This window comes from Polyodon spathula, chromosome 10 (genome assembly GCF_017654505.1).
Source record: "Polyodon spathula isolate WHYD16114869_AA chromosome 10, ASM1765450v1, whole genome shotgun sequence".
Taxonomy (NCBI): domain Eukaryota; kingdom Metazoa; phylum Chordata; class Actinopteri; order Acipenseriformes; family Polyodontidae; genus Polyodon; species Polyodon spathula.
The window spans coordinates 22,777,613-22,832,912 of record NC_054543.1 but is presented as its reverse complement, the minus strand read 5'-3'; the positions used below and the strand labels follow the sequence as shown (position 1 = coordinate 22,832,912).

The 55,300-nt window shown below is 41.7% G+C and overlaps 1 protein-coding gene across 2 annotated transcripts; it reads left to right on the top strand.

Moving 5' to 3' along the window:
- The first annotated feature begins 516 nt into the window (after positions 1–516).
- Positions 517–19,950, top strand: sfxn4 (sideroflexin 4). 2 transcript variants are annotated; one of them, XM_041260472.1, is made up of 15 exons: positions 619–752; positions 1,285–1,350; positions 1,929–2,083; positions 2,359–2,424; positions 2,518–2,544; positions 9,259–9,313; positions 9,641–9,666; positions 9,883–9,936; positions 10,865–10,927; positions 13,118–13,186; positions 13,647–13,737; positions 18,075–18,190; positions 18,507–18,592; positions 18,715–18,832; positions 19,562–19,950. In XM_041260472.1, exons 3-15 carry the CDS (start codon positions 2,069–2,071, stop codon positions 19,637–19,639), a joined length of 864 nt encoding a protein of 287 aa, XP_041116406.1. In that variant the 5' UTR covers positions 619–752; positions 1,285–1,350; positions 1,929–2,068; the 3' UTR covers positions 19,640–19,950. The 2 variants fall into 2 exon arrangements, with proteins under 2 accessions (XP_041116405.1, XP_041116406.1); XM_041260471.1 differs by lacking the exons at positions 619–752; positions 1,929–2,083 and adding an exon at positions 517–611.
- Positions 19,951–55,300: the final 35,350 nt, after the last annotated feature.

The window sequence follows — 55,300 nt, the reverse complement described above, 5'->3', positions numbered from 1 at the left end:
AAGGGAGCAGCATTCGGTTTAGTGGTTATTACGATTAGTAGGTGGTGGTTCACAGACTCAGCTAGTCCACTACCGCCGTAACTCTTCAAAGCTGCGCTGGGATGTGCAGAATCTGGTCTCGCAGCAGCCCTCAAAGAACGCGCATGCCCACGATTCTGTGCAGAACTGTGGAAATCTGCGCTTAAGAACACGACCATAGTCCATTTTAGACGCCGTCTGTATGCTGCGCGGCCAGTGAGAAAGCAATATAGGATGTGTAATAATGTTTCAGACAATTACTCATTAATCACATTTGAGTATAAAATCGACCAGTCAAAGATTCACGTGGACACTGCTTCGTTCAGCTGTCGCAATAGCCCTTATTAAATCTGACTATATGCCTTCCACCGGTTGTGGTAGTCATACGTCTTTTTTCCCACCATTTCGTCCCTGCACATTCAATTTTTTAAAACTAAATCAGCACAAATTGTTTGTGAGACTACACACTGCTAGGACTTTGTATTCACGGATATGTTTCCCTGTCTGACTCTTTTACTTGATGCACACACGTGGTGTTTGCATGCCGCATAACAATGGATCACAATTTGCAGTACTGGAAGAGAGAAGGGCAGGTAGAGGCACAAGTATTTCAGGATGCCATTTTTAAAAGTCTACGTACGCAAAAACAATACGGCATGTTTCACTATTGTTGCAATTTATGAAATACAAGCAGTGAGTGTAGATGCACGTGGTGAAGTGTTTTGCTAGTCAAGGTGAATGTCATGACCAGTTTTGCTGTTTCTGATAAGAGTACGAAGTAGACGTTTGCAGTCTAGTAGTAATGTATTTTCAAATGCACCTTGTAGGGCGCTGCACATACATTGTAGTCTATTGTATCTATCTGTAGAAAGATAAAAAGTACATTACATTTTTTTTTAGCAAAATATATCCTCGATTCATTTAATTTTCAAATGTGGTTTCACCATAAAAAAACAAATACTAAAATATTTTTTAATTCGTAAAGAAAATAAACTAGGCAGTGAACAAAAGTTTCTCATAGAGCGCTCAAAAGACTAAACAGGCAAACTACTGTGGCTTTTAACTTTGAGTTCATTAATACTGATTTATACTTAAACGTATTGTAAGGTTATTGTTTATGTTAATACATTGTATAATGAGTATGCTCAACAATGGCTTACATATTAAGATGCATTGTAAATCCTGGTATTTTACTCTGACAAATCAGTGTTTGGTTAAAGTAATCCCTTTAACTCTGCTAATGTCAAGAGCCCTGTTTTCTTTCAGTCTTTCTTTCAGAGACTTTTTCACTGGGTGGATATTTTGGACCCATCGTCCCTCCTTGCATCAGATGTAAGTGTGAAATAATTAAATACTCATGTATTTGGCCGTATTCATGCCTCAAGCCTCCCCTGGAATGGGGAGCTGTCCAGACTTTTAACGATAGGCATTTGCTAACTCTCAGTTTTAAAACGTAGCTCTGGTTCACTAACATAACACAGTGGGATGATCACAGTATCATGTAGTAATTGCAGGACAGTATTGCACTTGTGAAAATTTTAACAATAAGCCGAAACTAAAACGCTTTGAATTTAAAACTTGTTAACAGACTAGCAAGCACTGGCAAAATCAGTTTTTTTTATACATTGCAGAACTAATTTATTTTTACATGTTGTTTAGGAATTTTGTGATACCTGCACAGTGGGTGTCTTAATAGTTATCTACAATGTATCAACAATAACAATCCAAAGCAAATTTGCACCGTTTTGTTACAGACTTTATACAAGTCTGGCATAAGCAATCCAGATTTCCTAAATCTATTGTTGGAAATGTCTGGTCTGCTTTAAAAAAAATTCCAACAAATTGGCTTCTTCATTCACTGCCATTCTCATATTCACTTTGACATCTGACACATTCTTTCCCTTGTCCAGTGCTTCTTTAACCTGTGCTGCACACCACCAGTCTGTTAGAGGACGGGATTGCACACTGCATGCCACACTTTGATTGGTGGAAGTATTGTTGGCGATCCAATGCAAACTGCCAATAAAGCCAAAATAAATTCCACTCCAAAATGTCCAGTTATACGGTATGTCAAAGAAAATATTAAAGAAAGGTTGGTATTTCTTATGCATTTCACTTAAAACCAGGCCTCAGGGCATGCTGGCTTGTAAATTTAATGCCACCAAGACACAGATGCCAATTCCCAGACTGTCCGGGTCAAAATAGGAGGGGGTGGCAACCCTACCTGGACTGGAGTGAGCAACCTATTGCATAACAATGTGCCTGTCCAAAAACTCTCAAAGCAGTAATTTTATAATAATGATATTTTGAAATATTGTTTTTATTATTTATTTTATTCAGGGAGAAATAAAAAATTCTCGATCACTGTTGGAAAGCAAGGAACAGACTAGTAAGGATGAATTGAAGGTAAACCGTTTAACCGTTATCTCAGTATTGTTTATGCAGTTTCTGTTTGCTAATGCAAATGGAATTAGTAAGTATTGTTTGGCCTTCTTTTAGGTCAAAGAAGCATGGAAACTGAGTCTGGTAAGTAGAACTTTCCTTTGTATAAGGAAAGAATACAATTGTAATATGTATGTTTCAAATAGGCACATACAATACTCACTGACAGTGTGTGTCCCTGTTTCTCTTTAAGCTATTCCATGACTAATACATAGACCTGTGTTTCCTCAAATTGCACTTGAAAATATATCACATGGGCAATTTGCATAAAGTGGAAAATCAGGCTCAAAAATGACATGTTGCAATATATATATATATATATATATATATATACACACACAGCTCTGAAAAAATTAAGAGACCACTGCAAAATTGTCAGTTTCTCTGGTTTTACTATTTATAGGTATGTGTTTGGGTAAAGTGAACATTCTTGTTTTATTCTATAAACTACTGACAACATTTCTCCCAAATTCCAAATAAAAATATTATCATTTAGAGCATTTATTTGCAGAAAATGACAACTGGTCAAAATAACAAAAAAGATGCAGTGTTGTCAGACCTCGAATAATGCAAAGAAAATAAGTTCAGATTCATTTTTAAACAACACAATACTAATGTTTTAACTTAGGAAGAGTTCAGAAATCAATATTTGGTGGAATAACCCTGATTTTCAAGCACAGTTTTCATGCGCCTTGGCATGCTCTCCACCAGTCTTTCACATTGATGTTGGGTGACTTTATGCCACTCCTGGTGCAAAAATTCAAGCAGCTCGGCTTTGTTTGATGGCTTGTGACCATCCATCTTCCTCTTGATCACATTCCAGAGGTTTTCAATGGGGTTCAGGTCTGGAGATTGGGCTGGCCATGACAGGGTCTTGATCTGGTAGTCCTCCATCCACACCTTGATTGACCTGGCTGTGTGGCATGGAGCATTGTCCTGCTGGAAAAAACCAATCCTCAGAGTTGGGGAACATTGTCAGAGCAGAAGGAAGCAAGTTTTCTTCCAGAACAACCTTGTACTTGGCTTGATTCATGCCAAAGCTGCCCGATTCCAGCCTTGCTGAAGCACCCCCAGATCATCACCGATCCTCCACCACATTTCACAGTGGGTGCAAGACACTGTGGCTTGTAGGCCTCTCCAGGTCTCCGTCTAACCATTAGACGACCAGGTGTTGGGCAAAGCTGAAAATTGGACTCATCTGGGGGTGCTTCAGCAAGGCTGGAATCAGGCAGATTTGTCTTTGTGAAGGGCGCATGAATCAAGCCAAGTACAAGGTTGTCCTGGAAGAAAACTTGCTTCCTTCTGCTCTGACAATGTTACCCAACTCTGAGGATTGGTTTTTCCAGCAGAACAATGCTCCATGCCACACAGCCAGGTCAATCAAGGTGTGGATGGAGGACCACCAGATCAAGACCCTGTCATGGCCAGCCCAATCGCCAGACCTGAACCCCATTGAAAACCTCTGGAATGTGATCAAGTGGAAGATGGATGGTCACAAGCCATCAAACAAAGCCGAGCTGCTTGAATTTTTGCACCAGGAATGGCATAAAGTCACCCAACATCAATGTGAAAGACTGGTGGAGAGCATGCCAAGAGGCATGAAAGCTGTGCTTGAAAATCAGGGTTATTCCACCAAATATTGATTTCTGAACTCTTCCTAAGTTAAAACATTAGTATTGTGTTGTTTAAAAATGAATCTGAACTTATTTTCTTTGCATTATTCGAGGTCTGACAACACTGCATCTTTTTTGTTATTTTGACCAGTTGTCATTTTCTGCAAATAAATGCTCTAAATGACAATATTTTTATTTCAAATTCAAAAGTACAGAGCAGTTTCGAAGCAGAAAGGAGAAATTGCATCTTGAATTGCTTTAATCAGAAAACAGAGGACATTGGGGAAACACAGCAGCAGCTCAGAGTCAAACAGCCGCGTGTGTTTTTCTGATAACAAACAAGCTGAAACTCTGAGCAGCTGATTCAAATTCAGCGCCGTTTTGAGACACGGGCGAGGGGAGGAGCCAACAGCACAGCAGAACAACGCAGTTAAACGAGGCAGTCTTCCCAGCGACAGCGAGTGGAAGCGACAACGAGTGGGAGAAGTACAGGCGTGGAAAAGTACAGAGCAGTTTCGAAGCAGTTTGAAAGCAGGTTAACGGCTGCAGAAGAAACTAAACTTAAAAAAAAAAAAACCTCAACATGGTCTTCAAGTCAGTAATCTGTGACACCTGCTTGATGTGGGAAATCCGAGAAAACCCAGCGGAGCTAAACCAAGTGTGCGTAAAGTGCCGCGCGATCCAGGATTTGCATAAACTAGTAAGTATGCTAGAAATGGAGCTGGAAGAAGTGAGACAGCAACAGGATCTTGAGGAACTGGCACACCCACAATTCATGGAAGTCTGCATCACCCCTAACAGACTGAAAGCCACCAGGGAGATAGAAGGTCAGAACAGCTGGGTTCAGGTAGGCAGAAGCAGGGAAAAAAAGAAACTTCGTCAAACACAACCACCAGAAATCAAAACAACCAACAAATTTGAGTCACTTCAAAATTTTGATGAGCAGAACCAACAACAAGAGAATGAAAGGAACAACATCCAGGACCCTATTGACAGTGGTGACAAGACAGTAAAAAGAAGGGAGGTCATGATTGTTGGGGACTCCATATTGAGAAACACAGCAAGTTCAATTCGCAGTTTGGACCCCCTTACTACAACAGTGTGCTGCCTTCCGGGAGCCTCGGTCAAGCACATCACTGAAAACGTGGACAGGCTCCTAGAACGAACAGGAGACGACCCGGTAGTAGTCGTCCACATCGGTACAAACAACATTGGAAGAGACAGACCAAAATCCCTGCAAAACAAATTCAGAGAGCTAGGAAGGAAATTAAAAGAGAAAACCAAAACTGTGGTATTTTCTGGTATACTACCCGCACCTTGCAAAGGACCATATGGACAGCTGGAAATAATTAATCAAAACGAATGGCTGAAGACGTGGTGCACACGGGAAGGCTTCACCTATCTTGATCATTGGACCACATTCTACAACGAGGACTATCTGTATAGACGGGATGGACTGCATTTAAATAACAAGGGAACTAGTCTACTCGGAGAAAAGATCCTCGAGCAGGTTCGGAAGCATTTAAACTAGAAAGGAAGGGGGGAGAAATCAACAAAAAAACAGAAGGGAGACCGCATCAAAACAAGAACAACAACTCAGGTAAGACAACCATTAAATGTATTTATCTAAATGCTAGAAGTATCAGAAACAAAATTCTAGAACTTGAAGCTACTGCACTAACAGGTAACTATGATGTGATAGGTGTTACAGAAACGTGGTTATCTGAGAGTGATGGGGACGAATATAATATTTGTGGGTATACACTGTATAGGAAAGACAGGCAGGACAGAAGAGGAGGAGGGGTAGCGCTATACATAAGAAACAGTCTTGAAGCCCAGGTGTTAAACCTGGACAAAGAAAATAAAACCGAATCAATATGGGTCAGAATAACAGACAAAAATTCAAAAGGCATAATAATAGGAGCATGCTATAGACCGCCAGATTCAGACGGTGAGCACAATAATCTGTTATACAATGACATTAGAAATGTGTGTAGCAAAGGAGAAGCCATACTAATGGGGGATTTCAACTTCCCCCAAATAAAATGGGAAAACCCGGTGGGTAGCACGAAGGATGAAATAGAAATGGTGGAAATGACAAATGACTGCTTCCTAACACAATTTGTGAAGGCACCCACTAGAGGGGAGGCATGCCTTGATTTAGTCTTTTCAAATAACGAAGATAGAATAACTAAAACAGAGGTCAGAGAACCACTGGCAAACTCAGACCACAACATGGTCTCATTTGAAGTGTTTTTTAAATCCCCAAAAGTAAAGACTAAAGCTAAGGTTTACAATTTTAGAAAAGCAAACTATGAAGGTATGAAACAGAGACTAACAGAAGTAGATTGGAGTAAAATAGAGAAAACACCCACAGAAGAAGGATGGTTGTTCTTCAAAAATGTAGTACTAGAGGCGCAAAACAATTATATCCCTAAAGTAGACAAATCTAAATGTAAAACTAAATTGCCAAAATGGTTTAATAGATCAATTAAAAAAAATATTCAGCGAAAAAAGGCACTTTACAGAGCATTAAAAAAGGACCAAAAAGAAAGTACGCAGAAAGAGTACACAGAACTGCAAACGCAAGTCAAAAAGGAAGTTAGAAAGGCCAAGAGAGAAATAGAAATAAACATTGCTAAGGGAGCTAAAACCAATTCCAAAATGTTTTTCCAATATTACAACAGCAAGAGAACATTCAAAGAGGAGATTAAATGTTTAAGAGATACAAATGGCAAAATCGTAGATGAAGAAAAAAAAAATAGCAAATATATTAAATGATTACTTTTCACAAGTTTTTACAAAGGAAGATACTGACAACATGCCCCACATGTCATCCAGTTCCTATCCAGTTTTAAATAACTTTAGCATAACTGAGGCAGAAGTGTTAAAGGGACTAGGAGCTCTTAAAATAAACAAATCCCCTGGGCCGGATGAGATCCTCCCAGTAGTACTCAAAGAAATGAAAGAAGTAATTTACAAACCGCTAACCAAGATCATGCAGCAGTCTCTTGACACAGGGGTGGTACCGACAGACTGGAAAATTGCAAACGTAATACCGATCCACAAAAAGGGAAACAAAACTGAACCAGGTAACTACAGACCAGTAAGCCTGACTTCTATTATATGCAAACTTATGGAAACTATAATAAGATCCAAAATGGAAAATTACCTATATGGTAACAGGGTATCCTGGGAGACAGTCAACATGGTTTTAGGAAAGGGAGCTCGTGCCTAACTAACTTGCTTGATTTTTTTGAGGATGCAACATCCATAATGGATAATTGCAAAGCATATGACATGGTTTATTTAGATTTCCAGAAAGCTTTTGACAAAGTCCCGCACAAAAGATTAATTCTCAAACTGAACGCAGTTGGGATTCAAGGAAACACATGTACATGGATTAGGGAGTGGTTAACATGTAGAAAACAGAAAGTACTGATTAGAGGAAAAACCTCAGAATGGAGTGTGGTAACCAGCGGTGTACCACAGGGATCAGTATTAGGTCCTCTGCTATTCCTAATCTACATTAATGATTTAGATTCTGGTATAGTAAGCAAACTTGTTAAATTTGCAGACGACACAAAAGTAGGAGGAGTGGCAAACACTGTTGCAGCAGCAAAGGTCATTCAAAATGATCTAGACAAGATTCAGAACTGGGCAGACACATGGCAAATGACATTTAATAGAGAAAAAGTGTAAGGTACTGCACGCAGGAAATAAAAATGTACATTATAAATATCATATGGGAGATATTGAAATTGGAGAAGGAATCTATGAAAAAGACCTAGGAGTTTTTGTTGACTCAGAAATGTCTTCATCTAGACAATGTGGGGAAGCTATAAAAAAGGCCAACAAGATGCTCGGATACATTGTGAAAAGTGTTGAATTTAAATCAAGGGAAGTAATGTTAAAACTGTACAATGCACTAGTAAGACCTCATCTTGAATATTGTGTTCAGTTCTGGTCACCTCGCTATAAAAAAGATATTGCTGCTCTAGAAAGAGTGCAAAGAAGAGCGACCAGAATTATTCTGGGCTTAAAAGGCATGTCTTATGCAGACAGGCTAAAAGAATTGAATCTATTCAGTCTTGAACAAAGAAGACTACGTGGCGACCTAATTCAAGCATTCAAAATTCTAAAAGGTATTGACAGTGTCGACCCAAGGGACTTTTTCAGCCTGAAAAAAGAAACAAGGACCAGGGGTCACAAATGGAGTTTAGAAAAAGGGGCATTCAGAACAGAAAATAGGAGACACTTTTTTACACAGAGAATTGTGAGGGTCTGGAATCAACTCCCCAGTAATGTTGTTGAAGCTGACACCCTGGGATCCTTCAAGAAGCTGCTTGATGAGATTTTGGGATCAATAAGCTACTACCAACCAAACGAGCAAGATGGGCCTAATGGCCTCCTCTCGTTTGTAAACTTTCTTATGTTCTTATGTTCTTATGTTCTTATTTGGAATTTGGGAGAAATGTTGTCAGTAGTTTATAGAATAAAACAAGAATGTTCATTTTACCCAAACACATACCTATAAATAGTAAAACCAGAGAAACTGATAATTTTGCAGTGGTCTCTTAATTTTTTCCAGAACTGTGTGTGATAATATATATATATATATATATATATAATATATATATATATATATATATGATATATATAACTCAGTATGGTTTATTACCATCAATCAGAAGTCAAGATTTCAATTACACTACACTTTTCAAAATCACATTTTGTGATTACTCATATTGTATATTAAGGTGCTTTGATTTTGTGTTCAGGAACTGCTCTTCAGTTGTTTCTGTCTGCCTTACACATCTGTAATGTAGGCTAGATCAGACAAAGCACCAGCAAATACATCCAGGGCAGACAATTCCTGTGCTGTATTTTTGTATTATTCACCAGATTAAGGCTGTAGAAAGCAGGTGTGCACATTTAATAAAACCAACTGAAAAGTAATTCAGAGTTACAGACATTTCAGGCATACGAACAGCCTCCGTTCCCAAGGTGTTCATAACTCTGAGGTTCTACTGTAAACTACATCTTGAGGTTGACCAACATTTTCCTATGGAGCTGACCTAAAGACATGCCAGGGGAGGTTATTATTATGCACCTCATTAACCGGATTTCTTCTATTTTTCTTAATTTGTGAATGCAAGTTTTCTGACCTGTGTTTGTTTTTCAGTCTTCCATCCATCCCGATACTGGCAGTGTGCTTCCACTTGTTTTTAGGCCTCCAGGTAAGACTTTGAAGTGAAGGCAGCAGCAGTAGCTGAGTGTTGTTTACCTGCCACAGCAGACCCTCAGACCCCAGCTCTCTTGAAATTATTGTAGTTAACAGAGTAATTCCATAAATGTTACCATGTTGTGCATTTCCATTCACTATGCAGGTCTCAAAGGTGCAGTTTTCCATTTTAAAACATACATTCTTCAGTTATTTTGGGGGGGAATAATATAATGATATGGTTTTGTTTTAGGAGGAGAATTGTACAGTGTGTTAATGGTATGTTTTTTGAAAGTGATATATATATATATATATATATTATATATTTTTTTTTTAATTTCAGCATTCCTGCCTTTAGCTGCTCCATTGGTAAGTGTGAAACGTGCTGCATGGTATACAGAGGACATGTGGCGACCGGCGGTTATATAGGCCTGTTATGTGTTGTACCTTTGGAGACTTTTTAAAAGAAAGAAAATGAACTAGAAGTTCAACTGCATAATGATGTGGGAGAAGTGAAAATGGTACAAGTTTGTTTTTCATCTGTTTGCTACATATGTAATTATTTTTTTGTTTTGCTTTGCTCAGGTCATAGCAACTCTCTTGCCTCACAAAGGAGTAAAACCAGCCCTGTTTTGGCAGGTAAATAAAAACACCTCCCATTTTGTACTTGATAATAATGATGTGCCTATATATTTTTTTCACATAAGGAACTGGACTATGCACTCTGCACACTCCCTAACACTGTCTCTAATGCACTCTGCGCACTCCCTAACACTGTCTCTAATGCACTCTGTGCATCCCTAACACTGTCTCTAATGCACTCTGCGCACTCCCTAACACTGTCTAATGCACTCTGCGCACTCCCTAACACTGTCTCTGATGCACTCTGCGTACTCCCTGACACTGTCTCTGATGCACTCTGCGCACTCCCTAACACTGTCTCTGATGCACTCTGCACACTCCCTAACACTGTCTCTAATGTTCTCCTGCTTGGGATTGCTGGTCCGTCCTCCCCACTAAAAACAAATTCAGTGTCCTTCGGTGACGGGGCATTAAGCCGCCTTGCTTCAAAACTGCAGTTCACTTCCAAATGCCATTAATGGGATTAGGGTAGTAACTGGTGATGAGTAAACACATCTGTTTCTTGTGGCGATTCCTGATCTGCAGGTTTTTGTAGAATTATTGTTGTTGTTGTTGTTATTATTTTACTTTTCCTGTTTTTAGTTTTTAACACAGCAATAGTGTGTTTGTGTGTGTGTAACACAGCAATGGGGGGTGTGTGTGTAACACAGCAATTGGGTGCTTATGTGTGTAACACAGCAATGGGGTGTGTGTGTATAACACAGCAATGGGGGGTGTGTGTGTAACACAGCAATGGGGTGCTTATGTGTGTAACACAGCAATGGGGTGTGTGTGTATAACACAGCAATGGGGGGTGTGTGTAACACAGCAATGGGGTGCTTATGTGTATAACACAGCAATGGGGTGTGTGTGTGTGTAACACAGCAATGGGGTGTGTGTGTGTGGTACAGTATACACATTGAGTGAATAACTGTGTTGTCTATAGATTTTGTTTCAGAGCTACAGTGCCGGATTTAACTATGTGAACAGAAATGCCACATCGTGTAAAGTAAGTCATTGGCTCAGTCATTTCACTGTTGTAATGACTAATTCTTACGTGCAGTATTATAACATTTTGGAATAAGTCAAACAAATGACTGTTTAATGGCTGGTGTTTAACCTTGGACTTTTAAAGAGGTGAATAATAAAGGTGTCTAGCAAATAAGCCATTTGTCATACAAGTGGTTGTGTTGAGAGTTTCATCACTCCACATCTCATTTTGGAATGCATCTCTACAAAATATCTGGGTGACTGCACTGCTCATAATCACGCTATGTTAACAAGCAGATGAAGAGCTTTATCTATGGAAAGTTATTTAGCTTTCTCGAGAAATTCAGGTTTAACCATCCTTTCTTTTTCATACATTTTACTTGTTATATATACAGAAAGTTCATGGCATGCTGAGGTTATTTCACTCACGAGGACGGCTGTTAACAAACCACCCGGCCCTCAGGGGCTTGTCCAGGTTATTCAGCTATCGTCATTCATGGAATAACTACAGCACTCGATGAACGTCCAGGGTGTCCTCTATCTACTTCAGCCACTGTGTGCACAGTTGTAACATGTTAAGCTTGTAATGGTGTCATTGAGGTGCCAGATAGTAATCAATGTCCTATCAAATTATTTAACTTAACCGCATTGCCAGGACCAGAAAACCCAGTCACCCTATTCATGTCCTGTGTAGTTAACCAGAGGAAGCAGGAACTATTAATTAACTGAATGCCCAACAAGTTGCTTATGAAGTAAATATATATTTAGATGGCTCCAACTTTGAATCCATTCATCAATAATAATGAAACCAAATTACACAATAAAGAAACAAAACATGTTAATTAACAATTACAGAAATAAAGAAAATGTTAATTAACCAAGATAAAATTAAACAAAAAAATAAATTGTATGGCAGTAACAAGCATTATGAGACAATGAAAAGCTTGTCATCCCCTATTGGAAACCTGCTTTAAACATGGTCCTCCCAGTAGACAGCCTAACTTTACCATTATGTTACCAAGGAAACCTCTTTAGTAATCAACACCAGTGGTTGCGGGAATATACCCTCACGAGCCAAATTACACGACTACTGCAAGCCAGGTTTCAATAGTCTCAGCAAACGCGATATGCACAACCAACAATTAAAACAACAAAACAAAAATAAAATAAGTCAGGAAAAAAAAACTATCAGTATACTATAAAGCAGTATTTAAAACTATATACTAGTTAAAACAAAAGACATAAGTGAATTAAAGAAAAAATAATAAAGTAAAAGAAAACACACAAGTCTGTAATACACAAAATTGGTGGTAATACTGTAGCAATTGGAGAATAAAGGAATAGTTTTCAGCAAAACCTAAACCTAGCATTGATAAACAAAGTAGTGTTTATTTAGCATGCTGCGAATCAACTGTGTTCAAATTATTTTCTCTTCCTTGCAGAGACTATTGGATATTTAACCAAAGTCACACAAGTCTGTTTTCCTTTAACAAACGGCTAAATGATAGTGAGGTAGTCCTTTTAATGACTTAAAACCAAGCCAACAATATTCAAAAGTTGTACGACTTGTTTTGCTGGAACACACGCTGTTCATCCGGCTTCCGGCACATAGTTTGTTGCTAATACTCATCGAGTGGATCAGTTAACATTGTCCTTATCCAGCCGCTGACAACATAGAACAGTTTTGTTTTCGTTCTAACAGACACTCCGCCCTCGCTGTCACAGCCCTCACAGCCCTCAGAGCTCTCGCAGCCCTCACAGCCCTCACAGCTCTCACAGCTCTCACAGCCCTCACAGCCCTCGCTCTCACAGCTCTCACAGCTCTCACAGCCCTCGGCTCCAATCTTCCTGATGACATCACACAGTGCTTTCCGTCATAGACTGCATGACAAACAGGAACAGCCAACCTCCATACAGCACCCGTAGTTACCTGTAGCGAGCCTTCTGAGCAAGCTCCCCGATCAGCTTTTATACAACAATTTGTTTTATTCTTTTAAACGAACAGTGTCGATTTACCATGTTTGCCACAAGCTTCCTATCTATGTATCTATTTTATAATTCATGTATGTTCTTTTTCATTTATGGCAACTCAAACTGTTTTAACATTTCTAAATAATTAATACTACAAAATTGTGACTTTGAAAAACAGTCTGAAAAAAATGTGTTTTGGGACTGCAAATTTAAAATGTGATTGTTTTCTTGTGTGCAGAATGAAAGGATTCCTCTAAAGCAGGTTCTTCTGCTTGTCGGCTCAGTCTCCTATGCCACATGCGCAGGGGTAGGTACAGGATTCCCCTGAAGCAGGTTCTAATGCTTGTCGGCTCAGTCTCCTGTGCCACATGCGCTGGGTTTGGTACAATATCTGTCAGGGATGGGGAGGAGTGGGAGAGTCTCCTTGCTATTTTTACTGTATGTGCTACTCTACACTACAATAAGCTGTATAACTACACAGGAGGTATGTGCTCTAATGATACATGTGGTATGGGGCATGTCACCTGGTATACTCTGGGCCTCTTGATTACCCTGGAAGGCCGGATTTCTTTTAAAAGTATTTCTTCTTTCCATTTTTTGACATTCATATCTTCAGTTCAGGTGTTTACACTTAGCGTAACTGACAACAATAATTGTCAGTATGTGGTACATAGTGTCCAAATCCACACTTCTTAAGTGTGAGTAATAGTGCTGAGGAGTATGAACACAGCAGCTTCAAAAACAATTTTATTGTTCTCAATATTCAGGTTCTCCCTGAGCTTGCAATGAACCGGTATGGATTGAACAGTCCAGCGATGCAGTTGCTCTTTAGAAGAATAGTGCCTGTGCCTCTCTTTGGTATGTCATCTCTAACTTTTACTGTTCTAGGACTTCATTTATCCCCCAACCCACCTTACACCTCACCCACCTCTATCTTAATTAGACTATTACCATGAGAACAAGTGGGAAGACTATATATGTGAGCCATTGTTACAAAATCAGTTGGATGTCATAGTTACTCAACCATGTTGAGGTGCAGGAGTGATGCAGTGCGTAATTGACAGACAGAGAGGTTTATAGTCCAGTTGGAAACGATTTATTTTTATAATCCAGGTCTGGTTACCAAATAATAATCCCCGGCAATACACAACAATGTGTAGTGCACAGAGTAAATAATAACGGGGTTGCAGTCCCAAACAGTAAATGCAAGTATCCGTCCCACAGTAACATGGTCACTAGTCCTGGGTGCTTGCAGTAGAGCTCGTGGTGGCTGATACCCTCTAGCCCCCCCCTTTGATCATTTATTTTATTAATACATTTTCTGAAAATTTTCTGAAAATAATGTAATTTGGGGGAAATTAATAATACACAGCAATCAAAGTTCATAAAAATTCCCTAACATACATTTTATACATGTTTTGGATCAAATTTGGACCCTCTCAAGCCAATTTTATTAAGTTGTTACGGTCATTATGTTCACTGTCCCTTTAAAAAAAAAAATAATAACGGTACCTATAGTGCACAGTAGATTTGCAGTGCTGAAGGAAAATAACATGGAACCTCCTAAGAAAAGAAAAAGCAATTCTACTTTTCTTAAATTATTAGTTTTTTGTCTCCTATCGCTTTCGACGGGGGAAGATGCTGAATGATGTGAAGGTACCATCCAAACAACGTTACGTTACTTTATGCAGCTGAAGTAGCTAGCTAGCTTCTATAATGTTAACAGAGCGACTGCAAGAAACTTTTCCAATTATATTAGGAAAATAATTTCTGTACAGAATTGTAGTTTTGGTGTTCAACTTGGATCTTTTGTTGGGGAAGTACTACTGTAGTAACAGTAACCGGCTACAGTTTAAAATGGTTACCATTACATTTATTTTTTGTACAGTGTTTCTGAATAAGACTACAGTTAGACTATAGTACAATAGCCAGTAGGATGTTAAGTAGCAGTCGTATGTAATTGCATAAAAAGCATCAATGTAATAGCAGATAATTTATGAATAATTAATGTTGCACTTTAAATAGAAATGTGTGTTTCGTTGATTTCAGAAAGAAAAAAATTATAAAAACATCAAGGTAAAATACAGTAACGTCTGTTTTATTTCTGCACATTTACTATGGAAATAACTCTAAATGTCCACACCATGTGGCAATTTACACTACCGGTCAAAAATTTTAGAACACCTCAATTTTTCCAGTTTTTATTGAAATTTACGCAGTTTAATGTCTCAATGTACTCTGAAATTAAAGCATAGAACAAATAGACAATTGGAGATAAAAAAATAAATCATGGAATCGTTTTGTTTAACAAAATTTAATCAAAATTTTTGACTCGTCAGTTCATCCCAAACCAGCTCGATGGGGTTTAAGTCTGGAGACTGTGCTGGCCATTCCATGATTTGAAGCCTACCGTCTTGTTCTTTTCTTCTAAGGTAGTTCTGACATAGCCTGGAGGTATGTTTTGGGTCATTATCTTGCTATAGGATGAACCCCTGACCAACTAGGCGTATACCAGAGGGTACTGCATGACGCTGCAAAATGCTGTGGTAGCCGTTTTGGTTCAGGATGTCACTCACTCTGTGCAAGTCGCCGACTCTGGATCCAGCAAAAGAGCCCCAGACCATCACGCTTCCTCCTACATGTTTGATAGTTGGTGTCACACACCGAGGAACCATCCTTTCACCTACTCTACGGCGTAAAAAAACCCTGTGTGATGAACCAACGATTTCAAATTTTGATTCATCGGTCCGTAAGACCTTCTTCCAGTCTTCAGTAGTCCACTGGCGGTGCTTCATAGCCCAGGCAAGCTTCTTTTTCTTATTTTGCCATCTTAGCAATGGCTTTCTTACTGCACCTCGACCTGTCAAACCTTCAGCTCGAAGTCTTCTCTCTACAGTTGAAACTAAGACTGCTTACTTCGACCAGTGTTAAGCTGTGCTTGAAGCTTTTGTCCTGTGAGCCGCCTATCATGCGAGCTGTTGACTCTCAGAAACTTGTCTTCTGATTCTGTTGTGGCTTTGGGTCTGCCAGACCTCTTCCTGTCAGAGTTTCTTCCAGTTTCCAAGTGCCTTTTGATGGTGTAGGAAACTCTACTCACTGACACCTTGGCTTTCTTTGCAATTTCTCTGAAGGAAAGACCTACACTTTTAAGGGTTATAATGGTCTGTCTGTCTTCCTTTGTTAATTGCCTTTTTCTCGCCATTATGATAGCAATATACTACTTCCTGCAGTACAATACTGTCCAAATAATGCTTAAGAGGGTGTAGTAACACTGTATAAGAACATAAGAACATAAGAAAGTTTACAAACGAGAGGAAGCCATTCGGCCCATCTTGCTCGTTTGGTTGTTAGTAGCTTATTGATCCCAGAATCTCATCAAGCAGCTTCTTGAAGGATCCAAGGGTGTCAGCTTCAACAACATTACTGGGGAGTTGATTCCAACACTGCTTTTATACAGACAGACAGTTTGTAAGTAATCAACAAAAGTTGGGACACCTGTAGGAATTGTTGGCATCAACTTTCAAGGCTTACTTTACTTTCATTGCTGCAGAACAGCTGTAAGTTGTTAACCCATTACTTGTTCCCTGAAAAAGGCCTTTTTGTCTAACTCTGAAATGTACATTATTTTTCAGTTTTTGGTAACCTAAACTTTTTGTTTAACCTCTGGCAGTTTACCGCTTACCTTTGCACCATTTCAGGTTATTCACTGGACTTGAACTGCTTAAATTTCAATAAAAACTGGAAAAATGGGAATGTTGTAAAACTTTTGACCGGTAGTGTACATAATTTGTTTAATTCAAACTTTGCACATCTCAAACTGTTTGTGTAGTCCCCAGAAATTCGAATTAAGCAGAGTTCACTGTACATACATTCAGCTCTTAGTGAAGTGGTTAGTTGTACAAGTCAAGATGCATTCTGCCTCACTACTGAAGAAAAGAGTTTAATTGGTATAGTGTCTACTGTGGTATTATCTTCTTTAATTGTTGTGACCAGGACAATGTAAGATGTGACAGCATGATATTGGTGCTCAAACCTAAGCCTGTTGTGGTACCAAGACACAGAATAAAATACAAATACATTTCAAAGCTGCTGGTGTTGCAGTGGTGGTAATATACATTCCTAATTTAAATATTAAAAATGTAAGGAATTAAAAGGTCTAATTTGGGACATATTTTGGTTTCATGAGTGGTACATTTTCTTGTGTGGCCCCCCATCCCATGCAACCTCCGGAAATTGGCCCTCCATCACCAAAACTTTGGGAACCCCAGTTATAGACAAAACAAATAAACACGATACTTTTATCACATGTCTCTCACAGGTTCTTCCAGGTTCTATTCGTAAACCAAAGTGAAGGAACAGATTGCATCTCTGTCTACTTTTATCATCACCTCTTGGTAAACAAGTGTAGTCGCACCTCCAATCAGCAACTGCCACAGCATTTTCCTTCCGGGTTGATGAGTTAATGCACCGGAGTTCCGCCCCCTTTCTAGCTGGCCGACTTCCTTTGAACCCTGTAAATTAACTGTCGGGCCAGCCTGTCCAATGTACTCTGATCTCACCCTCACAGGTTGGGAGGGGAGATGTACTACCAAGAATCATTGTATTTTTGTCACAGACTCACATAACTGCTGTGGAGTTTGAGAGATCAGGAATGCTATGTTTCCTATGATCATGTTCTTCTTTATATCACTATTGTAGAGTCTGTATGTGAAAATGTTGGCCCTGTAAAAAGCTGGAAAAACTGAACTAGCAACAAAACTCCAGCTATAGCCAAAAGTTTTTCATCACCCTATGAATTAACTAATTTTGTTTCATAAAGTTGAAAGAAACATATTGCATTATGTTACATAGACGAAACATCTAAAGGTACATGACATGAACTTTTTGACTGTTAAACTGACAAGAATGTGATATTTCAAAATCTAACATGAAATATTGTACTACTATTATGGCTTCTGGTAGACTTTTCCAATATCATTTTGTAGTTTCTTTAAGGTTAAATAAAATATCTAAATTATGTTCATATTGTTTTATTTTTATTATGCCTCATCCTAAAATTCAAGGTGATGGAAAACTTTGGGCCATAATTAGATTGTTTGAATGGTTTAATGTAACTGTACAGTAACTTGTTTTGAAGCAGATAATTAGATTGTTTGAATGGTTTAATGTAACTGTACAGTAACTTGTTTTTACAGCATCTCTCAGTGCCCTCAGCGTGCTGGTTGTGAGAGGTGAGGAGTTTGAGAATGGGATTGAGGTGATGGATTCCACTGGGAATGTGGTGGGAGTCTCTCAGACAGCAGGGATGAAGGTACGCTATGAATCGGACACATGTAACAGGATCTTGACCGTGATACAGCTGCATTTCTTTTAATATAGTTTAAGCCCATTATATAAAGAAATATGTGCTCATTTTCTGCAGTTATTTCTGCAGTCTGTTCAGTGTAAAAACGTGAGGGGGCTGAGATGCTTATAAATGTGCATTACTGTACACCAGCATTGTAAGTTTAGACAATAGCATTGATAGTGAAAAATGTTCTTTTCTAAAACAGTCGAGAAGAGATTGCTGTGAAGTCTACGTCTCATGTCTGTGTTGCTGATTGGTGTTTTTACCTTTCTTTTGTAAGGCCGTGAAAGAAACCGCAATGTCCAGGGCAGCCCTGATAGGCTGTACAGCTGCAGTACCGAACGTGCTTGTGAGCTTCCTGCAGAGGTGCAGATCAATATACAACTACTGGGGGGTTTGCTGTGAATGCACTGAAACTCAGATTCCAGTGGCGTGGGAGTACTGTGTTTGCATCCAAAAGCTTACTAATATCTTCTCTGATGCTTTAGGACAAGTTTCATCAAGAGGAGTCCGTTGGTTCTGGCTCCATTCAGACACATTACCACTGCCCTGGTGCTGGGCTTAATGATACCCATCTCATTCAGCCTGTTTCCACAATCCGGAAAGGTGTGCCCTTGTTTTTATATTTCTTATACATGTGTGATGTTGCATCACTTAATAATCTTGAGATTGTGAGCAAGCAGTGCAATGTAATTTTTTTTTTTTTTTACATTTCTTGTTGGGATGTTTATTGAAGACTTGTGAGGCTTTAAACTCCTTGCTAGATTGATCTGACAGTGGGTCTCCCCTGGTGAAGGCATGTCCGTATGGTGTGCTGGGTACAGTAAGCGTTGGCTTCTCTTGGGATTCCAAGGGAGAGTTGCGTTGGCTCTGGCGCTCCCATGATTAAGGGATAAAAAATTGGCAAATGGCGATTAAGTCTCTATACAAGCACTCAAGTGGACTCCTGCCAGACTAAATTACAAATAACAAGTACAAATGTGAACAGCCTTATAATGATGAAAAGGAGGAAAGCGACAAAGTTTCATATTTATAACATTTACCCTAAACACCCCAGAAAACCCACCCACTAGATCTATGAGCCCAACACTGTGTAAGTACAGCCTATCCATTTATCATAGTTTACTTTGGTTTGCCATGTTTTATAGTATGTTTTACCATACATCTCTAGTTTTTACAGTGCTTTCTTTATGCATCATTACACTTTGCCATGTTTTTACTATGGGAAATGTTTACAGGGGTACTAGTGTAAGAAAGAAGTGTATTAAGAAAACACCTTTCTCTATGTGTATCTGTTATATCAAAGTTCAAGTAAACGCTTTGATTGTGTTTTAGGTGATGAAGGAAGATCTTGAGGCACATATCCAGGCAGCCACTACAGAGCCAGAACTGTACTACCACAGGGGCTTGTGAAGGCCTCAGACAGTACCTTCCCGCAACCTGGGCTTTCTGTCTGTTACATATTGCAGTGTAATAACATGTGTATGTAATGTGAATAGGCAAGAATATATTGTTTACTTACATTACAGTCTTCAGATGTCATGGAATTGAGGCTAGAAGTCTTTTTTATTTAGTAAATATGTGAAATACTGTTTAAAGTGATGTAAAACACAAAATGACCTACAAAAAGTAATTTAAATCAATGTTCGATTCATTGTATGAAATGTATTATTGTGGTAATGTGGCTTCTTGTTTTCCGGATTATAAAAGATATTGACTTCAAATCAGTACACAACTGTATTTTATGATTTTCTAGGTCAAGCTCAATCATGGCTATCATCAATGCTTCATATCTCAGAGACTGCCAGAGGTGATGATTTCCTGTTTGCAGAGTTATTAAACATTACATGCTAAATGTGTTGGTCACCATGAAATTAACCCCTGACCTTGCTACACAGCTGTATTACATGATTTACAAATAATGACCAGTTTCATTACACATTGTTTAACCTTGTATGAGTTATAAAGAGCACAAGCTTGTCACATGTCAACAAACCATTCCACAGATTTTTACATCAAACTATTCTTTTTAAGGGACATTCCGGTTTAATGCAATCCATAGGTATTCTGCAGTGCTGTAAAAAAGTTGACCAATTCATGCCTGCCTCAAGGTAATTGAGTTTGTAGTCTAAGCCTAGCCCCAGTTGACATTGGTGTAATCCACATTACAAAACCATGACAACATTCTGACAGTTTACTTGTGAGAAATCTGAACAGGCGCCTCAGGACTGAGGTAAGGTGTTGTGAAAACAACACGCAAATTCTGAGTTGAGTGCTTTTTATTTGGCACAGTTACTGGATGTATAGACAGTAGTTCAACATACATATCCTTGGTTTTGTATATATAAAAAACAAATTCAATGTGGCACAAACACTATCTTGTTTGGATTTCACCCAAGCACAGTTTAATCAATTCGCTGCCATAAACAAATCACAAAACATTGTTAGTGCTGGTATGCAAGTTATAAAAGTTGATTAATAATGCAGAACTGTGCAAAACAAACATAAAATACATTTTCTTTCTCTTATGAACAAATTCTGCATTTCAGAATAAATACCCAGATGCAAGGAATGTTTTTAGTTCTTAAGTCTATTAAGAGCTCAATTTCTGACTGAGTTCAGGAGCTGCTCTTTAGTTCTAGTTGCCTGCCAAAGACGCATGTAATTTAGGATAGTTCAGCCAGTGTCTTTAAGCACCAGTGCCACCTAATGCATAGAGGTGTATCAGCAACTTAATCAAAAGTGGAAGACCACTAGATGGAGCTGGTTAAGAATTCTTTAAAGATACTTAGGCTAAGTGTGTCTGTGTAATCTTGTCGACGTATATCTATGACAGGCAACTAAAACTGAAGAGCAGCTCTTGAACTCTGATGAAAGCATGATAAAGTAGCTAGCTAATAAAATAATTCCATAAAGCTTAGCCATTCTGCACAGCTACATAGGTCTCAAATGTGAAGTTTTAAAAGAATGTTTTAAAATAAAAATACATGTTTATTATAACATGAGCTGCTTTGATTTGAGACCTGTACAATTAATAGATGTGCCTGGCAGAGACATTTTATGGAACATTTTTCTTAGCCATATTACTTTATTAAAATAGTATTTTAGTATTTAAAAATCACTCGGAATGATTGCAAAATCATAAAATAAGGAAGTGGCATGTACGGTACGTCTCAGCATTGCTACAGATCCCAATGGATGAGTTTCAGTAAAGTCTGGATTTTACACCCAAAGTATTGCTGCCTGACATGAAGAGACATGAACTGTAAAGAAAACACTGAGATTGACCTCTTATTATGTCTCAATTCTAAAATTCTGGGTTATACTAAACTTTTGACCATAGCTCTATGTAGGCCCACTTGTGTAATTTTGCTCACTTTAAAGTAATTAATCCTAATTTGCTTCCATTTTTTTAAATTGAGCACCATCTTATACAACTTCAGTGTTCAGTATGTTGTTTACCATTATAACACGTGGTAACACGTGATAACAATATAAAGATGATATTGTTTAATTCTTGAGGTTGTCCGCTTCCGCACACATTATTGAAACGTGGATTAACGAGAGTCTTGTATATTGAAATTTATGAACCCAACATATTCAGTTTCTGTAAAGGGTCATGTCATCATAATTACTACTGTGGTTTTTGATGACCAATCAGTTTTCATTTGAAATTGTGGAACAGAAGATGAAAGGATCAGGTGACTTAAATGTTTTTAATACTGAAAAACAATGGATTACAACAGTCCTGCTGATGGGGCTTGATATCGAATCAAAGTGAAACTGACAACTAACTTAAAACCCACATATTGAGTTTGCTCCAGTGCAAAGATAGTTATATTAATTAAGAACATAAGAACAAAGAAAGTTTACAAAACGAGAGGAGGCCATTTGGCCCATCTTGCTCGTTTGGTTGTTAGTAGCTTATTGATCCCAGAATCTCATCAAGCAGCTTCTTGAAGGATCCCAGGGTGTCTGCTTCAACAACATTACTGGGGAGTTGATTCCAGACCCTCAGTATTCTCTACGTACCACTGGTTACCACACTCCATTCTGAGGTTTCTCCTTTAATCAGTACTTTCTGTTTTCTACATGTTAACCACTTCCTCATCCATGTACATGTGTTTCCTTGAATCCCTACTGCGTTTAATTTGAGAATTAATCTTTTGTGCGGGACTTTGTCAAAAGCTTTCTGGAAATCTAAATAAACCATGTCATATGCTTTGCAATTATCTATTATTGATGTTGCATCCTCAAAAAAATCAAGCAAGTTAGTTAGACACAATCTCCCTTTCCTAAAACCATGTTGACTGTCTCCCAGGACACTGTTACCATATAGGTAATTTTCCATTTTGGATCTTATTATAGTTTCCATAAGTTTGCATATAATAGAAGTCAGGCTTACTGGTCTGTAGTTACCTGGTTCAGTTTTGTTTCCCTTTTTGTGGATCGGTATTACGTTTGCAATTTTCCAGTCTGTCGGTGCCACCCCTGTGTCAAGAGACTGCTGCATGATCTTGGTTAACGGTTTGTAAATAACTTCTTTCATTTCTTTGAGTACTATTGGGAGGATCTCATCCAGCCCAGGGGATTTGTTTATTTTAAGAGCTCCTAGTCCCTTTGATACTTCTGCCTCAGTTATGCTAAAGTTATTTAAAACTGGATAGGAACTGGATGACATGTGGGGCATGTTGTCAGTATCTTCCTTTGTAAAAACTTGTGAAAAGTAATCATTTAATATATTTGCTATTTTTTTTCTTCATCTACCATTTTGCAATTTGTATCTCTTAGACATTTAATCTCCGCTTTGAATGTTGTCTTGCTGTTGTAAATTTGGAAAAACATTTTGGAATTGGTTTTAGCCCCCTTAGCAATGTTCATTTCTATTTCTCTCTTGGCCTTTCTAACTTCCTTTTTGACAAGCGTTTGCAGTTCGGTGTACTCTTTCTGTGTACTTTCTTTTTGGTCCCTTTTTAATGCTCTGTAAAGCGCCTTTTTTCGCTGATTTTTTTTTTTTTTTAAATGATCTATTAAACCATTTTGGCAATGTAGTTTTACATTTAGATTTGTCTACTTTAGGGATGTAATTGTTTTGCGCCTCTAGTACTACATTTTTGAAGAACAGCCATCCTTCTTCTGTGGGAGTTTTCTCTATTTTACTCCAATCTACTTCTGTTAGTCTCTGTTTCATAACTTAAATTTGCTTTTCTAAAATTGTAAACCTTAGCTTTAGTCATTACTTTTGGGGTTTTAAAAAACACTTAAAATGAGACCATGTTGTGGTCTGAGTTTGCTAGTGGTTCTCTGACCTTTGTTTTAGTTATTCTGTCTTCGTTATTTGAAAAGACTAAATCAAGGCATGCCTCCCATCTAGTCGGTGCCTTGACAAATTGTGTTAGGAAGCAGTCATTTGTCATTTCCACCATTTGAATTTCATCTGTCGTGCTCCCCACTGGGTTTTCCCATTTTATATGGGGGAAGTTGAAATCCCCATTAGTAAGGCTTCTCCTTTACTACATGCATTTCTAATGTCATTGTATAACAGATTATTTTGCTCGCCGTCTGAATCTGGCGGTCTAATACAAAGTACAGTCAATTGTGTATGTTATTGCTGGGACTGACTGCAAGGTAAAATGCACATTTACAGGTTTAAATTTAGTAAGATTCGCTATTCTAAATGTTATTACTTAAGCTGTCAGACTAGGTTTTAAATTACACTATTAGCACTAGGCACAGTATAGTTTGTTATTATTATTTTTTTTTAATACAGCATAATAGATTCAAAGTTGCTGTTGCATCCTGGTAGATAACCACATCCTGTGCTGTAGGTCAGGTCAACTGCATTTTGGCCACATAACCTATAACACAGGAAATAGTGGTTTAGATTTTTTTCTTATCTGTGGTGTTGCATTTAAAAACATCAAGACCAGAAGAAGAAAAAGATGGGGGCGGTAGTAGGACAGTAATAATTCTACTAGAGCTAAAAAGGTGGTGATGATTTTTAAATCTTAAAAAAGATTTAAGGGACACGTCTGTCTGGTTTTAATTTTATGGAGGCAGTATGTTCCAATGGTTAAAGTTCAGGGCTTGTAACCAAAAAATCACCAGTTCAAACTCCACCTCTGCCACTGACTGGCTCACTGTGTGACCCTGAACAAGTCACGTAACCTCCTTCTGCTCCATCCTGCGGATGAGATGTTAAATCAAAGTCCTATTGTAAGTCACATTGCATATAATGCTCAGTTCACAGCCTACCTCTATAAAGCGCTTTGTGATGGTGGCCCACTATGAAAGGTTCTAATCTTTTGGTTTTGCTAAATTGCATTGCCTTTTGTGATTTATGAAGTCCTGTGCATGAGTAACATTTTGATTTAATTTTGTTGTTGAGTCGTTCATAGGAAATTTAACATACTGCTACAATAAATACGGGATTTAAAAGTATGTACTGTATTACAGTTAAGGTGTTGTCTCTAGTTTTGCCAAGTGATATTTTCAGAATCATATCGTTCTGAATTAAAATAATACTTCTGTTAAACATGTTGTACTTTACTAACAAAACCAATACAGTACATCTAAATGGAAGCCTACTTATTTTAAAACACAGCCCTGCCAGATTTGTATTTTTGATATGATACAAAAGATACACGGGTGTGGAGCCAAAATGAAATAGTCAGATATGTGTCACATGCATTTAACCATCACTGTAGTCAAAATTTTATAGGGTTGGATATGTGAGTGCTGACTGTAAAAACAAAGTACAAACCCTCCCCCCCAAAAAAACGTATATCTGTATAAATTCCTCTACTCTCTTAACAATAATAAATAACAATTAAAATCCAAAGCTGGTTAAAGAAAGCAGGAACAAAAGGTACTATGTGGTAAAATTGGTATATATATATATATATATATATATATATATATATATATATATACACTGAGTGTACAAAACATTAGGGACACTGTGGCAGAGCAGAAATTGGCAGGGATGGGGTTAAATTCCCCTACCTGCCTGGGTTTATTGTGTTCAGGTGGCTGGGGTTGATTAGTTGATTAGCTTAATTAATGATCAATCAGCGCCCAGCCACCTGACATAAAAGGAGACCTCTGCTTCTTATTTGAGAGGAGGGAGCTGAAGAAGCAGGTTGGTGGTTTTTTTTTGTTTGTGAGGAGGCCATTTGGCACATCTTGCTCATTTGGTTGTTAGTAGCTTATTGATCCCAGAATCTCACAATCAGCTTCTTGAAGGATCCCAGGGTGTCTGCTTCAACAGAATTATTGGGGAGTTGGTTCCAGACCTTCATGATTCTCTGTGTAAAAAAAGTGCCTCTTATTTTCTGTTCTAAATGCCCCTTTGTCTAATCTCCATTTGTGACCCCTGGTCCTTGTTTCTTTTTTCAGGTCGAAAAAGTCCCTTGGGTCGACATTGTCAATACTTTTTAGAATTTTGAATGCTTTAATTAGGTCGCAGCATAGTCTTCTTTCTTCAAGACTGAATAGATTCAATAGTTTTAGCCTGTCTGCATATGACATGCTTTTTAAACTCTGAATAATTCTGGTCGCTCTTCTTTGCACTCTTTCTAGAGAGAGCAGCAATATTTTTTTGCAGCGAGGTGACTAGAACTGCACACAATATTCAAGATGAGGATTGTACAGTTTTAACATTACTTCACTTGATCTAAATTCAACACTTTTCACAATATATCCGAGCATCTTGTTGGACATTTTTATAGCTTCCCCACATTGTCTAGATGAAGACGTTTCTGAGTCAACAAAAACTCCTAGGTCTTTTTCATAGATTCCTTCTTAAATTTCAGTATCTCCCATATGATATTTATAATGCACATTTTTATTTCCTGCGTGCAGTACCTTACACTTTTCTCTATTAAATGTCATTTGCCATGTGTCTGCCCAGTTCTGAATCTTGTCTAGATCATTTTGAATGACCTTTGCTGCTGCAACAGTGTTTGCCACTCCTCCTATTTTTGTGTCGTCTGCAAATTTAACAAGTTTGCTTACTATACCAGAATCTAAATCATTAATGTAGATTAGGAATAGCAGAGGACCTAATACTGATCCCTGTGGTACTCCACTGGTTACCTCACTCCATTCTGAAGTTTCTTCTCTATCATTACTTTCTGTTTTCTACATGTTAACCACTCCCTAATCCATGTACATGCATTTCCTTGTCAATGCTTAAAAATCCTTCTTTAACCTGTCTCCCCTTCATCTACACTGATTGAAGTGGATTTAACAGGTTACATCAATAAGGGATCATAGCTTTCACCTGGATTCACCTCGTCAGTCTATTTCATGGAAAGAGCAGGTGTTCCTAATGTTTTGTACACTCAGTGTATATAAATATTTTTTTCTCAATAAAAACTTTTTCCCCTTAACAGTGTGGGGTATGGTGTGTAGATAAGTGGAAAAAATCCTCATTTAAATGCATGAAACTCTGAGGTACTGACACAACAAAATGTGAAAAAAAGTTCAAGGGGGTGTAGACTTTCTATAGGCACTGTATATATTTAGGAATGATTTGGACTGACTGCATTTATAAGCTGCTTTCTGATACCCAACTACTTCCTTTTCTGCTGGTTGCATTCACTCCAGAGGTTTAACCACAATTATAACACAAAAGACACTGGCAATGACTTGTAGTGGAAATATTAGCGAATGTTAAAACTAAATTTCTTTTTATTAGTACTGTATAACTGCAATCGGACCAGGGGCCCACAGCAAGTTATACCGGAGAGCAGTATGAATCCTCTGACACTTGGGGGCCACTAGGAGAACTGATGCTTCATCTAACCTGACCTTTTTGAGAAAAGGCCAGGAGCAACGGTATAGGTGGGAAAGCATACAAAAACGCTTTGGGCCATTCGTGTGCTAGGGCATCTACGCCGAATGGACTGCCTAAGCGATGGAGGGAGTACCATAGCGGGTAATGCATCGTCTTGGCCGAGGCAAAGAGATCGATCTGCGTCTTCCCGAACCATTCCCAAATGCTCTCCACTATCTGAGGGTGGAGTCGCCACTCTGATGGATGCGGACCATTCCTGGATAGGAGGTCCTCTGCCCAGTTCACCACTCCAGGAATGTGCATTGTCCGCAGGGACAGCAAATTCCTCTGAGCCCATGTCAGTAGCCTGAAGGCCATACGACCCCAGAGACTGTAGGCCACCTTGGTGGTTGACATACTCCACCACTATCATGTTGTCTGTCCGGATCAACACATGTGTACAGCTCATCACCGAGAGGGAGGGTGGAGAGGAAGAGAGACCGCTTGCAACTCCAGCATGTTTATGTGTAGGGATGCCAGGATCCGCGTACTCCTCTGTTTTCCCAGACTGTCCCTCAGACCCAATTTGGAGGCGTCTGTCATCACCACTTGGCAGTTCAAAGGTACTCCCATTCACTCACCTTCGCGTAGGTGAGAGGCCGTCCTCCACCGGCATAGGTCTGCCGAGCATACATGAGACACAGTCAGCCAACGGTGTCTGTCACATTTGGTGCAGGGATCGGCAAGGTGTCCATACACAGACACCAGTGTCCGTAGTAATTTATTTTAAAAAAGTACGATTTACAATCTCTGTTGAAAAAAAGACATGGTTTATCCTTGTACATATTGCAATTGTGATGCAAACAGGCTAGATTTGGCCTCTGCTTCTCCCCGTAAACTGACAATGACAATATTCTGCCGTAACTATGGTTACTGCAGAATCTTGATGACACTGAACCGCCTACTGAAGCCTTGTTATACAATCCTATCAGGCGTTAGTTATGTTCACGTTGTGCACTGTTTTCTTTTTTTTAACATGGCGTAGAAATTATAAAAAGATTGTTCAACCCAGCTTGGGAAAGAGAATATTTCTTGAAAGACCCACAGATTATTTTATGGGTGTGCAAGATGTGGCGAAGTAATGAAACAACTCAAGTCAGCAGTGGCTCGCAACCATGCTGAAAAATGGTGCAAAAAAATATCTAAGACTTCAAACATGTCGAGTGTAGAGAAGGATAGATTCATCAAGAAGGCCAAAGCCGACAGAGGAAGCCAGGTAAAGTCAATGACTGACTTTGTTAACCGCAATCTCAAAGATGCACAGAGTGATCTTTGCCTTGCCTACAGTTTAGCAAAAGCCAAACTGCCATTTACAGCAAGCGTCATTTTCAAAGAAATGGCTGAAAAAATTGACCCAAACTCTGCTCCTTTTCAAAGACTGCACTGCAGTGCAAAAACTGTGTCAAGAAATACCGAGGATTTAGGTGGCTATCTTTTCAGTGAAACTGTTCAAGCAGCAGTAGATGCACCGTTTGCAAACTTAATGTGCGATGAGAGCACTGACCACAGTGACAAGAGTCAAATAATAATTTATCATTGTTTTGTGAATGTTGACGCAGGTGAAATTCACTCCGAGTTTTTGAGCTCAGTTGAAATAACTGAGCATTGTAATGCACAAAATCTGAGTGAAGCCATCGTTGGTTGTTTGGAAAATGACCGAAACAAGTACCCTGTAGAGAAAATTGTGGGATTTACATCAAATGGGGCATCTGTAATGCTAGCCCAACGTGAAAGTGTTTCAAGGCTATTGAAAGATCTCTATGGCGATTTATTTGTCCAGCACTGTATGACTCATCGCCAAGTCTTAATCGCTAAAGACGCTGAATCAGTCATACCTGACTTTGTGGAAGACACGATCAAAGTGACACTGAGACATTTCAGTAGGGCTGCAAGAAAAAAGACGTTTAGACAGATCTGTGAGCTGAATGAAGAGGAATATTCAAACCTGGTTTACTACAAAAAAATTTGCTGGTTAAGTTTGGCTGCCTGCGTTGAGAGGTTTGAGTTACTGTGGGATTCTCTAGTGCAATACTTTGAGAGAGAGGCATTTGGGAATGGGTCACTGAGTTATAGAACAAGTTGCCAGAATATCCATGACATGCTACATTCTCCTAAATTCATTCTATATCTAAGTTTCTTGAATTGGGTTTTGCCATTTCTCGCATCAATTAATCTAGCGCTGCAGAAAGAGAACTCAAATCTATACAACACATACTGTTCTCTGGAGAAATACTGCAAGGTAATTTTGAAGCCGTTTAAATAGCCTTCAAATGAGGATTCTACAGGGGAATCTTTCATAACTCCAAGCGACCTGTCTATCCCTAGTGCCAAGGTCAAAGAGATACTGAGGGAGTGTGAGGAGCAGCACTACTTGCCAGAAACGGAGATTGCTAAGATAAAAGCAACGTTCATTGAATATGCAAAAAAACTTGAAAAGGCATTCAAGTCCAGGTTTCCTGAAAAAGAGCTGGTGAAATTGCATGCTTTATTTGGACCCCTGCAACCAAAAGCCACCAGTCTGGGAAAGGCGTTGTTTAGACAACGGCTGACCCAAGGTCTTAGAACCACGGCATATGAACAATTGTTCTGTTTGCCTCACAGTCGTTGTACGGTCAATATAACACCTCAATGCCCACACAGGGCAGAGCGTGTGTAACCGTTCTTCCTCTGGGGAAGAAAAGGGAGGAGGATGGAACGCCATCAACTCGACTGGCTGGTTCATGTGAAACGGGGATATGACCTTTGGTAAAAAGGCTGGATTTGGGTGCATGGAGACCTTAGAATCGTCTCCTGCGAAACGAGTACATGAAGGATGCACTGATAGTGCATGTAACTCGCTGACACCACTGACAGCAGAAACGCAGTTGTAATAAACACGAGCCTCATATCCACAGTGTGGAGAGGCTCAAATGGTGCCTTGGTAAGGGCTTCTAGCACCACGTCAAGGCTCCATGACGGTAAAGTGGTCTTCCTTGGAGGTCGCAAACGTCTTGCACCCTTGAGGAACTGCGATGCCAGAAAATGGTAATAACCTGTCAATGCATACATGGCAAGCTGATATGGCGGTGTGACGGAAACATGAGTTCTGATGATGAATCTTCCTCCCGACCTGTGAGGGCGCTAAAGAACGAGAGGAGAAGTATCTGGAAGGGCTGGCCTGACAGTTTGTTTCCGGGTCAGGGAAGTGGGTCAGCCTGGAAAGAAGCGAGACTCTGTTGTAAGACCGTATTGATTTGAAAGGTAAACGAGAGGCAGCTGCAAGTAATAAGGCAGCTGCAACCGTTTACCTAGATATCATGCGGGATTACATATAGGGGCCAGGGTAACGCTGATCTTTTCCTTCGTTTGAGTAGAACGTTTGGAGGAAGAAGGAGCGAGAGTGGAACTCGCAGTGTTTTTGTGATTACATGTTGTGTTTGTTTATTAACTGTCTGTGTTTGTTTCACTGTAGACAGTTAGAGCACTACTCCGGAGCTGTCACAAAGGGTCAGCACTGTCCGGAGCACCCCTGCACACCACCGTATCTGTATATTCACCACGCACCCTCACGTCTGCACTCACCCAGGACTGGTGACCGTGGGTTCATTTTTGTTCTGGACTGTGCCCTCTTTTTGTTTACACATCCGTTCTTTACACATGCACACCCACAAATAGTAAGGGGGTTGTGTATCGCCGGGGATTTATTATTTTACGGTCACCAGACCTGGATTATAAATAAAAGCACCTTTTCACTGGAAACTGTTGTCTGCCTGTCACTCCTGCATTGCATCACCGATACACCTGTTCCCCTCCACTAGCCACTTTGCCACAGGCGGCTAAATACACTTTAAGTGTAGAGGGAGATTTCCCTTCATCTCACAGTTTCTGTAGAAACTGTAATATCACTGCCATAGGACAAGATATCGGGTCATGGCCCCCCCGCCAGACACCAATCTTGGAACAACTGCCACTTGTACGTGTACTGTGATCTAGTAGAGGGCGCTCTAGCAATCTGAATGGTCGAAATCACCGCCTTCGAAAGTCTTAAGGCTGACAGGCACTCCCGTTCAGGGGCCAAGCCCATAACTGCATGAGCTTCCCACGGTTGACCATGTAGCAACTGCACCAACCTCAGAAACCATATCCTCCGAGACCACCGAGGAGCGACCAGGATCACTGTTGCTTACTCTACCCTGACCTTCTCTAAGAATGCGGGGAGCATTGGAATCGGTGGAAACGCATATAGGAGACCAGGCGGCCATTTGTGAGCCAGTGCATCGATTCCTAGGGGGCTGTCGGGGTCCCTCACTGAGAACCATAGGGGGCAGTGCGTGGTCTCTCACGAAGTGAAGCGATCTACTTGTGCTATACCAAACCATTCCCAGATGCACTCTACCATCTGAGGGTGGAGAGGCCATTCCCCTGCAAGAGGGCCTCCTCTGGATAAGAGGTCTGCTGCGTAATTGAATCTTCCCGGTAGGTGAACCACGCGCAGAGCGGTCAAGCATGGCTGTGCCCATAGCAACAGCCGTGCTACCATTCAGTGAAGGCAGAGGGACCGTAGGCCGCCCTGGTGGTTGATATACGCCACAACCATGGTGTTGTCTGACTGCACCAGCACGTGGTTGTCTAGAAGCACTGGCAAGAAGTGTCAGAGTGCGAGGTCCACTGCTTTGAGTTCCAGAGCATTGATGTGGGCTGACCTTCAGGGTCCTGGCCACACTCCGCGGGTCCCTGAGCCGTTCCAGACTGCTCCCCAGCCTTGGTTGGAAGCATCGGTCGTAACCACCTCCCTCTGGAAGATGGGACCCAAGCGCATGCCCTGGCGGATGTTTGACGGAACTTTCCACCAGCATAGTGCTTCCCAGTAGGTTTGGGATACCGTCAACCTGCAGTGTTTGTCTCTCTGTGGATGTAAAGCGAAGGCATTGAACCAGGCCTGTGGGGTCTCTGGTGTAATAAGCCCAAAGGATGGGCTTGTGAGGCGGCAGCCATCAGTCCCAGCATGCGCTGACACAGCTCCATGCTGATTGTTTCTCTCAACCTGAACAGGGAGAGACACCGCTCCAGTGAGGCAACTCTTTGTGTTGACAAGGTTGCTTCCATGGACACTGAGTCCAGATGTAGACCCAAGAATTCGGTCTGTTGGCTTGGCACGAGGCTGCTCTTTTCTGAATTGACCTTCAGACCTAGCCGCCGAAGATGGTCTGTAACCATCACTACAACACTACAACTGCTCCTTCAACTGCGCGCAGATGAGCCAGTCGTCTAGATAGTTCAGCAGTCGGACGCCTTGAGCCTGCAAGGAAGCTAAAATGGCATCCATACATTTGGAAAAGGTTCAAGGAGCTAGTGACAGGCCGAATGGGTGGACACAAAGCTCGTACACCCTGCTCTGGAATGTGAAACGCAGATACTTCCTGTGACCTGGGCAGATGGGAACGTGAAAGTACGTGGTGGTGAACGATAACGGCCATAGGTATTTGTTCAGTACTCGCAGATCTAAAATAGGGCGGAATCAGCCGTCCTTTTTGGGCAATAGGAAGTATTTGGAATAGAATCCCTGGTCAATCAGAGTAGGGTCTACTTGTTGAACGGAACGCTTCCTCAGCAATGCCTGTATTTCCACATTCAGAGCTGAGGACTAAACCAAGTCCTTCATTGCAGTTACAACCAGCTGAAAGGGGGGGGGGGCCCTACTACCCCGTGGTTGCGCCTGCTGCTGTGGCGGTGTCCTACGCCATGGCTGTTCCTGGGGCCGCTTTGGCTGGAACGGCTTATTTTGCCACATTTTAGCCATTCGCTGCAACGCCTCCCGCGCCTTGACGGAGTGTTGCAGCATCTCCTCCACCGCCGGACCAAATGTGTGCCTGGGTGTAATCGGGGCATCCAGCAAAGGGGCCTTGTAAGGCTCCTGCACTCTCGTCTGCAAGAGCCAGAGGTGTCATCTGGCCACCACCATAGATGCGATGCTCCTGCCCTGAGCCCGCGTGTTGAGCTGGGCTAGCTTCACCAGCAGCTGACTGATTGTGACTAGCTCGCTTCTGAGGGCCGCAGAAGGGCAAACCAGTAGGTCTCGAAGGAGTGCCGCCTGGTAAACCATCAGTAGACTGGCTATATTAGACAGTCTGACTGCCTCTGTGGCCACAGAGTACCCCTTCTTCAGGTGTACCTCTGTGGTCCTGCACTGCTTATTGGGGCATGATGGATCTTTTGTAAGCCCGGATAATGTCGGTGTCTTTACTAACGCGGCGAACGCAGAATCCACCGGTGGAAAGGACGCTAAACCAGCATCACTGGCACCCTGCATGGTAAAGGCCGATGCCTTACGAGATGTCGCAGGAGCAGAGGCCGGAGCCCCCCATGTAGACTGCACCTCCTTAATAAAGTCCGGAAATGCCGGAAGCATCCTGGACTGATGGGACTGGGCTGAAGGCAACTCAAACAGAGATCGTCGGGGAAGCTCTGTCTTAGGCCAATCGATGCCCAAGTGACGGGTTGCTCTGTCCACCACAGACCACATAGAGTCGTCGGTATCCAGCACCTCGGACTCAGTGTCCTGATCCGAGTGCTGGGAGACTACCTCAGCCTCTATACTGTCCCCTTCCAGGATGTCGATGCATCCCTGGAAACTGCATCGATATCCCAGTCCTTTTGAGGTTGCAGTGGAAGGGAAACGGCCGGTGGAGGTTATGGGGGAGCCACTGGCTGGCTGGCGACAGGCCCAGTGTGTTGTTCTGGGGCGCGAGGCACTGCATTTGCTAGGGACATGAGGATAGACTGCTGCCCCATCATAACCTCCATGAATTGAGGCATCTGGGAGGTTAACTCCACCACCCCCGACCTGTCTTTGTATCGCCTGTCGTGACGAGGGGAACGAGAGCGTCCTCTGCATCGAGGAGATCTGGAGGGCAACCTAGACTCCTGATGAGGGCGTACCCTAGAAGGTGAGGGGCTGCAAGCCCCCGCGCATCTGGTGGGGGACCTCTGACCACCTGTAATCTGGGAGGCTGGGCTCGTGGAGAGCTGCAGTCGCCCTGGAGGCGTCGCTGTAGACGACGGAGGGGCTGAAATGGTGTGGGAAGATCCAGACGAAGGAGAGTGCCCACCCACTGATTTCTTAGCCCTTGGCCGAAGGGCTCGTGTCTGGAAGCCAGCACAAAGGTGGCAAAAGGCCTTATCCGCCAGCACGGATGCGGCGTGTTCTGGCCCAAGACATGCCACGCACTCGTCATGTGGATCACTGGCAGGCAGCTTTGCCTGACAGGACGTGCAACAATGGAAGCCCGACATCTCTATCGAGCATGGCACAGCAAACGTCGAGGGTGTATCGAGCACCGAGCATTGAGAGCTGAAGGGGCGAACGTCGAAGTGCCGAGCGTCGAGCGTGTAGCATCAAAGCGCCGGGCGTCGAAGCGCCGATGCGTCGAGCATGTAGCGTCGAACCGCCGAGCGTCGAAGCACCGAGCACCGAGCGACGAGGTACGTGCGTCAAGTGTCGAAGCGTCGAGCACCGACACACCAAGCGTCAAGCACCGAGTCCCAAGCGCGGAAGCGCTGCACCAAGCGCGGGAGTGCTGCACCAAGCGCTGAAGCGCTGACACCATGCAGTGCGAGTACCGAGCATCGAGACGTTAGCAAGAGACGCCTAAGCGTCAGCTGACCCGCAGAGCAGAGACGCTAGTGCTGGTACAGTGTCTTATTTGGTGAATACTTAAGGGAGTATGTGCTTAGTGGTCATCTTCTTAATGGTGAAAAGGGATTTTATTTTTTTTTGGGACGCTGCAGCAAGTGCTTGTGACTGTAGGAGTGACTGTAGGGCAAACCGTACAGCTACCATGCAGTGGGGAAACACACAGCAGTGGAAGATTTGTATAGGGCTGTCCAGCCAGGCAAGACCGAGGCTGCAATGCACACGTGGCCAAAGCCAACAACGCACATCCTAATTATATATATATATATATATATATATATATATATATATATATATATATATATATATATATATATAAAATATAATATATATATACAGAACCCAAAAAACACACAATTAAATATTAGAATTATATATAATAAAGAGAAGACAAAGACCACAAGGTTAAACAAAAACGCGATGCCGAAGCAAAGCATGAAGGGATATATAAAGTAATAGATATATATAAACAATTATATAACCAAGAAATACCAACAATAAGTGCAACTGAAATAAACTCGGAGAAGGGGCAAAAACCAGCTTCTCAAGCCTAAGCTTAAATGAGTACAGTCAGTTACAAGCTCTAGTACCTACCACTACCGATGCTGAAGACAAAAGAGGAAGAGAGTCTCCGCGCCCTGCATATAGTAATCTCCCAGGGGAGTGGGCTTACACGTCAGCTCGCGCAGAGGCCTATCGGCAGCTTTGCTATAAAGCTCAGCCAATCTCTACTGCCTGATGGCAATGTCCCATACGTTGATGGTTATTTTCGAATTGAAACGAAACTACTGTAGCAATATATAGTTGTGCTACTCTTCATTTATATTCGTGTGCTTAGCTCCTGTATATATATGGGAGAATGTGCTTTAAATCGAACTGTGCTCTGCTGTTTGCTATATACCCCCCATGTCCATCACTGAGTCCGGTAATTTTGTTAAGTGTCCATCGCGCAACTTGGTGGTGCCGATCCCTGATTTGGTTTTGAGGCATTGAGACATGCTTGTAGCGGGCGCATGCAAAGCAGACCCAGCTAAATGGCTGATATGGCTAAGGCCATCAGACCCAATAGTTTCTGGCACAATAGGAGGGTGATCTGCGATCCCTGTTGAAACAGGGAGAGGCAACCCTGGAGAGGAAACGGCCCTGGAAACGCCTCCTGGGAGGCTGGTGTGCGGGCTGGCCATGTCCTGCATTCCCTCTGCCTGCCAGGTTGGCTCGGTTGTTTGCTGCTGGTGTGCCCTGTAGGCGATGCCTTAGGTCACCCCGTGAAGCCGTGGGGACTGGGACTGTCCTGGTGACAGTCTGCATCTGAAAAGCCCCACGCAAAAGCGCAGGGAGAGAGCAACGCGGCCAACTGCCGGGACTCCTTGCATTCCCGGTTGGATCTCTGTAAGATCTCCTCCATGGCTGGCCCGAAGGTATGTCCTGGGGATATAGGCGTGTCTAGCAGCACGGCCTTATCTGCATCAGGAACTCTGGCTTGTGACAGCCACAGCTGTCTATGAGCCAAAATCAAATCAGCCAGGCTCCGGCCAAGAGCTTGCCCTTGGAATCGGAGATCTGCAGCAGCGTGCTAGACAGAAGACGTAACTCCATGGCCATCGGGCCTCACGTAGTACACTGTCCGTATAAGCCGTGAGCACACTCACTGTGTTTGACAGGCGAGTTGCCTGTGCCTCTGCTGCACACATCCACTTGAGATGCATTTCCGTCATCTTGCATTGAAGGTTTGGTCATGCTGTGTCTCTAGCCAACCCACCCATCAGTGGGGCCTTTTCCAGGGCTGCGATGGTGGAGTCTACTGGGGGAAACCACGCTAGGCCAAGCTTTTCTACGCCTTTTAGAACTTCACCCGTCAAGGACATGACATAAATGATATAAAGCATTAGAACAGCTAAAATTAGACAATGCTACATATAGAAGAATAGTTTATATAAAATAATGTTAATTAAATTATACAGATTTTTAAAAAATATGTCACAATATATAGAACACCATTACATTATGTAAGAATAAATGATGGATTTGAATATAAACAATAACAAGTAGTTGTCATGCTGTCAAAAACCTATAAATACCTCCAGTGTTTTGATTCAAACACAGGCTCCCTTGAGAAAGATATGTACAACATATCGAAACGTCGGGCAGCTGGCTTTTTGAGCTATATATATTCTCTGTGTCTGCTTAAATTAATTCACCAGATTGTTAATTATCATTTGCTAAATTAATGAGTGTTCATTACCCTTATACAAGAGTTAGAACTGACGTGTAAAATGAAACAATATTTATAACGCTTAATGCATTCGGAAATTACATTGCTACAAATAGAGGGTGGCAATGCATATGACTACAATAAATATATGCAAATTTCCATACATTGCGGTATGTAAACTTTTGACGACAACTATATCGCTCACAAGCACGATTAATTTACTCAACATATACAGCACGACTTTTTCTAGTTATTTGGAGTAATTACCCTTCAATGTGCAGTGTTCCATTTAATTTATATTTATTTATCAGTCATGAATGAGCAAGCATTGTATTGAACAGTGATAAGATCAGTGAGCGCAGAAAATGTTGCCTTGTAATGTGAGATGTCTATTATAACTCTATCAGTAACTTTGGCATCTTAAGAACATAAGAAAGTTTACGAACGAGAGGAGGCCATTCTTTATTGCAAGCAATAAAGGCAGCTGTAATCGTTTACCAAGGGGTCATGCGAGATAGCAGAAAGGGGTTGGGGAATTGTTAACCTTTTCCTTCGCTTGGTTTTTATTGAGAGACTGAATGGACCATGAACCACCAACATGAATCTATCGCCTTGGGCCAGCACAAAACTGGATCACCATTGCACTAAAACTGTCAATGGTGATTGTGGCAAGTATTGTTGGGGGGCAGATAACGTGTCTTTATTATTTAGGGCTGCAATCCCTGTTTTCTGTACTCCGTGTTTTACATATTGCTGTCTATTACCGGAGCTTATTCTTTGGTCTTCAGACCAGGAATACAAAATAAAGCACCCTTTTTCCAAACAGATTACAGTTTCCTTCTGTGTGATTATTCCTGCACTGCATCACCTTTACACCTGTTCATAATCAGCAGCCCCTTTGCCACACTTTGTGTCAGAACATGGGATAGATCGCAAAGCATTAGCTGAACTGTTGGATGCGCTAGAGCACAGATGGGACACAGGAGAGAAGGAGAGAGGAGCACTACACTGCACTAATTGAATGGATAGGGCTGGCATCTTCCACAGCGCTAGCCCTTACCATAGCACCAGTAATAAGAACATAAGAACATAAGAAAGTTTACGAACGAGAGGAGGCCATTCGGCCCATCTTGCTCGTTTGGTTGTTAGTAGTGTATTGATCCCAAAATCTCATCAAGCAGCTTCTTGAAGGATCCCGGGGTGTCAGCTTCAACAACATTATTGGGGAGTTGATTCCAGACCCTCACAATTCTCTGTGTAAAAAAGTGCCTCCTATTTTCTGTTCTGAATGCCCCTTTGTCTAATCTCCATTTGTGACCCCTGGTCCTTGTTTCTTTTTTCAGGCTGAAAAAGTCCCTTGGGTCGACACTGTCAATACCTTTTAGAATTTTGAATGCTTGAATTAGGTCGCCACGTAGTCTTCTTTGTTCAAGACTGAACAGATTCAATTCTTTTAGCCTGTCTGCATATGACATGCCTTTTAAGCCCGGAATAATTCTGGTCGCTCTTCTTTGCACTCTTTCTAGAGCAGCAATATCTTTTTTATAGCGAGGTGACCAGAACTGAACACAATATTCAAGATGAGGTCTTACTAGTGCATTGTACAGTTTTAACATTACTTCTCTTGATTTAAATTCAACACTTTTCACAATGTATCCGAGCATCTTGTTAGCCTTTTTTATAGCTTCCCCACATTGTCTAGATGAAGACATTTCTGAGTCAACAAAAACTCCTAGGTCTTTTTCATAGATTCCTTCTCCAATTTCAGTATCTCCCATATGATATTTATAATGTACATTTTTATTTCCTGCGTGCAGTACCTTACACTTTTCTCTATTAAATGTAATTTGCCATGTGTCTGCCCAGTTCTGAATCTTGTCTACATCATTTTGAATGCCCTTTGCTGCTACAACAGTGTTTGCCACTTTGTCGGCACTGAAGGCTCTGGGGGATAAAGATTTCAGGGGAGGACGACTCAGAGGCATACTTGGTGGTGTTTGAGAGGCTGGCTACCACGGCGGCTTGGCCATGGGAGTTCTGGGCAAGCCAGCTGGGACCCTGCCTGATTGGGGAAGCTCAGACAGCCTACCAGGCGATGAGTGACCTCAAAGCCACCTCAAAACAGTTTCGGTTTAGGGAGTACATAAGATCCCCGGAGACACGCCCCAGGGTGGTTGCACAATGGTTGTGTGACCACATGGTGCACTGGCTGAACCCCAAGAAGAAAACCTAAAGTGCAAATGGGGGAAGCAATAGTGGTGGAGCAGTGCCACAACCCTGACACCCTGGAGGACACTGTGAAACTGGCTGAGAACTTTGAGAACTCCCTAGTTTCTGTCCAGACCAAGATATTGTTGGCTCCAGTCCTTCGGACCAAACGACCGACACCCCTCTCTCCTCCAAGACCTCCAAGACCGTCAATCCCAATGGGCTCCTTTTCCTGCACATAGTGGACACAGGATGTGAGCAAAACTTAATCAGAACACCTCTCTTGAGCAGTGTCATGGCGGCCATGAGGTCAGGTCTCCTGTATTTATGGTGACACGGAGGCATACCCCACACTAAAAGTGTATTTATCGGTAGGACCAATACAACGTCACCTAGTAGTAAGGGTGGTGGAAAGGTTGCCACATCCAGTTATTCTGGGCCGAGAGTGGCAAAGTTTAAAGAATTAATGCAAATAATAGCAGTCAACGTAAATGTGGCAGAACAAAAAGAAAAAGAAACGAATTGGTGATGTGTTTCTTTTTCAAGCCAAAATGTTTTCTCTTATTTTCCATCCTAGAAAAACAAAGAAATAGAGGACTGCAAAATGGGAGGGAGCATCACTGAGACTAGGCTGGGGTCTGGTGGGAGAGTGCTTGAATGGTAACAAACACCAGTCTGAAGGAGTTGGAATGCAGTGTGACCGAGAGGAAGAGGTTACTGAGCAATCCAGGGCAGATGCTACCCAGGCCCCTCTCAATATAATGGACATGTGGTATGAGGGGCCAACATAATGACCCATCACTAGTGCACACTTGGGGGCAGGTTCGGTCTATTGAATGTAAGGATGTTGATGATGCTGGGGCACTAGTATATCCACACTTCAGTATCAAGGGGCAATTACTGTACAGGGTAAATCTAGCCGCGGGCACAGGACAGCCTGTAACACAATTATTGGTTCCCCCATCTTGTCGGACTGAGGTCATGAGGCTGGCGCATGATATATTTTTTGCGGGGCACCTCAGAGCTGGCAAGACAAGGCAGCAGATATTGGCTTGATTCTATTGGGTAGGTTTTCATACTGATATGTCAAAATATGCAGCCACATGCCCAGACTGCTAGCGAGTAGCCCCTTTGATTCCACTGCTGATTATTTCCACTCCTTTTGAACGCATTATAATGGATATAGTGGCCCCTTTGCTACCTTCTGACTCTAGCTATACGCATATATTAATAATGATAGATTATGCAACGCGATGCCCAGAGGTAGATCCATTGAGATCCATTAATGCCGCTGCAATAGCCACCGAGTTAGTACAGATTATGGCTAGAATAGGAATCCCCAAAGAGATTTTGACTGATCATGGAACCAATTTTCTGTCTAAAACGTTACAGCAGGTATATAAAATATAAAAAATACATCCCATCAGGACGTCTGTTTATCATCCACAGACGGACTGTTTGGTGGAACGTTTTAATCAGACCTTGAAGTCGATGCTGTGACGTTTTGTAACACAAGAGCAAAAACATTGCTTATTGAGGAGTTCAGCAATGTTTTTTCTGACTTGCCCGGCAGAACTAATTTGGTTTAATTTGACATTATCTTTCAACCACGTGTCACCGTGTGAGAGAGACCAGACCGGATCCCAGAAAGTTGACGAAGTAGTGTTCGCAAAGAGGTATGGGACATGTTCGGGGTGACTGAACATTCCAGGAGCAAGTGGTGCAGTCTTATTGTCATAGTGGCTAAGAAAGACGGCACCAACCGCTTCTGCATAGACTTCAGGAAAGTTAATGCTATTGCCAAGTTCGATGCGTACCCTATGCCTTGGGTCGACAAACTTTTAGATAGACTGCGAAAAGTGATGTTTATCTCCACTCTGCACCTGACAAAGGGATATTGGCAGATCCCTTTAACCCGTAGTTCTAGAGAGAAAACCATATTTTCAACACCAGAAGGGCTGTTTCACTTTAAAACCATGCCTTTTGGGCTACATGATGCGCCCGCTGCCTTTCAGAGACTGATGGACCATGAATCACATCATGAATATGCAGCAGCATATATTAATGACATAGTTATTTACAGCTCCACCTGGAGAGAGCATTTGGCTAGGATTGCAGCCATCCTTCAGTCTCTAAGGGTAGCCCGGTTGACAGTTAACTTGAGAAAATGTGCGTTTGCCAAGACTCAATATTTGGGATTTTTAATGGGGAATGGAAGGGTGAGACCTGTAGTCACCAAAATCCAGGCTTTGGTCGATGTGGCGATTCCCAAAACCAAGACTCAGGTGAGGTCACTACTTTATCCCTGAGTATGCCACCGTGGTTAACCCATTAGTTGACCTCACCAAAAAGAGTGCTCCAAATTTAATTAAATGGTCAGCTGAGTGTCAGGGGGCATTTGATATTATTAAACATAGACTTTGCCAGGCCCCCACTCTTATTACACCAGATTTACACCACCCAGGCCCACCCGTGGCTATGCCACTGGTTGCAGCCCTTCAGGTTCGGAAGCATTTAAACTAGAAAAAGGAAGGGGGGAGAAATCAACAAAAAAACAGAAGGGAGACCGCATCAAAACAAGAACAACAACTCAGGTAAGACAACCATTAAATGTATTTATCTAAATGCTAGAAGTATCAGAAACAAAATTCTAGAACTTGAAGCTACTGCACTAACAGGTAACTATGATGTGATAGGTGTTACAGAAACGTGGTTGTCTGAGAGTGATGGAGACGAATATAATATTTGTGGGTATACACTGTATAGGAAAGACAGGCAGGACAGAAGAGGAGGAGGGGTAGCGCTATACATAAGAAACAGTCTTGAAGCCCAGGTGTTAAACCTGGACAAAGAAAATAAAACCGAATCAATATGGGTCAGAATAACGGACAAAAATTCAAAAGGCATAATAATAGGAGCATGCTATAGACCGCCAGATTCAGACGGTGAGCACAATAATCTGTTATACAATAACATTAGAAATGTGTGTAGCAAAGGAGAAGCCATACTAATGGGGGATTTCAACTTCCCCCAAATAAAATGGGAAAACCCGGTGGGTAGAGCGAAGGATGAAATAGAAATGGTGGAAATGACAAATGACTGCTTCCTAACACAATTTGTGAAGGCACCCACTAGAGGGGAGGCATGCCTTGATTTAGTCTTTTCAAATAACGAAGATAGAATAACTAAAACAGAGGTCAGAGAACCACTGGCAAACTCAGACCACAACATGGTCTCATTTGAAGTGTTTTTTAAATCCCCAAAAGAAATGACTAAAGCTAAGGTTTACAATTTTAGAAAAACAAACTATGAAGGTATGAAACAGAGACTAACAGAAGTAGATTGGAGTAAAATAGAGAAAACACCCACAGAAGAAGGATGGTTGTTCTTCAAAAATGTAGTACTAGAGGCACAAAACAATTATATCCCTAAAGTAGACAAATCTAAATGTAAAACTAAATTGCCAAAATGGTTTAATAGATCAATTAAAAAAAAATATTCAGCGAAAAAAGGCACTTTACAGAGCATTAAAAAAGGACCAAAAAGAAAGTACGCAAAAAGAGTACACAGAACTGCAAACGCAAGTCAAAAAGGAAGTTAGAAAGGCCAAGAGAGAAATAGAAATGAACATTGCTAAGGGAGCTAAAACCAATTCCAAAATGTTTTTCCAATATTACAACAGCAAGAGAACATTCAAAGAGGAGATTAAATGTTTAAGAGATACAAATGGCAAAACCGTAGAGGAAGAAAAAAAAATAGCAAATATGTTAAATGATTACTTTTCACAAGTTTTTACAAAGGAAGATACTGACAACATGCCCCACATGTCATCCAGTTCCTATCCAGTTTTAAATAACTTTAGCATAACTGAGGCAGAAGTGTTAAAGGGACTAGGAGCTCTTAAAATAAACAAATCCCCTGGGCCGGATGAGATCCTCCCAATAGTACTCAAAGAAATGAAAGAAGTAATTTACAAACCGCTAACCAAGATCATGCAGCAGTCTCTTGACACAGGGGTGGTACCGACAGACTGGAAAATTGCAAACGTAATACCGATCCACAAAAAGGGAAACAAAACTGAACCAGGTAACTACAGACCAGTAAGCCTGACTTCTATTATATGCAAACTTATGGAAACTATAATAAGAGCCAAAATGGAAAATTACCTATATGGTAACAGGGTCCTGGGAGACAGTCAACATGGTTTTAGGAAAGGGAGATCGTGTCTAACTAACTTGCTTGATTTTTTTGAGGATGCAACATCCATAATGGATAATTGCAAAGCATATGACATGGTTTATTTAGATTTCCAGAAAGCTTTTGACAAAGTCCCGCACAAAAGATTAATTCTCAAACTGAACGCAGTTGGGATTCAAGGAAACGCATGTACATGGATTAGGGAGTGGTTAACATGTAGAAAAAGAGGAAAAACCTCAGAATGGAGTGTGGTAACCAGTGGTGTACCACAGGGATCAGTATTAGGTCCTCTGCTATTCCTAATCTACATTAATGATTTAGATTCTGGTATAGTAAGCAAACTTGTTAAATTTGCAGACGACACAAAAATAAAAGGAGTGACAAACACTGTTGCAGCAGCAAAGGTCATTCAAAATGATCTAGACAAGATTCAGAACTGGGCAGACACATGGCAAATGACATTTAATAGAGAAAAGTGTAAGGTACTGCACGCAGGAAATAAAAATGTACATTATAAATATCATATGGGAGATATTGAAATTGGAGAAGGAATCTATGAAAAAGACCTAGGAGTTTTTGTTGACTCAGAAATGTCTTCATCTAGACAATGTGGGGAAGCTATAAAAAAGGCTAACAAGATGCTCGGATACATTGTGAAAAGTGTTGAATTTAAATCAAGGGAAGTAATGTTAAAACTGTACAATGCACTAGTAAGACCTCATCTTGAATATTGTGTTCAGTTCTGGTCACCTCGCTATAAAAAAGATATTGCTGCTCTAGAAAGAGTGCAAAGAAGAGCGACCAGAATTATTCCGGGCTTAAAAGGCATGTCATATGCAGACAGGCTAAAAGAATTGAATCTGTTCAGTCTTGAACAAAGAAGACTACGTGGCGACCTAATTCAAGCATTCGAAATTCTAAAAGGTATTGACAGTGTCGACCCAAGGGACTTTTTCAGCCTGAAAAAAGAAACAAGGACCAGGGGTCACAAATGGAGTTTAGAAAAAGGGGCATTCAGAACAGAAAATAGGAGACACTTTTTTACACAGAGAATTGTGAGGGTCTGGAATCAACTCCCCAGTAATGTTGTTGAAGCTGACACCCTGGGATCCTTCAAGATGCTGCTTGATGAGATTTTGGGATCAATAAGCTACTAACAACCAAACGAGTAGGATGGGCCAAATGGCCTCCTCTCGTTTGTAAACTTTCTTATGTTCTTATGTTCTAACACTTCTCCTGGAGCACAGAAAGCTTCAGGTTTTTATACAGATGGCCATCTCTGGTAACTGGTCACCTTCTGCACGATTTTTTTAAATAAATAAACAAAACACAAACGCACGGCTTTTCGTCGTCATCATCAATAATAAATAATCATGTTGGACGGCCTTCGTCCACCCGCACATAAACCCAATATATTTATAATAATAATAATAATAATAATAATAAATGAATACCTACATTCATTTATTATTATTATTACAAAGTGAAACAGGGCTTGATTTCAAACCACATGACATGAAGCTGTTCTCTGACTGCTCAGTTGTGTATTTGTCGCAGGACGAATTGGCAAAAATAGGATCAGTTTCTATTTTTTTCATTGCTCGCGTTGGAATTTGTGTCGTGGCAATGTCGCTTGTCGTGTCGCCTTTGGTGTGAAGGGCGCTGTTGAACAGCAGAGGTTTTACTGATTTTCTCGCGTTGCTTTGTGGTGTCGCTTATCGCGTCGTGTCCGGTGTGTAAGGCCATTAGGCTTCCAGGTCAGACTGGGCGGGAAGCCTGTTGTTGTAATTCTTCATACAAAATTACAAATGGCTGTAACTTTTAAACGGCTGCACCAAAACGCACGAAATTTGGCAAGGATGTAGAGGAATGTGAGACATTGTGCCGTGTTCAATATGGCGGGATTTGGTCACGTGGCGTGGCAGCCATCTTTGATTTAATAAAAAAATTTGGATAATATTCAAAAGTCTTCTCATGAATGGTAAATAGCACAGCTGTGCAAATCTTTGTACATAGTCTGCGCATGTCCACAATTAGTTGTACTCAAGGAAAAATGAATTGGTCACATGGTTTGGCAGCCATGTTGGACTTTATCTTTTTTTAAGCGAGGTGACCAGAACTGCACACAATATTCAAGATGAGGTCTTACTAGTGCATTGTACAGATTTCACATTACTTCCCTTGATTTAAATTCAACACTTTTCACAATGTATCCGAGCATCTTGTTAGCCTTTTTTATAGCTTCCCCACATTGTCTAGATGAAGACATTTCTGAGTCAACAAAAACTCCTAGGTCTTTTTCATAGATTCCTTCTCCAATTTCAATATCTCCCATATGATATTTATAATGTACATTTTTATTTCCTGCGTGCAGTACCTTACACTTTTCTCTATTAAATGTCATTTGCCATGTGTCTGCCCAGTTCTCAATCTTGTCTAGATCATTTTGAATGACCTTTGCTGCTGCACCAGTGTTTGTCACTCCTTTTATTTTTGTGTCGTCTGCAAATTTAACAAGTTTGCTTACTATACCAGAATCTAAATCATTAATGTAGATTAGGAATAGCAGAGGACCTAATACTGATCCCTGTGGTACACCACTGGTTACCACACTCCATTCTGAGGTTTTTCCTCTAAAAATGTACAACCACTGACTAATCCATGTACATGCGTTTCCTTGAATCCCAACTGCGTTCAGTTTGAGAATTAATCTTTTGTGCAGGACTTTGTCACTAATAAGTACTTTCTGTTTTCTACATGTTAACCACTCCCTAATCCATGTACATGTGTTTCCTTGAATCCCAACTGCATTCAGTTTGAGAATTAATCTTTTGTGCGGGACTTTGTCAAAAGCTTTCTGGAAATCTAAATAAACCATGTCATATGCTTTGCAATTATCCATTATCGATGTTGCATCCTCAAAAAAAAAATCAAGCAGGTTTCCCTTTCCTAAAACCATGTTGACTGTCTCCCAGTACCCTGTTACCATATAGGTAATTTTCCATTTTGGATCTTATTATAGTTTCCATAAGTTTGCATATAATAGAAGTCAGGCTTACTGGTCTGTAGTTACCTGGTTCAGTTTTGTTTCCCTTTTTTGTGGATCGGTATTACGTTTGCAATTTTCCAGTCTGTCGGTACCACCCCTGTGTCAAGAGACTGCTGCATGATCTTGGTTAGCGGTTTGTAAATTACTTCTTTCATTTCTTTGAGTACTACTGGGAGGATCTCATCCGGCCCAGGGGATTTGTTTATTTTAAGAGCTCCTAGTCCCTTTAACACTTCTGCCTCAGTTATGCTAAAGTTATTTAAAACTGGATAGGAACTGGATGACATGTGGGGCATGTTGTCAGTATCTTCCTTTGTAAAAACTTGTGAAAAGTAATCATTTAATATATTTGCTATTTTTTTTTCTTCCTCTACGATTTTGCCATTTGTATCTCTTAAACATTTAATCTCCTCTTTGAATGTTCTCTTGCTGTTGTAATATTGGAAAAACATTTTGGAATTGGTTTTAGCTCCCTTAGCAATGTTCATTTCTATTTCTCTCTTGGCCTTTCTAACTTCCTTTTTGACTTGCGTTTGCAGTTCTGTGTGTACTTTCTTTTTGGTCCTTTTTTAATGCTCTGTAAAGTGCCTTTTTTCGCTGAATATTTTTTTAATTGATCTATTAAACCTTTTTGGCAATTTTGTTTTACATTTAGGTTTGTCTACTTTTTGTAATTGCCAAACACTGTTATGACCTCATGATTTACTTATTCACACTTCGTTAATTCACAAAGGATACCCATACTGACATTCATCTTCATCTATCAGTGCATTGACAAATTGCATTAGGAATCAATAAATTGAACTTTCTAGCATTTCAACACTCCATTATGTGGACTAAATCAGAAAGGTGTTTAAAATTTTAAAATAAACAAATCTCCTGGGCCAGATGAGGATGCATACCAAGTACCAGCTCAAACCGGTCAACCAAGAGACTGGAGTGGGGAGCCAAAATGCTAAAATAGAGTAGCAGCTAATAAAAAAAACTTTTCTCTGGATTTAGTTCCGTACGGAGAGGGCGAGATCAGCCACGGGAACTGTTTAGTATCACAATCCTAACGTCCACAGTACACAGTAAAGGGGAAGACAAAACTGAACCAGGTAAATACAGACCAGTAAGCCTGACTTCTATTATATGTAAACTTATGGAAACTATAATAAGATCCAAAATGGAAAATTACCTATATGGTAACAGGGTACTGGGAGACAGTCAACATGGTTTTAGGAAAGGGGAGATCGTGTCTAACTAACTTGCTTGATTTTTTTGAGGATGCAACATCGATAATGGATAATTGCAAAGCATATGACATGGTTTATTTAGATTTCCAGAAAGCTTTTGACAAAGTCCCGCACAAAAGATTAATTCTCAAACTGAACGCAGTAGGGATTCAAGGAAACACATGTACATGGATTAGGGAGTGGTTAACATGTAGAAAACAGAAAGTACTGATTAGAGGAAAAACCTCAGAATGGAGTGTGGTAACCAGCGGTGTACCACAGGGATCAGTATTAGGTCCTCTGCTATTCCTAATCTACATTAATGATTTAGATTCTGGTATAGTAAGCAAATTTGTTAAATTTGCAGACGACACAAAAGTAGGAGGAGTGGCAAACACTGTTGCAGCAGCAAAGGTCATTCAAAATGATCTAGACAAGATTCAGAACTGGGCAGACACATGGCAAATGACATTTAATAGAGAAAAGTGTAAGGTACTGCACGCAGGAAATAAAAATGTACATTATAAATATCATATGGGAGATACTGAAAACGGAGAAGGAATCTATGAAAAAGACCTAGGAGTTTTTGTTGACTCAGAAATGTCTTCATCTAGACAATGTGGGGAAGCTATAAAAAAGGTCAACAAGATGCTCGGATACATTATGAAAAATGTTGAATTTTACTCAAGAGAAGTAATGTTAAAACTGTACAATTGCATTTTGTAAGACCTCTTCTTGAATATTGTGTTCAGTTCTAATCACCTTGCTATTCACCGGGTGTGAGCTGAGTGTGTAAGGATAGGGCAGATTTTTTTTTTTTTTTTTTTTTTTTTTATTTTTTTTTTTTTTTTTTTTTTTTTATTCTTTTTTTTTTTTTTTTATTTTTTTTTTTTTTTTTTTGTTTTTTTTTTTTTTTTTTTTTTTTTTTTTTTAGCTTTTTTTTTTATTTTTTTTTTTTTTTTTTCTTTTTAGGATTTCAAGACTTTTTCTTTTTTTTTTTTTTAGCGCTAGAAGTAGCAGAAGATCGAAGCTCTATTATATGTAATGCTGGCTAGAAAGGACCAGACCTAGGATAGAAGAGTGGGAGAGGCCCACTCTAGTAGCAGACCAGCGAAGCTGGACATGGAAGCTAGGACAGAAAGTGGTCACTGACTGAAGGCAGCGATGCCTACACATCCCAGGGGCAAATGACCCAGCAACTGAAACCGGATAGAAAAATGCTTCTGATGCTCGCGGATTTTGACACGAGCAGACTAGGGGCGTATTTACCTGCAGCAACCCGAAAACACATATGAGGGTTATGACTCGGGGAGCTGCCCCTCAGAGGAAGACCGTCCCGGAAGACCGGGACATGAAAGGAGATAGAGAGGGAGAGGTACCCAGCGTCTGAGACTTCTGTAAAGAGGCGGCTCGTTAGACCCCAATTTGGCCGAGACTTCATGCTGCCTGGGACCTGAAATAAGGACAAGGCATAGAGGTTAGTATGGGACTTGAGCATGGAGTAGCCACGTCCCGAACTGAGACAGAGTATAGAACAGAGCCTTGAGTGAGGCAAGATAAGCGCAGGAGCTGCGAAAGAACAGAGTGTGGCCGGGGGTCCGCTCTGACTCACATGGTGAGAACCCCCCTGAAGGTAAAGGGAGGCTGATGCCTAGCCCTGAGGTCGGGGAAGTGAGATTCACTTGCCCCCCAAAAGGATGGACCCCCAGCTCCTCGCTAAATCTCCCACACTGTGAGACGAACAAAAGCAGCACATGCCAGTGCATAACAAAAAAAAGACCAGATGGACAAATGGGACAAACATGAGGATGATTAGTATTTTAGTAGGATGTAGAGGACTATGGAGAAGAAAAAATCCCTTAAGGTTGATTAGGGGAAAACCTCTAGTGGCCTTGGCAGACAGGTAGCTCCCACTCTGGGCATGCTAGCATTTTTAGAAGGAGCAGCAACTATATCAGGGAAGGATGAATGAATGTAGGAATCCACTGCAGAGGAGGACCAGCTCCCCCACATTCGTGATCAGGCTGGGGGGAAGGGGAGGGGGGGGGGGGAATCAAGGAGGGAGGCCTGCTCTGGAGGCGAGGGTGGAGAGGAGGGAGGCCTGCTCTGGACGCGAGGGTGGAGAGACAGGAGCCATGCAAGGAGGCAAGGAGGGAGACTTGCTCTGGAGGAGAGGGTGGAGTAGAGAGGGGAGGCTTGCTCGGAGGAGAAGGTGGAGTCAAGGGGGGAGGCCTACTCACGAGGTGAGAATGGAGAGGAAGGAGGCCTGCTCGGAGGTTATTGAAGGAGGTTACTGAGAGTAGGATTCAGTCAAATAACATCTGGAGAAGAAGAGGATTCTGGATGGGGGTTGTGGAAGCAAATGGGACCAACTGACTGAACTTGGATACCGAAAGTAGAGGCAGAAGGAGAGCTGGAACTGAGGGCTGAGGTGGCAGCTGGACTGAACGAACATATGAATCGGCTACTGGGGAAGCACGGCTCCTTTGCGCCCCATATTCTAGAAATGAAGGCAGAGAGATGAGATGCCGCCTTTCTATGTGTTAGTTAATACAGGATCGATCAGCGGTTTGCTACTATCATGTCTGCTTGAAATGGAAAAGGTAAACTCACATTCAGAGATTAGGGTTTCGCAACGCCAGTTATTGTCTTAATAGTGGAAATCCTTAGCTCATAATCAAGACACATTTCCAGTCTCATACCACGTCTCAAACCAAGTATTAATGCTGTAACATTTGGGAGGATGAGCGGAGATATGAATAGGATTGCTGAGGAAGTGCCCTGTATTTTGACTGTGGGAATACTGCCACGATCTGCGTATTGGAGGAAGGCTGGAGCATTGTAGGCTCTGGAGAAGTGCAGTTGCAGATTTAAACAGTAAACTAGAGCGACTTTTGCAGCTGCAGTAGTGAGCTGATCTGAAGAGGGAGTGGAGATCTTCTGTAGTGAGGAGCGATTTACAGTAGAGGGAGGGATCTGCTGAACAGAGCAGAGGCCTGAGGAAGAAAACAATGGAATGCTGTCAGTAGTGTGCAGATGCCCAGTTGTGAGAGCAGAGATCTGCTGAAGCAGTGATTTGCAATAAAGAACGGAGGACTACCATCGGTAGGGTGCGGTGGTCTGCTGCAGAGAGTAGGAATCTGCTGAATGCAGTAGATATTGGTCTTTCAGTGTTAAGGCAGATTTAGATGGAGCCAGAGATGGGGCTGCTTTTGGGCAGAGATGAAGAATGCAGAGATCTGAGACCGCTGCAGAACCAGAGAGGATGAAGAATGTGTTGCTCCGAGGCATCTGCAAAACCTATTGATTGGTCAGGAGCAGTTTATTGCCTATTGGGGGTAGGAGGACATTGACTGGAAAGTTTATAATCGTAGGACATGGTTCTGTGACTGACTGGCGGCTCGCGTTGATGAAATGATGACTTTGATGAAGCTGGTTGGATTGGAGCTGCAGCACCAGATGAGAAAACACAAATTTGTGAACAGGAATAAGTCGCAGGAATGGATGTGTGATGCAGGGAAGCAGGGCGTTACTATGATGGTAGATACTGAGCATCTCAAAAACAGATGAGTAAGGTTGCTTCATGACCAGGTCCTTGAAGAGGGGAAGAGTTGAAATTGGAGAATGTCAGTTGCTACAAAAGGTTGAGGAGGAGGGGGACTCCTGCGAATCCCTCGGAGTGACAACAAACTGCAGGAATGTATAGAAAAGCTGGAGCATGCGAGCTTCACGGTGATAGCAAACCAGCTTAGAGACTGTATAAAATTTGTGGTGTTATACTGCCAGCGGTTATGATTTGAATTAACCATTGGCTTGACTGAAGCGAGGTAGAATATATTTGGTTATTGTGATTAAAATCCTTGTCAGTGTAGAACAACAATTGCGTATTCTTTAAGATTTGAATATCTTCGTTACATGTTTTAGGACAGTTAGTCGTGTATATAAATACATTAACAAGTATTTAGATGTCACAATTCGACAAGTTGAAAGAACCCTCGCAGATTGTGAAAACGCAGCAGCAGCAAGCCAGAAGATTGCGGTACTGAGGCTCGGAGCTCGCAGTGCCGGATGAAACTGCCTGGTCACCATGGCGACTTACCACTCCCCGCAGTCACACATTGAGGACATGCAGTGGTAGCCATGGACTGAGAGGCGCCATTGGAAAAGTTGCAGAACAGCAGTGTCGTTGGAGCATGTTGTGACCAGTTGAAAGCACAAGCTGCCACACGTTGAAATGGAGTATGAAATTGACTGGTTAGGTCTTTAAAACATTGAACATAGCTAATATAAATCCAGGGCAGGATCTTCTGAAGGAACGATAAATTGTGCTGGCTCTGGGAGCGGAGGAGGGGCGCTTGATTGCAAGCAAAGAGTAAAGAAAGATTAATCTGATAGATCTTTGTGGTGGATTAAAAAGAGGAATTATGGCAAGGCAAATGCTGCCAACGGGAATGTCGATGTCTTGTTGAAGGAGCTTTAGAGGTTTTAGTGGAGGGCCAGTCTGTCTAATAAAGATGCGGAAGAGTTGAGAAATGAAGCTGTGGTTTGGACGGTGCTGTTGCTGGGCTGGAGGCTGGAAAGAGCAGGAAAGACTAACCCTGCAGCTCCTGCAGCCGAATGGAGAAGCTGAATGATGAGAAGCAGCACCGGAGCAGGTTGGAAAATATTTGATAAAATCTTGGGAGCGCTGTGCAGAGAATTGACCTCCAGTGAAAGGCAACAAAGTGCAGATAAGCGGTGAAGCACGAAAAGATGGCGTCTGAGCGTTTGCTACAAAAACGAAACACTAGATAGCGAAGGTGCAAGTGATCAGGGCTTAAATAGAGAATAGGTACTAATTGACAGGAAATTAGAAGCCCCCTGCTGCACGCCCCCTGAACTACGCAAGCTAACATCAAAAAGGATATTGCTGTTCTAGAAAGAGTGCAAAGAAGAGCGACCAGAATTATTCCGGGCTTAAAAGGCATATGATATGCAGACAGGCTAAAAGAATTGAATTTATTCAGTCTTGAACAAAGAAGTCGACGCGGCGCCCTAATTCAAGCATTCAAAATTCTAAAAGGTATTGACAATGTCGACCAAAGGGACGTTTTTAACCTGAATAAAGAAACAAGGACCAGGGGTTACAAATGCAGATTAGATAAAGGGGCATTCAGAACAGAAAATAGGAGGCACTTTTTTACACAGAGAATCGTAAGGGTTTGTAATCAACTCCCCAGTAACGTTGTTGAAGCTGGCATCCTGGGATCCTTCAAGAAGCTGCTTGATGAGATGTTGGGATCAATAAGCTATTAACAACCAAAGGAGCAAGATGGGCCAAAAGGCCTCTTCTTGATTGTAAACTTTCTTATGTTCTTATGTTCTTTTTTTATAACACTGTTATTCACTTCATAATACCAACACTGTTATTCACTTCATAATACCCAAACACTATTATTCACATCATAGTACAAAAATACTGTTATTCACTTCATAATATAAATACTGTTATTTACTTCATAATACCCACACTCTTACTCAATTTATAATTCCCAAACACTGTCATTCATTTCACAACACACACACTGTTATTCACTTCATAATACCAACACTGTTATTCACTTCATAATACCATAACACTGTTATTCACTTCATAATACCCACACTATCATTCACTTCATAATTCCAAACACTGTTATTCAGATTCATAATACAAACACTGTTATTCAATTCATAACACCCAAACGCTGTTATTCATTTCATAATACCCACACTTTTATTCACTTCATAATACCCACACTGTTATTCATTTCATAATACCCAAACACTGTTATTCAATTTATAATACCCAAACACTGTTATTAATTTCAAAATAATAAGTGTTATCCACTTCATAATACCCAAATACTTTTATTCACTTTATAATATCCACACTGTTATTCAATTCATAATACCGAAATACTGTTTTTAACTTCATAATACAAACACTGTGTGACGGAAAGATGAGTTCTGGTGATGAATCTTCCTCCCAACCTGTGAGGGCACTAAAGAACGGGAGGAGAAGTATCTGGAAGGGCTGGCCTGACAGTTCGTTTCCGGGTCAGGGAAGTGGGTCAGCCTGGAAAGAAGCGCGACTCTGTTGTAAGACCGTATTGATTTGAAAGGTAAACGAGAGGCAGCTGCAAGTAATAAGGCAGCTGCAACCGTTTATCTCGATATCATGTGGGATTACATATAGGGGCCAGGGTAACGCTGATCTTCTCCTTCGTTTGGGTTAACGCTTGGCGAGAGAAGGATCGAGAGAGGAGCTCTCGTTGTAAAGAGGAATTGCGTGTTGTGTTTGTTTTGTAATTGTCTGCGTTTTGCACCACCAGACAGTTAACTCACCGGTCCGGAGCTGTCGACCAGGGTCAGCACAATCCGGATCACCACTGCACGGAACCGTCACGAAATACAGTGTCTTCACCCACCACAAGCACGTCTGCACTCACCCAGGACTGGTGACCGTGTGTTCGTTTTGTTCGGGACTGTGCCCTGTTTATTGCTATCCCCGTGCTTTACACATTGTTGTGTATAGCCGGGGATTTATTATTTAACGGTCACCAGACCTGGATTATAAATAAAAGCACCTTTTCACTGGAAACTGTTGTCTGCCTGTCACTCCTGCATCGCATCACCGCTATACCTGTTCCCCTCCACTAGCCACTTTGCCACACGTGGTGTCAGAACACGGGACTATGGACCGCAACGCGCTGGCGGAGCTGCTGCAGGCACTGGAGACCAGACGGGATGCAGAGGAGAGACGGAGGGAGGAGCGCTATACGGCGCCCATTGAACGGGTAGGGCTGATCGTTGCTGCAGGAGCGACCCCTACCGGAACATCATTGATGTCGGCCCCGAAGGCACGGGCCATGAAAATGACGGCGGAGGATGATCCGGAGGCATTTTTGGTGGCGTTCGAGCGGCTGGCAACCGCGGTGGGATGGCCTCGGGAGTTCTGGGCAAGCCAGCTAGGACCTTGCCTGATCGGGGAAGCGCAGGCAGCTTACCAAGCCCTGAGCGACCAGTACGCCACTGACTATGACCTAGTCAAGCAGGCTATCCTCCGTCGTCTCAACATCACCGCGGAGACCCACCGGACGCGGTTCCGCGAGTACCGGAGAGCCCCGGAGACACGCCCCAGGGTGGTGGCACAGCGGTTGTGCGACCACATGGTCCATTGGCTGACCCCAGAGAAGAAGACCGCTCAACAAATGGGGGAAGCCATTGTGGTGGAACAATTCTGCCATGTGGTCGGCGCCGAAACTCAGGCGTGGGTACGGCGCCACAACCCTGACACCCTGGAGGAGGCGGTCAAATTGGCCGAAGATTTTGAGGACTCTTTGACGTCAGCCCGGGTCGGGATCCTGTCAGCCCCTGCCCTGCTCAGGAACCAACCTCTCCCTCCCTCTCCTCCAACACCACCACCATCACCCTCGGTCCCGGCACCCAGACCTCCCAGACCGCCGACCCCGTTGGGCCCCCTTGCCTCCCCCCCATGGAGACCAAGGATGGCCCCCAGCTGGGGTAGAGGTGTTGCCCCTGCCCCGTTGCCCTACCAGCAGCGGGACAGATATTTAACCTATGCCCCCTCTGTCCCTCCACTCTGTTTTAGGTGTAACCAGCCAGGACATAGGGCCAGGTCATGCCCCGCTGCTATGG

Coding starts and splice junctions, on each gene's coding strand:
- sfxn4 (XM_041260471.1), top strand. CDS start 573: ATGGATCACAATTTGCAGTACTGGAAGAGAGAAGGGCAG. Junction 13,187..13,646: donor CCTATGCCACATGCGCAGGG/GTAGGTACAGGA, acceptor CTCAATATTCAG/GTTCTCCCTGAGCTTGCAAT. Junction 18,833..19,561: donor TGTTTCCACAATCCGGAAAG/GTGTGCCCTTGT, acceptor ATTGTGTTTTAG/GTGATGAAGGAAGATCTTGA.